Source organism: Rhinolophus ferrumequinum, chromosome 24 (genome assembly GCF_004115265.2).
Source record: "Rhinolophus ferrumequinum isolate MPI-CBG mRhiFer1 chromosome 24, mRhiFer1_v1.p, whole genome shotgun sequence".
Lineage (NCBI taxonomy): Eukaryota > Metazoa > Chordata > Mammalia > Chiroptera > Rhinolophidae > Rhinolophus > Rhinolophus ferrumequinum.
Genome location: NC_046307.1, coordinates 20904679 through 20976767, shown reverse-complemented (window position 1 = coordinate 20976767; position 72089 = coordinate 20904679). Strand labels below are relative to the sequence as shown.

The following is a 72089-nucleotide window of genomic DNA, read 5'->3' as shown; positions in this document are numbered from 1 at the left end:
CATTCAGAGGGACAGGATAGTCAAAGACGGGTTGTACTTAGGCACCGCTTCAACACCTAAGACAGGGCTTGTATTATAAAATATAAGTTCCAAGGACGGGTAAGTTGAAGTCGGCGTCCCGAGACACCTAAGTCAGGCGCTGTCACCTTGCCATCCTAGCCGGATGGGTTTTGCTCCTATAAAATAAAAAAGGGGGAGATGTGGGGAGCCATGATTTCTTGTTTATTCTGAAGCCTTGCAGACTGGCTCAGTTTTAGTTCCTGAGGCATTGTCTCTGCCTGCAATTGGAGGGTGCTTGCAAGCTGCTAAGGAATGAGGTGGGAACGGCCAGTTCCCGAACACAGATCACTGATGATTATCAGGGTAATTGGTGGGCTTTGTCATTAAGATAATGACTTTGGGAAAGTTTCAGTGAGTCTGTAGTTCATATGTAAAAGTTGAAAATTTTACTTTCAATGAGGTAATGCACACTCGTGATTGTTAAGCTGCATGTACACAGGTGATTGTTAAGCTGCACGTACACAGGTGGTTTAAATTGGTAAAGGAAAGTAAACTCCGTGCTTCAGGATCACTGAAGACCGGCCGCATCATCATTTTGTGTGAGTGTCTCTTTTCATTCCCACTCCCCCATTCAGGTACTGTTCGATTTGTGGCAGCTGGCACGCCACAAAGTAGTCAATAGAAAACCTCAGTAGTCTCTGAAGTTGAGATGTTTACTTGCCAAAAACTTATCATTTTTAGTTTTAATACAATGTTTTTTTGTAAATATACAGAGATAAGAAATCATCGCTACAATCCAATTTTAGATTATTTACATTACCCCAAAAAGGGTCTTCTGACCTGATTGCAATTAATCCCTCTTCCTAGTTCCATCCACAGGCAACCACTAATATATATTCTCTCCCTATTATTTTGCCTTTTCCAGACATTTCATGTAAATAAAGTGATATGTAGTCACTTATACTTGCTTCTTTCACTAGGTATAATGATTTGGAAGTTCATACACTTTATATCATCTATCAGTTGTTTATTAAAATTAAATGATGAATGGTATTCCATTTTGCATTGATCAACCATATTGTGTTTATTTATTTACCAATTGATGGTTACCTGGATTGTTTCTACTTTTTGCCTATTATGAATAACGCTACTATGAGCATTAATGCACAAGTATTTTTGTAGACATATGTTGTTTCTTTTTCTCTTAGGTAAATGGCAGGAGTGGAATGGATGGTTCATATGGTAGGTGTATGTTGAACTTTTTAAGAACCTGTTACGCAAAGCGGCTTCTTACATTCCCACCAACAATGCATGAGGGTACAGTTTCTCCATATCCTAATGAACACTTTTTATTACTTTCCTTTTTTGATTATAGGCATTTATTATTTTTATAATCATAAAACTATCTAAATCAGTATATGCATATATAATCGCTGTAATTTTTTAAAAGGTCAAATCTTAATAGAAGATAATGTATCAAAATATTAAAATCAGTTGCTTATGGTTTACATAATTAAGGTTTTCTTTTCTTCTGCATCTCTAAATCTCTCTTTTGGGTACTGATGATATATTTATTATCAAAATGGAAAAATTAACTTCAAAAAGTAAAAGAAAATCAATGTGTATTATTGCTAATATGACCTAAAATTTTACCCAATTAAACATTCTCCAATAGTGACATTAGATACCAAAGTTTCTCATCCAGACCCAAGAATGACAGGCAGAGTAACCGCTGGTTTTATTAAGCTCCAGGGGAGAATTGAATACAATCCTGTGCGCTCACTCAAACCAGCTGGATGTCAGGATGAAAAGTCATCATTGCCATCTACTACAGAGTGAATGATCGTCTTCCTCCTCCAAATTCATGTGTTGTAATCCTAACCCCCAAGGTGATCAGATAGGGAGGTGGGTCTTTGCGAGGTGCTTATGGCATTAGGGCAGAGATCTCATGATTGGGATTAATGCTCTGATGTAAGAGACCTCCAGAGAGCTAGCTTGTCCTTCCACCATGTGAGGTTACAATGAAAAGATGACTATCTAGCAAGTGGGCTCTCATCCAACACTGAATCTGCTGGCACCATGATGCTGGACTCCCAGCCTCCAGAACTGTGAGAAATAAATGTTTATAAACCACCAAGCTTATGGTATTTTTGTTATGGGAGTCCAAATGGACTAAGATACCATCCGTTTCATAATGCTTTCAGAACCAGTAATTGGACACACGGAGATTAAATTTTCTGAGCCATCTTGTTCTTTTCCAAGAATTCTCCTGCTGTTATGGCCTTCCGACTCCTGTATATTAGGGCTATTATACCAAATTATATAAGGCACACACTTTCAAGTAGTTCTGTGTTTTGCTGATCATTGCAAAAGCCACCTCACGGCACATAATTGTAAAGGACAGTTAGTACATAAACTGGGAAGCTTGCCCCAAATAATCTTTTCCATTCATACACAAAAATCTCAATTGTGTAACCTGAACTTGTGGAATAAGAGTTGAATATGGTATCCAGAGGTCCAGGGAGAACAGAATGGCTTACGACAAGTATTTTTGTGGTGAACCAAGGAAAGATCCCTGTGTTTCCTTCCCTACACCAAGCATCCAACTCACATGCATCTGCTCTGCCCTTTCCTGAGTCACCACCAGGAGTCCTTCTTGCCTCCTGTCACTCTCCAGACACATATACAGAGAGAAATATCCAGAATTAAATAAATGCTTTAGACAACCATCAGTCCAAATGCAGCTCGAAAGGTGTACTTTAACTCAACTTGTTCAGTATGAAAAATCTGAAGTTTTATTTATTCTAAACTATAATGTAGCATTTGAAAGCCATATATCATTTAAGGTAATAACATTTAATAAAAGATTCACTTGCACATCAAATACCATCATTTCATACTACAGATTATATTAGTTGAATTCTTTGAAATGACTTTTCACATCAAGAGCCATGGCAAAACTTTCAAATGCAGGTGTCTATGGTATTTGTTTGATAAGTAATATGGACTCAATAGGAAGGCCTTTAACCCACCCAGGGGGCATTAATTATTTTTAAAGGACCAAATAATAAAGAACTTTCCACTTTTCAAAATGTGGCATAATGTCCTTCTGAAGATTCAGAAATACCTGGGATGCTTTAAAATTGTGAAGAAGGACCACATCTCTTAGTCTCCATATCCACATAACATTATTCAATAAAACACAGCAGGCTTAGAGTTTACAAATCACACTGTTCTAAACAACAGCAAAAAAAATTGTTCTTCTAATACTGGTAAATGTAGGTAAACCCTGACAGAATTAGGTATAGAAGATATACTTATTAAAGTTTGACTGGTTTTACCTGTTTTAGGTTTATTGAAGTAAATTTACACATACTAAAATGCAATTCTTCTATGTTATAAGTTTGACAAACTTAGACAATTATATAAGCAACTCCACAAGCAATAGAATTTTTGTCTTTATCCCCCAAAATTATCTGTGCCGTTTTGTTGTCAATTCCTTCCACCACCCCCAAACCCCGAAAACTATCTATCCATTTTCTGTGTTTGTTAAAAATATTTATGTTGAATCGAATTTAGATTCACAAAAATTGCATAAGTAATGGTGACTTCCTGTATAGACTTGAACTACCTTCAACCAATGATAACCCTTCATATAACCGTAGTATTGTGTCAAAACCAATCGAGATGGTGTTGATATGCAATTGATATGGTATACCACTACTGACTAAACTAAATACCGTATTAAGAGTTCCCCGTTTTTAAAATGAATTCTACTTTTTTTTCTTTTGGTGCATAGTTCTATTAAACTTTATTAAATGTAAAAATAGATTTCATGCATATCCACCACCACGATCACCATATAGAAGTGTCTATCACTCCAAATAAACACTTTTCTGCTACCTCTTTATTGTCACACTCTCTCTCCAGCCATGAACCCTGACAATCAGTAATGTTTTCATCATTACAATTTTGTCTCTTTGTGAATGTTGTATAAATAGAATAACTAAGTACAATTTTGAGATTTGCTTCTTTAAGCTTACTATTTAAATGTTCTTTCATTAATGTGTTTGAGAGCTATCCAAATTGTTGCATGTGTCAATAATTTATTACTCTTTATTACCGGGTAGTACTACATTGTATGGATGTACAACAGATGTTTACCCAGTATTTTACAGAGTATAGCTTTTCAGTTTGATGAAACTTTATGAAATTTAGACTTACGTACTTCTGCTTCCAACAGAATGCAGTCTACAGAAAACTATTTGCACTACCCAGTAATCTGTGGGAGGGCCAAATATGAATTTTGTTGGTGTTTTTCACACTTAGGTTAAATTCAAGTTGTTCACCCCCATTAGTTCCCTGAGCGGTGAGTTAGTTTACTATGGGGACAGTGACACTGGGAAGACTAGAGACTGCTCTTGGTCCCCATGTTCTCTATTTCAAATCTCTGTCTCAAAGTCATAGTATTCTCTACCTCTGCCACAGGTGAGCAACCAGTACATTTTTTTCTTTGTGAAACTATATTAAATAATCCATGTGTCTAACATTTTTACGGGTTAATTTTTTAAAAAAATCTTTTTGCCTTCTGTGCATAAGTGTTTTCTGCTAATAAATACATATAAAGGCAGTTTAATGGATGGGACATACGGGCTTTCCAGGAATTTCACTGTAGACTTGTGTTTGCTTTTCCACACAGGTCCCTACATCAGAAGAATTAGTCTGTTGAAGATTTCTCTGATAGTGTCTATGTGAGAAAGGTAAAAAGCCACTGGCAGTGTAATTTCACTTTAGGATACGAAGGGAGCATTTTCGATACTTGTCAGAACGTGTGTATCTCCCTTAACTTGCCTTTGAACATTAGCAGTCTCAAAGTTTCCTTCTAAATCCTAGATTTCTTCAGTGCTAAAAATTACGGGTAGATGGAGAGTGACAAATATGGTCCTCATACACAACTTAAGTGTGGGCAGTTTTAATATTTTATTTCTACTGTTGTGACAAACCTGAGACAGAAATTATTACTCTCATATTTAAAATACATAAAATGTACATTAGAAAGTCTAGGCATGGAGTACTAGATGTATCTTTGTCATTTACCTTTTTCTTAAGAATCACTTGGTTACGAAAGTATCTCTTAGATGCAGCATACAGTTGAATCTTACTTTGTAAGTCTTATCAATTTTTTAAAAATTCAGGTATTGAGTTAGGTCTATTTTCATATATCAAAATGACCAATACTGGTTTGAAATGTCATAATTTTTGGTTAAAATTATTACTTTTTATTATACTGCATTTCTTGTTTTTACCCCACATGACTTCTTTCTTTCATTTTTATGTTATAAAATGCTTTTCATGTTTAAGATTTTTTTTTCTAGCAATTACCTTTGCATTTATAACTCCTAGGTGGCTTTTTTTCACTTTCTTATGTGTTCTTCACACAGAGAGGACTTGAAAAAATAGGCACATATATTGTGTTTTTAGGTAGAAAATACTTGAAAGTATAAAAGACAGAAATTATGACTTTATTAACTTGTTTGAACAATTTTATTTTGACTCTTAATGGATAAACTTGTAATTAAACAAAATGACTCTAAGATACATAAAAAATACAATAATTTCCTAGACAGATTGGTAGCAAGCTAGTAAGATTCTATATAGGTATTCCAATATATTATTGTAGAGTATAGATCTAGAAACATTTGAAAATTTAATTTCAATCTAAAAGTATCTGATGATAAAAGGTTGAAATTTTCAAAAATTAAATTACTCAGTTGAGTCTAATGTGCTTGAAGTATAGAAAACTTCTAGGAGGAAATGCTGTGTCTAAGTATAGTTCCCCAAATTCTTTTTCGTTTTGAATTTCTTGCCCCTTTCTGGGTCACTTGCTTGGAAAACGTGTTCATCTCTTCTCTATCTTAGAATCTATAACCACTCTTATTACCTTTTGCCCTCCCCACATTTCTGGGTTGAGCGTATCAAATTGTCTCCATCCTTGCATGAGCCACTTTACAGCCTCTGGCAGAACACAGAATACCCCTGTGTCTTATTTGCCTTGGGCCATCTCTTACTCCATCAAGCTCCTCACTCACAGATAAAGAACTCAGTTGGACCTATGAGAATGAGGAGAAAAATCAAACAAGATAACCAATGTCCCCAGGTGTTAACAACCTTTCTTCACTACCTTCTCTGTGTGGGGAATCGAGGGAGGTAGACCTGGTGTATAGCATTCCTCCCAGAAATAATAGTTCCTATTTTCCTGAGAAAAACACTCAGATTCGAAAGGAAATGTTTTCTTGAAGTGCAGCAAACGTTTGTGTAGGCTGACCAAAGGACTGGGAGAATAAGTAGCTCTTGTTTATGTGTGTAAAGAGAACTTTATTCCTGTACTTTCTCTCACATATTCAGAAGGCTTTTTGTTCACATGTTATGTCTTGTTGATCTTTAGGTTGGGGTAAGAAAAAGTGACTAGTTGACCTTAATTAGGATTCTAGGTGTTTGGAGCTGTTCATTTGCAAACAGTAAACTTTAGAAAAATGCATCAAGATTCTGTTTGTCCATTGGAAATATACAGTACGTACACATATATTTGTTTGCTCTGTCAGCTGAGAGGTCCTTGAAACAATTCAAATTCAAAATGCTTCCCTTAAAATATAAAAAAAGGAGAAAAAGATGAAGGATGTCCAGCCTTACCACTTCTATTCAATGAAAGATCTGGAGAGTAATCCAGCAAGAAAAAGAAATTAAAATTCACCTGATTTAAAGGAAAAAAGCAATTCTGTCCTTATTCACAGATAACATGATTATCTATAGAAAGTTTGATGTAGTCTACAAAAAAATACCAGAAATTATAAGGTAAGTGTAAGAATGCTGAAGAACACAAAATTAGTATACTGATAGGAAATATTTTTAGACAAACTAGCTACCAAAAATAGAAAATTAAAATTTGAAACTACTATTTATAATATAGAAAAATAAAATAATGATAAAACTGTCAAAAGATTTAAACGTTTTGCTATACATTAAAACTTACATCATTTGATGAATTGAAGAAGACCTGAACTAATTTAGAGATGTGACCTGAATTTGGTCACAAGACACAATATTGTTAAGATGCTCATTCTCCTCCATATTAACCCATGTTTGCAATACAAGTCCTAACAATATTTAACTGATTCTAAAATTCATATGGAAATATAAAGGACATAAAAAAGAAAAAGAACAGATTCAGAGGGCTAAGATCATCTGTTTTCAAGATTTATTATAAAGATACAATAATCAAGACAGTGTCTTACTAGCAACAAGACAGACCAATAATACGTAATGTAGAATAAGAAAACAGACTTACACGAATATGGACAATTGATTTTGCCAAAGAGGCAAAGTCAATGCAGTGGAGAATGGATAGCCTTTTCACCAAATGATACTTGAATATTTGGATACTCACATGCAAAAAAAAAAAAAAAAAAAACTTCAATTCATACTTCACACCATACACAAAAATTAACGCAAAAAATATCTTAGACTTAAATGTAAAACTTAAAACTGAGTTTAAATAAGAGGAAATCTTTGTGACCTTTAGTTAGGCAAAAGGCAAAAATGTCTTAGATATGACAACAAAAGTATGATTCAGAAAGGAAAAAAGTGATATATCGGATTTCATTATAAAAAAGCATTCTATAAAACAATTGGGCAGTTTCCTAAAAACAAAACATACACCCATTATAGTATTCAACCAACCAATTCCTCGTTAATTACTCTCACTCTCTCTCTGTCTCTCTCTCTCTCTACATATATATATATATACGTATATACATATATATATACGTACATATATACTTGATATACGAATATATGTGTATATATGTATATATACATATATACATATATATAAACAGGTAGGTGCATAGACAGATCTAGCTATGTATAAGAATATTACAACAGTCTGGTTTGTAATAGAAACAACCCAACACCCATCAACAGGTGAATGGCTATGCACACTATGTTATATTCATAAAAATGGGACAGTATTGTGATTAAAAAAAAGAATCACCTATCCATACGTATAACATGGATGAATCTCAAAAATAATTATTGACAATGAATGAAATCAGAAAAAAAAGAATACATTCTAATCTATAGTGACAGAAAATTAAGGATTGGTTTCAGTAATCTTTCTATCCTCCTTTTGTACTATTCATTCTTTTTTTAAAAAACGTATACATCTGTATATACATACTCCTACTTTTTTGATAAGTGGTAATGCAGAATGAATTGTTTAGTAAAATACGTATTTTTATTCTCCCTGAAGTACTTAAGACAGAGGCATAGAGACCTTTCTGATTAGGAGTGTAGAGATGATAGATTCGAGGGCAGAGATATTCTTTTCAAGCAAGTATCCTTCATGGAAGTAGCCTCTGGGCTTGTCTTTCACTGCCCACTGAGTGCCAACACTAGGATTTGTGTCTCCTCAGACGGCTATGTGAACTCATTTCTTTTCCCAGAACCTCATTGCAAGTTCACAGAAAAGACCAAATGGCTTTCTTTCTAATGATCAAGGCTATTGCATTCTTCACTTTGGTGTCTTCCATTTTCTCTGGTGAATAATTTTTCTCTTAGTCAATGGAAAACTTTTAATTATTCAGTAGTTGTCAAAAATTGGGCCAACGAGGTATGGGGACTTGGTTGATGATTTTTCTTGATGCCCACAATCCTCAATGGATGATGAAGGAGTGCTTTTACAGCAAACTAGACTGAGAATAAGTATCATGAATTTGATTGCAGATTCTACCCCTTCGATACGGAGTGTCTTTAGGTACTTGTACCTCAATGCTCTTACTATACTTCAATGTTCTCATCTACAAAGTGGACAACTTACCTGTTGTTGACATATTTGTTGCTAGAGTTATATAAACTACCATGTGAAAGTGTGCTCCCAGCAGATTAAATGAATGCATATTGACTGAGATTTATTTTTTTGGATTTTTCTTGCCCATTGATATCCAGTTTGGGTAACAGAGACATTACCAAAAATACAAACGTCATTATGTTCTTATAGAGAATAATATTATTTATTCTGCTTTTAGATAACTAAATGTCAAGAATAAGTTATTTATTATCATTATTATTATTAATCTATACTTTGGTTGCAGGTATTTTCTCTGGAATTCCAGAAAGTTTGGAAACACATCCAATATACTTTCATCTGGATGATTACAAATTCAAGTTGGTGTTTGTTATATCATCCGAATATATGATAGCATATGTTGTTTTCCCCAGCAGCACAGAGTGACATTTCTGAGCAGAGGCAGGAGATAGCGAGATTGGACTACAGCTTGGTTGTTTGAGGAAGTATGTGATGGGAAATGATGTGTTGTAGATGTGTTGGGGATCCAAGGGGAAATCAAGTACATATAACAGTGCACGAGAAGTACAAATGTTGACCTAAATTGAAAAATCTCAGGCTGGAGCACAAAGAGAGAGATCACGATATACGGGTACAATGACCAGAAATGAGAGATGAGAGCCAGAGATAGTCTCATACGCTGTTAAGAATTGGAGTACTGATCCTAAGAAAAAATGAGCAGTATTTTTAGCAAAAATGAAGGGATTCAATATAAACCTTTGGAAGCTATTAAAAGTAGCTATAATCAGACAACTTGAATACACAGGTGCTGCAATCGTCCTGCAAGAGCTGACAATAGCTCCAAGTAGGATAGTGGAAAAGGACGTAACAAGATATAAATAGGATTTGTGGTCTAGCTCCTGTCCTTTATTCATTCACTATAGTTGCAGAACCCTTTTTATGTTCCAAGAAGTAGTCTAATATTCAAATTAGAATACCCAAACATTCAAATGAAGAAGAACTAAGTTTTGTACATATGGATGTTCAAAGTATGTGGAGGATGCTATTCATATTGTTATTGTTATGTAGCTTTCTGTATGGAATGAATCCTCTTACTCTTCCTATTTCATTGAAAGATATTTCCATGCTTTGTTTTCCATGCGTAAGGTAAGGAATCTCAGCACACACAATATATGACCTATACATTCTTATGGATATTAATGTTCGGGGATTCTCGTATTCAGTATTTCTGAGTCTATAGGATTTTAATGAATTCCTTACTTTAGAAAACAGGGCGTACATAATTTCCTATGAAAACAAGGATTTCATGAATAAAAAAGATTAACTGTGCATAAATGTATCGCCTCTTGTGGCTTCCTGTTCTCCGTCACTCTTGATCCCTAAGTGGTTGAAGGAATACAATGAATACTTAAAAGATTTATTTACAGTTAAATGAGAAACAATCCTTGTACAAAGCTCTTGTGAGGAAATTAGATATTAGAAAATTACTTATTTGTTCACGACCCTTATCGTTGTTCAAGAAGTGATATGAATGTGTTTGGTGGTAACTGCCTGTTCTTGTACATCATTGAAGTTCCATCTTATTTCAAATCTTTAAAGTAAAGTCCATGAGCCGCCTTATCTCAGTCTATCGAAGCTTTTCCTTTGTTGTCATGTATTGTGTGCTCTCATCAGCAGGTGACATAAGTGTCAATGTACCAAGTTCCACCAAATCTACCAAAAAAATCCCAGAGGTAATAAGTGTGTTAACAATTGCAGGAAATAAGGTCAATATACAAATAAAAATTGCAATCTTATACACAAGAAACGAGCAACTGAATTTGAAATTTTAAAAGGAGAACACCATTTACAATAGCACCGAAAACATTAGATATTACTTAACAACGTATGTACAAGGTATGTTTTCAAAAATCTACAAAAAAAAAAAAATGGTGAAAGAAATCAAAGGGGATCTCAATAGAGAGATATGCCATGTTTGTGTATAGGAATATTCGACATTGTTAAAATCTCAATTCTTCCCCAATTTGATCTATAGATTCCTTGTGATCCCAATTAAAACCATGGCAAGTAATTTTGTAGATATCTGCAACCTGGTGCTAAGGATTTTATAGAAATCCAAATGCCTGGAGTAGCCAACACAATAATGAAGAAGTAAAATCAAGTTATAGTGCTCACACCTCTCAACATCAAGATTTCCTATAAAGCTACATTGGTGAAATAACAGACACAAAGTTCAATAGAACATAATAAAGAGCCCAAGGCAACTGCCAAACGAGTCTGGGACGCCTCACCAGAGTTCAGAACCAGTGAAAACTTGACAAATTGGTTATATTGGTCTCCTTCCCTCCAAGTGAGGATTCTAAGTACACCTTGTTTTGTATGTACCCGGCATCTGGCCTAAGTCAAGCTTTCTCCTGTTGCAATGCAAACCAGGCTGCCATCAGTAAGGGCTTAGACAAGCTGAGCACCACATACAGATACACTCATCAAATACACTTATCAAATAGATCAAGGGTCACAATTCAAAGGTTATGAAATGCAAGACTGGGCAAAAGAAGACGACACTGAATGCAGGTTCCGTCTCTCTAAAACCCACAAGCATCAGGGCTAATAAAAAGGAAGAAAGGAATATTAAAACAGCAGGTTAAATTATTAACAGGTAAAACCAGACTGTCCGGGTGGACTAATGTATTATCCCAGGCTTTAATATATTTGAATGATCAAGCAATAGAGCCTGTTACCCCCATCTGCCAGACTGGGGACCTCTGCCAAGACACCCAATACCATAAAGATATAAAATTCACGGGAGACAGTCATTGCCCTGCCGCTCACCATGGATCAATGTGCTACGGTACTGAGAACACCAAGCCTCAGAACTCCTAAGAAAGGCACTAGCTACTGGAATTGGCGGTGGGGTGTCCCATTGGGATGTATGAGTTACTGCACATCCCTAGATGATAGGGCCACTCAGTCTCCACTAGGACCTTGTCCTGCTGCAAATTGGACCTATTGAAACACACTATGCCTAGAATGCATATCGAAGATACAAGATTTACATCTTCAAGGGACAGAGAAAGAATGTAAGTTTTCTAGTACAAGTTTCGGGGTATATTTCTCTATTACCAGAAGTCTAGACTTACTGTTTTAAATTTCCCTTTGTATTAGGGATTGGACCGCATGGGCTCTCCATCTGTTTCATTTCCAACCACCATAACACCCCTCCCTTGGTTCTCCTCACTTTCCAGGGATTCCACCTTTTAGTGCCCTAATTAGTTTGTCACAAGTACTATTACAATCCTTGGCAGTCTGTGCCTTCCTGGCTTTGTAAAATGGCACGCTAAAGACTCCAACTTATTAATTTGTTCTCCCACCTTGTCTGCTAACCCCGAAGCTAGCAAAGTGGTAAACAACGGCGCGTCCTTCCCTAAGCTCTTCTTCCAGCTTTCTATCTTGAGCTTTTGGCCTCTAGTTGGGCATCATCGTTATCCAGCCCAACTGCCCACAGCAGAGGCCAGTCCACTGCAGAGCCTTTCTCCCCCTTCCTTGCTACAGCGCACCACGTAGCAGTTTTTCAAACAAATGCATGAAAGCAGCAGCATTGTGGGGGCGACGGGCCCTTACACGGCAGTCCCCAAGCACCTAACATAACATCCAGACCACTGCTCCCCACACAGAAGGCAGCAGCCAAATTGGTATCCCCTGTGGACACCTCTTTGCCCCGACCCAGTCCCTTGGTCTCCTAGCTAGCTCACCAGTGGCTGGTTTGCAATCTCGGGAGGTCTCTGGTTGCAGCCGGACATTGGCCCCAGACACTGAGGGCAAAGAGAGGCCAACAGCTGCAGATAGGTAGGCGGCAGGTTTAATAAGCGAGAGGAGGACTTACGTAGGAGGCTTGTCTTGAGTGTCCGCACGCTGAGCAGAAATCCATACCCGCCGGTCAGAATCTTACAAGTTTGTATGGAGGCCTTCAGAGGTTCCGTCCCGCACATCGTCGAGCTGGTCTCAACACCACCTTGCTCTCTCGAGGCTGTGTCCTTGACAACGGCTCCGGCTGTAGAAATGGCGGGCGGAACAGGAGAAAAGCGGAACTTACATTCCAAGGTCAAGAGAGGGCGTAAGGAGCTTCCTTTTACCGAGGACCAGTTCACAGGTCAGCTGGCGTCTTGTCCCCTTGATAACCTCCATCATTTAAAGGTGTAATACAGAAAGGTGGAAAGAAGAACATCTTCATTCCATCATCCAGAGGCAACCACTTTTAATATTTTTGTTTATTATCTTCTATTCATTATTCATCTTTTCAAAACAATGACCATAGGATATATACACAAATTTTATGTACTTCTTAGGCTGCCATCTTATATTTATAAAAATAAAACCATCCACTAGAATGGCTAAAAAGAGTTAAAAAGTTAAAAAGAGATAATAATAAATATCGGGTGAGAATTTGGAAGAACTGGTGTTGGAGGAACTCATACATTACTGGTGGAAATATTAGAAGGTATAATATCCGCTTTGTAAAAGGTTTGGCTGGGCCTTAAATATTTCAACATAAAATTACCATATGAACCATTCATTCTACTCCTAGGCATTTATCCAAGAGAAATGAAAACATATCCATTGCAACATTATATATAATAGCCAAAAAGTGGAAACAATTCCAATGTCCATTGATTAGTGAATAAACGAATAAAATGAGTATATCAATACAAAATGGAGTAGTATTCATTATTAAAAACTAATGAACTGCTGATGTATGCTGCAATATGGAAAAATCACAAAAACATTGTGAAAAGTGAAAGAAACAGACACAAAGGACAATACAGTGTTTCATTATAGTTATATGAAATGTCCAGAAAAGCCAAAGCAATAAAAACAAAATGTAGGTTGGTGGTTGCCTGGTGCTGAGGGTTGGAAGTGGGAATGACAACCAAAAGGAAAGAGGGACCTCTACCGGATGATGAAAGTGTTCTACAATTGAGTTGTCATGGTTGTATATCTCTGTATATTTACAAAAATCATTGTATTATACCTAAAAATGGTTAGGTTTTTGGTGTGTAAATACTACAATAAAGATATTTAAAAAGCAATAAAATAACAGGTTTTCTATTAGAATTGCTTTTTATTACCAAACGCCATTTTAAATATTGCTACCTTCCCAGTTCCTTATTTTCTCTTGTGGCTACACTATAAAGCTCATGTCTACCCAACAAGATTCTTATACGAACTAAGTTAGATAACATGTGGGAAGCTGCTTCACAGAGTTTTTGTAGACAATAGTGGCTTAATGGCGAAGAGTTTCTATTCCCCAATGGACAATAATTTTCACTAGTACGAAGAGTTTCTATTCCCCAATGGACAATAATTTTGAAAGTTCCTAGAGGACCGTGACTATATCTACTTTTGCTCAACAACTGTTACTTTGCATCTTACCTAGGGCCTGATACATAATAGGTTTTTATATATGTGTAATAAAAATATAAAGAATATATGTATGAACATATCAGTGCTCATAAAGGATTAAAAAATGTTTCATTGTGGCAAAATCTGTGCCTATAAACTTGACCATTTTAACTGTTCTTAAGTCTACAGCTCGTTAGTGGTAAGTACATTGACGTAATTGAGTAACCAGTCTCCAGAACTTTTTTCATCCTGTAAAACTGTAAAACAGTCTCTACACATTAAACAACTACCTATCTTTCCCCCTCCCCCAAACCCCAAGAAATCACCATGTTACTTTCTGTCACTATGAATTTGACTAGTAATCTATGAACCTCATATAAATGGAATCATACAGGATTTGTCTTTTTGTGACTGGCTTATTTCACTTAACATATGTCCTCAAGTTTCATACATATTGTAATATGTGTCAGAATTTCCTTCCTTTTTAAGGCTGAATAATATACCATTGTATGTGCATAGCGTATTTTGTTTATCCATTTATTTGTCCAAGGACACTTGTGTTGTTTCCACCTTTTGGCTGTTGTGAATAATGCTGTTATGAACATTGATATGCAAATATGTCTTTGAGAGTTTGCCTGTAATTCTTTCGAGCATATGCTCAGAAGCGGCATTACTAGATCATATGGTAATTCTGCTTTTAACTTTTTGAGAAACCGCCAATATTTTTCTATAGTGGCTGCACCATTTTATATGCCACCAACAGTACACAATTTCTTCACATCTTTGTCAATACTTGTATTATCTGCTTTTTTGATGGTAAGTATTCTAATGTGTATAAGGTGGTATCTCATTTTGATTTTCATTTGCTTTTTGAAGAATTTTTTTAATATGAGACCATTATGAGGAAAAAGGTCATGAAACTGGCTAAATGTATGTTTACAATATAATTCCAAAATGTACACTTCAATAGATATTTTCATTAAGAATTAATACTGTATATTTTTAAGAAATACCCCCCTCATAGGTCTCACATCTCAATAAAAATGTGAAAAAACATTTACCCAAAAAGAGCATGCTTATATAATATTTACTGGCAGATTGACACTTAACCTCCTGTAGTCAATCTGTATTTCTGTCATTAAACTCAAGCTTTAAATAAACATTTGGCTACTCAGCTGAAGGTTGCCTCTTGTTAGTTGGAAGATGGAAAGAAATGGAAAAGGATTAGACTTAGACCACAAATAGATATCCAAGGTTGAAGAAGGCAGTGTCATCTGTCATTCAAATATCACTCACCTATCTGTTGACTTATTTATATAGAGGGAAAAAATGATAAGATAAACAATTCTCCAGCCTCAGAAATCTTACAATATCTTTGAATAGGTTTGTCATTCACTTACAGAATTTAAGTTATAATTCATTGGTTAATTAAAGTTCTTGTGGTCTATGATATTCATGATCATAATCTTAACCTTGGGTGCTTTCTTAATATTCAATTACCCAAAGCCCATTTCTTGAAGAATTTGATTATTTAGGATAGAAAGGAATCCAAGAATCTGCACTTTTGTTAAACATTCAAGTAATGTATTACTTGTTCACCTTTGAAAATATTGCTGAAAATATTGACCACCTAGAGCTGAGTAAGGAGAGGAGAGATTGGAGATCGACTCAGAAACAGATGCCTATTTGGTGAATTAAATATGCAAAGATTTTGTGAGAGGAAACACCTGTGAAAGAAAATGTGGAGGGAGGTAGGAAGGCTGGCCAAAACTTTAGACTGCAAATTCTTTCAATGTGAAGGAGACAGGAAGAGAGATTGGATAGAGGTCTTTTAGAATGTCCTGTTCTCCAAGAAAGATTGAGACTGTCATGGAGTTCATGAGACAAAGGCCACCATCAGATGAGTTCCTTTGTAGCATAAATGGGCCCATTGTGATGGATTTCAGAGTGCAGTGATCAGTTGGGGTTCTTGTGTGATTATGCTCCCTGCAGCTAGAGGCCTGCAAAGGTCAATGTCATGGCCACACAGAGATCCATTCATTTCACATCTGGGCTTTGGAAATACATTATATTAGTTGCTAGTCTGCCATGAGTAACTCATAATTGTTAAATTAATTGATTTATACTTTTGTACAATTTCAAGCAAAATTATAGTGAAAGTTCAAATACAAAATTACAAGTACTTTCAGAAACAAGAAGTTCAGGGTAAAATACAAGTGTGTCCCCTAATTTTTTACGCAGCTCTCACAGTTATTTTCTATATATGTCGTGCCTAGATTATCAACAACACAGATTTTACTATCACATTGCTATGATTTTATACATTGGAAAAGTAAATATTTTCTATTGTATGATTACATTTTTTCATCACAGAAAGTACATTCATTGCTATAAGTTTTTGCATTGATTGTACAGATTGGATTCAATTCACTGGTAAGGCTTCTAGAGAATCTGTATATAGTTTACAGTTTGGCTGTTAAACACAAATAGACAATACAAAAATTTATCAGGGCATGAAACTTTGAATAAAATTTTACTTAATCTTAATATAAAATGCTGTGCATCAAAATTGGAAAAATATAGTCTATATGTAGTTTTAAAAACTAACATCTATAACATAAACACCTATAAAAATGACATATCCCACTTAAAAAATAAAATATTATTAATATGTTTTTACAAACCTGCTATTATTTTTTAAGAAGGTCACAGAACTGGCTAAAGGTATTTTTATAATGTAGTGACCACAGTTCTCACTTCCCTTCACATCTTTATCCTTCCAAACTCAAGAAGAAATCATGAAACTAAATTTTTCTTGTTATTCCCTTTTCTTTCTTGGTAAGTCCACTATATATGTATGTGTGTCTGTGTCTGTGTAGGTATATTTGTGAATGTATGTATAAGCACATATAGATATAGATATAAATACAATTTGTTTCATGTTGACAGTATTGATAATTTACATTAAAAAAATTCTGTATATACACTTATATCATCTGCTTTTAAAAATTCTTTGTGACTATGTTTATTCAGATATTTAGACCTGTAGATTAATTTTTAACCCTATGTAATATTACACTATGTGGATATATGGAAATTATCATTATTTTATCCACCCTTAAGTGTATATTTAGGTTGGTTCCTTTTTTTTAATGTATGTTTTTTTTTATTTATTAGTTTCAGGTGCACAAGACAAAGTAATACTTAGACGTTTATCATTTATATCCCTCACACTATGTGACCCCCCTGCCCTCATCCACCATCCCCCTGACATCGCACAGAGCCATTACATTTCCACTGTCTCTATTCCTAATGCTGTACTCCGCTTCTTGTAAGTATATACATACATATATACATATATACATATATATATATATATATATATATATATATATATATATATATATATAAAATCATAGTTGGCATTCATTATCATTCAGCTTCAGGTGCACAGCGCAGTGATCAGGCATCCACATCATCCCCGAGGTGGTCTCCCTTTTTAATTCTGTTTTGCTAATATGAACACTTCTACTCTAGATATACCTTTGACCTTGCTCACGTGCTTGTATGCCCATTAGTAGAATTTTTGTATAATGGGATATGCACATTTTTTTATGTTGTAAGGATAATGACAAATGATTTTATATGGCTGCTAAGTTTCAGTTTCTTGACTTTAGTATACGAATAACACTTTTTTCGAAAGATCTCTTTGTTGTACATTTTGTTGAATTTGCTGTTCAAGTTCACAACATAAAAAAAGTCAATTGCTTATCTTTTTCAACTTCCATCAGTATTAGTTTACCTGAAATCTGAAGTCTGTTTCAGGTGCAAAAGAAATTTCTGCAAACACATAGATGAAAAAGTTAAATATGAAGAAGAAAAAGAAGACGGAGGAGGAGTATGGAGGAGAAGAAAAATGGAGGAGGAGGAAGAGGTGGGGAAAGAGGAGAAGGAAATGGACAAAGAGGAGAAAAGAGATGAATAGAAGGAGAAAAAGGAGGAGGAAGTGGGGTGGTGAGGGAGAGAAGAATCAAACAGAGTTGATATCTCTTAACAATCGAAACCTATGTAAATTGCTTACTCAAGATCCTGTAAGTAATAAGTCTAGCCTTTCATGTCATTAGTGAAACAAAACATTCACAAAATAATATCAAATTTGGAATTATTTTTATGTTCCCAGTTATCTCACTGTGAAAAATATTTTTTATGTATTTTTTAATAATCCCTAACATCTTTCTATGTTAAGAAGAAACAAGTTTTTCTCACATTTTTATAGATGAGGCATCCTAGACAGAAAACAGTGTTTTACAGCAAGTCACTTCAATATGAAGAAATTAATTCATACTTAATTAATCAGTACTCTAATCTAAATGTGTGCGTCTATCCAATATCTCACAGATGCCGATTCTGACACTCTTGACTTCTAAGAAAGATAACTTTTGCCAGAAATGTTAATGTGTTCTCTCTTTAAACAAAGGCTTGTCTTAGTGGAGTCAGAGTGGGTGATGTAAAAATCAGAGTATCAAGCAATACGAGACCTAGAAGAGATCATTCCTCCCCACAGTTTGCATTTAAAAATCATGGAAATCTACCTCCAAAAAGGAAAAAAAAAAAGGGTTTAGGTAACGATCTTTAGTCGTATATGAACAAAGACCAAAGTTCTACTGCCCATGAAACCCACTGCTCTCTCCACTTGTTCAAAATGGAAATGAGAAAAAACAATCCACTGATACAATTTTAAAATGGCATTTGTAACATAACCTTTCCACTTTATCAGTTTAAGATTTACAAACCCGATTTAAAGAAAGCAAAAACAAAAAACTCCTCCATTTCTAGGTTATAGCAGTTGTCTCCTGCTTTTTCTAAGATGTAGAATGTTTCATCTCACACTGGAAAATGTACTCACTAGAATAAAGAGGAAATACCAAGTAATGATGAAAATAGCTTTGATCCATGATGAGAACAAAGACATTTTACCAAGTCTGTGGAAGGAACCTTTGGCATGTTTATAACACATGCCACAGGCACACATTTCTCATTTCCAAATGAAAGTTTCCTACTGGTAAAGAAACCCCGAACAACCCCTTCTCCCAGGGCACTGAAAAATGTGGGTTTTTGTATTTGTTTTGATATTTGGAAACTTCATACTGTTGAAAAAAGAATAACGAAAGTCCATATTTACCATTATTTCAAAGCAGTCTAAAGTCTTCTAGTCTACCTCCTATCTCAGAAGTGACCAAATTCATTTGGTGTCATTTATCAGCTTTAAAGATGTTTCGGGCAATGATCAATACAAATGCATCTCTAATCCAGACCACTCTAATCTAAAATGCATCCTTTTAAGGAAACAATATTTTATGAATCGTTTTACTGAACATGGTATTTTACCATTTTATACTAAAATTATACTTAGTGAAATTATTTTAGAAATCATTTTAACAGTAAGAATCAAGCTAAAATGTTCATGATTGGAATGAATACCCGGCTCTACATAGAAATGAAGAATACAAAAAATTATTACCAAGTTAGTTTTTTTTTTTTTAAAAAAAGACATTTGTAGATTTATGTAAATTTCTTTGAAAAAATTTACTTTTCAAAGCTTTAATTATAATTTATTGGGTTTATGGTATTTGTAAAAGGAAAATAAATGACAATAATAGTACAAGGGCTGGAAGCTGATAAATGAAAGTATACTATGTCAAACTTCTTATAAGTAAATGGAAGTGTAATGGAATAATATTACTTGAAGGAAGACAAAGAAAGATGTGCTCAAGATACATACTATATACCCAAAGGAATCACTAAAGAACCCCCCCAAAAAAGAGTTATATCTAATAAGGCAACAAAGCAGAGAAAATGGAATCATAAAAATACTAAATTAATCCAAATGATAAAAGAATAAAATACAATGGGAACAAATAGGAAGTTATTGACAAATAGAAAATAAATATTAAGATGATAGTTATAAAGTTGACCGTATAAATACATGCCTGAAATGTAAATGATCTGAACATCTCTAGTTCAAAAGCAGAGATTATAAGATTGGATCAAAAAGTAAGATAAATGTATGCTGCCTATAAGAGAAACACATTAAATACAAAGATAAAAATAGATTAAAATTAAAACGATAAGAAAAAATATACCATAACACTAATGAAAATAAAGCCAGAGTACTATATCAATATAAGACAAAGTAGATTTCAGAGAAAGTAATATTACCATGATAAAGTAGGTCATTTCATAAAGATCAAGGGGTCTATTCATCAATAGTATTTTGTAATCCTAAATGTTTATGAACCTAATAACAGAGTTTCTATATAAATGAAGGAACAACTAATAGGTTGATGAGGAGAAACAGATAAATCCACTATTTTAGTTGGAAATATCAATATCCTTTTCTCAAAAATTAATAGAATAAGTAGAAAGAAAATCAGGAAGGATATAGAAGACTCAAAAACACTGTCAACCAACTTAACTGAATCTATATTTATAGAACATGTAACCTAACAACTGCAGAATAATCATTCTTTTTAATTGTAAACAGATTATATACCAGGATAGACTACATTTGGAGCATTAAAAGCAAGATACACAATATTAAAGTGGATCAAGCCATTCAAAGTATATTTTTGTACCAATAAACTTAAATTAGAAATCACTAATAGACGGTATCTGGAACGTCTCCAAATATGTGAAGACTAAACAAAACACTTCTAAATAACCCATAGGTCAAAGAAGTAACCTAAAAGGAAGGTTAGAATATCTGTGCTAGGACTAGTTTCTGCCAACGGAATCAGACACAGTGCCTTTATCCAGTTTATAATGGTGTAGGGGAGGCAGATTTCAATCAATAATGCATGCAATTACAAGTGACCTATGTTATGAAGGGAAAGTATATTACATATTTATAGGGTGCTATATTATGTTTCAAGGGAGAGTGTGGGTATCAATAGGGAAGTTCTCTCTGAATAAAGTATACTTAAAGTGCTAAACAAAGATTAAAGCTTAACTAGACAAGGTAGGTGTGGGATGGTTGAGTTTCTGAGAGGATGAAATATACAAAAAACTTGTTTGGAGGAATCATGGAAATTTCCAGAATTGGAAAAGAAAAGGCTGTCATGCCTAAATTACAGCTTAAAAGGAGTTTAATACCTGTTTCTCTGGTACTCTCCTGAACTCATCATTCATTGATTCATTCATTAAAACAATCTTTACGAAGTCCCTTCTGTGTATACGAAAAAGGCTAAAATATTCTCCCTCAAGATGCTTACTGTATGTTTGAAAGATCCTATTAATGTCTTTTCATGTGATTGTTATCAAATGCCTCTTTAATAGTACAGCCTCATTGTAGTGGACATATTCGGTTGTGGCTTGAACCGCAGAATACTTTCCTGAGATAATTCTGATGGTGAAACATACAGAAATAGCTAGTTTTGTTATGTGTGTGTACAAAAAGTCTGAGTAAATATAGAACTTCATTACTTCGTCTTTTATCTTTAAGTATTTAAGAAAAAGTTACAAATTCTGTCTATGCAGTGTAATCAGTGTGTCTGTAGGCTGAGGTCTATGTTCAGTCTAAATTGTATTGTGTGCTAGGCAAGTGCAAAGAAATTGAATTCAACTAAACTAACTTATTTAACATCAATAGTAACTGATTAAGTCCTGAGGCGTTTTTCAGCATTAAATTCTATTCTTCCTCTGAGCGTATATTAATTTCAAAATGATTTATTTACTTCTTACTATTTGAGGCAATTTGCTCAGAGCTCAGTCATTCCACTCTGTTTAATCTTCGTTTAAGTCAGATTGTAAGGAAACAGCCTTAGGGTATTGGGACTGGACTAACACAGAGCAAAGTTTATTTAGATTCTGTCAATTTGAGTTTGGGGTTGAATTTTCAGCTCAGTCCTTATATTCCATGAAGCAGATGCACAAGGAGATTCCACACTTGATCTCTGAGTTTTATTCATTGCCAGTAAGATGTAGAATTGAATGCTTTTAATAATATGTGTTTCAATGACCTGGATTTCCCTCAACTATAGCTTTCTGCATTTTTTCTTCCTCACTTTTTCAGACTATAACTCTCCGTAACACACTGCGCTACTGTTATGTTTCCTTCTCCTTATATTTAACCACTTACCCTGTCTGATACTCCAGCTTCTCTCTACACTTTGATCTGGACCATGTGCCCTATTCCATTGTCTGCTTTCCTGTTAACATTTGTTGTGTTGGATTAGTATATTTCAAACATAAATTGCTGTCTGAATTCCCTACTGGTAAATAGGGATTCCTTGGATATAAAAGTATTTACATTCATCATCGACCTCCAGATCTTGTTCAATCTCTCTGATGTCATTTTCATTAAACCATTCTCTTTTACCAGTTCTGATCTTACCATCTGTCAGGTCTTGTTCCCTTTCTTGAGCCCCATGTTGCTAACCAATATGATTAATATCCTGGTGAGATCTTTCTAAATCTGGGTTTTAGACTATGCTAGACTTAAAACACAACTTCAAATTAATACATTAAATTTCTACATTTCAATATTTGTAGATTAATGGTTTTAAAATCTATGCTTATATATCTCTTTAAGAATTCGATGGAAGCTTTGGACACTCTAAAGTAAAAGGTACACAGATAATTTATTTTGCATATGGTTCCAGGATCCTCTGAAGGTCCTTAAAAAATCTTAAATCAGTTTCAAATTAGGTGTCCCTTCATTAGAAACACCTAGAATGTGATTTAAAGCTGCAGTTTCTTTAGCTCTACCATAGACCACAGCATCAGTCTTTCTAAAGTGGGGAATCTTTATTTTTTCATACAATCCTGAGATTTTTATATTAGGATTTACAAATTGCTACTATAGGTCCTAAAGTATTAACGATTATGGCACTTTGGGAAAAGATAGATCATAGACAGAGGTTTGTGAAAGTCTAGAAAATAAACAATCCCAGAAATCAGAAGCAACTCTGGAACTGACTTTATTCATAGTGGAACAAACTTGAAAATAATGTAGGATCCATCATATCTGTGAGACTTGCTGACCTCAGTGGGTCTACCAGGGAAATCTGTTGTTTAAAGAGAAGTGAAAGTGGATTTTGAAGTTCCAGGTAATTTGGTTGCTGTAAATGCTTAGCATTTCCCTTTATGATCCAGACTCAGTTTTCCATTGCTCAACCTGAAAACAAGATAATGAGAGAAATCAAGGACCAAGTACTTGTGGCATCACCACAGAGAGAAAATATGATTATTTAAGAAGAAAGAAATCTTATCATTTGCAACAACATGGATGGATCTAGAGAACATTATGTTAAGTGAAATAAGTCAGACAGAGAAAGATAAGTACCATATGATCTCACTTATTTGCGGATTCTAAAGAAAAGAATAAGTGAATGAACTAATCAGAAACAGTTTTGGAGACAATGAGGAAAAACTGAGGGTTGCTAGATGGGCGGGAGGGGTCGGGGGTGGGGGGGAGGGTGAGGGGATTGGAGGGCAGTCGGTGACCACAGGATGGCCACGGGGTTTGAAAATTAATATGGGGAACGTAATTTGGTGGTTACCAGAGCGTAAGGGGGTTAGGGGGTGGGGGATGAGGGTGAGGGGGATCAAATGTATGGTGATGGAAGGGGAGCTGACTCTGGGTGGTGAACACACGGTGTGATTTATGGATGATGTGATACAGAATTGCACACCTGAAATCTATGTAATTTTACTAACAATTGTCACCCCAATAAATTAAAAATAAATTAATAAAAAAAAAATCACATAGGAAAACGCAGGCCTAGGCTCTGGTTTGCCTGTTTCACAGTGACTGCTCTGAATATCTGTGCACTTTGAGCCAGTCCTTTCTCATCCTTGGGCCAGGTACCTTACCTAGAAAATGAGAGAATCGGTGTCTAATGTCCCTTCCAATTCTAACTTTCATGACTACAGGGGACACTTTCCTTGAACATTTATTTATTTATGCAATGACAATTTACCAAGCACTTAATAAATTATGGAACTTTCAAAAACAAGAAAGGTATAATTTTTTACCTTATTCCTACCTTCATAGATGGACATTCATTAATTTTGAAAGATAAGATATCGAACTCTTTCTTAGTCACATGTTCTAATTTTAAACAGCCACATAATCATCTTATTTCTTATAGATAAACAGAGTGTAACTCTTAAAGATTTGCATGGGTCACCAAATCCAACCTTGAATATTGTTATTTAAATTTAAAATATATTTTAGTAGTTAGCTCTTAGGGACCGATGGGATTCATAGTCCTCTTTATCCTCTAATAGATTTTGTTTGATGTCTTCTATTGGAAAAAATGAAAGCTCCATGGAAAGAGGAAATTCTGTGTGTTTTGCTCATCACCTTACCTCCCTCCAGTGCTTATAGCAATGCCGCATACATAATAGGTGTTTAAATGAATGACTCAATAATAAATTTACCCCTACTTAAATAGCTGCATATAATGCATCCCCTCAGAAAATGACTGAATTACTGTTCAAAGGTTAAGTATCATGTTATGGGTTTTTTTGGACAAATACCCAAGGCACTACTAAGAGAAAACTAGAGACACAGAGAAAAATGTCCTTTTATTTTCTTTGATCAGAATAGTACTTTCTGATCCAGAGAAATATAAAGTGCTCTTACCTTTTTGCTTCATTAAATACACACTGGTTACCATAGGTTTTCCCATCAGAACCACAGACTGGCTGATAGATAGACTGACAATTTGTATATTCAGGTGGGTTCTTGCTGCTGGCATTGTGTTTCTGTAGCAATGTGAAAGACCATTAAGTTAATATGAGGAGCACAATTTAATTCTGATATTGTAATAACCCAAATATTTATTGCTCTTTTATCATTGATTAAGTATTGTACTAAATCAATCATTTTGTTGATCCTTTGTATTTTAATTGAATCCATGCAACAATACTGAAAGAACAGTGTAATTTGCCCCATTGTACAGTCCCAGGCAAATAATGCACTTAAGCAACAAGTCCAAGACCATATATGGATTAAATACCTAAGCTTGGATTCAAACCCTGAGTTATATGATTCTAGAGCCCCTGCTTTCCTACATGTCAGAATGCCTCTAATCCTTTTTAGATAAGCCTTCCCCTACCCAAGGAAATGATAATTAGGGAAAAGTCATACTGGCAAATACAAAACACATATGATCATAAAGTATTGAACCTTTCTTTTTCCTTGTCCCATGAAAGAAAATGAGGCAGGAGGTAGTTGCAGAATTCAGTTAAGTAACACCTGAAACATTTTCTCAGTATCAAGTTATAGAGTGGCAGAAGCCTGTGAACATAAAGAATCTTTGACTAGCAGGTAAGAACAAAAAGCAGGTGAGGATCTTCAATGGGAGGCTTATTCTTCTTGTAGCCAAAAAAGATGAACAAATATCTCGGTCTTTTCCATTGATCTAGAGTTTACCACCCTCTTCATACTAACCCATCACTTTCATTCCCACATACTCTGTGAAATGGACAGGGTTACCACCCCAGTTTTAGAAGAGAATATAAAATTGAGAAATTTTAAGTGACAATATAAATGCTCAGAAACCTTCTTGTGGTGGCTTTATGGACTGGATGGCAGGGATGTTTCTGAGAGATTACTACTTCGTGCCAGCTGACCCATAAAGACCAAGAGGGACAGACAGCTTTCATTTGAAAGGGTATTGGAGAATGACCAATTGTGAGGTACAAAATGAAGTTCCAGTATGACGATGAGATGGAGAAAGTGTTCTAGAAGACACTTTTCGATGTATTAAGTGGAGTATCCAGAATCATTGTTAAATGAAATTAGGAGGCTGGAAGTTGGAAGACAAACTGGCAAGTGAAAGCAAAGCACAGCAGGACTCAGAAGGGAATACAGGAGTCATGGATGTGCACCTGTTTGCAGTGATGACTCCCAAATATCAGGTATCTATTCATTCATCTGACAAATAGTTCAAGAGAACCCATTCTATCTTATTCTAGGATCTGGGGATACAGGTTTGAACAGAAATGGTACTTTCTTTAAGGAGTTCATTCTCTAATTGAATAGGCAGACAATCAATTACAAGCAATAAGGTACATTCCAGGATACAGGACATCATTAATATTAGAAATACATTTGTGGAAAATCAAAGGATTCTGTATGGTGTGGATGATGCATGCGTGAGCAAGAATGCCATGAGATGTCCAATCATATCCAATCAAGGACATGGGGTTTCATCATGAAAAATCTTAAATACCATGCTCAGGAGTTCAAGTTTTATCTTCTAGGTACTGTGTTACAAATATAGAACTTTTATCAGAGGAGTGATAGACCAGATCAGATTGGTGCTTTAGAAATACCACCTGAGTGATTTGTAGATTATGGACGGGATGGAAATGAGCATGAAAGTTAAATCTGGTGAGGATGGGGCTCAGTTAGTGAGGGTTTGAGCTAGTTCAGTATAAGTAGACAGGCTTGAGTGGAAAACAGTAGAAAGAAATGAGAGAATGGAGGGCCGTGATACTTACTAATGATCATATAATATATGAAAATAACTGCATCCAAATTCCCTCTCCTTTTGTTGTATCAATGCAAAGTGTTTATCATCAGTACAGTGTGTTCTGTTAAACATTTCAAGATTTGGAAAATAGAATGGCTAAGGTAAGTTGGCTGAAGGGGGAAAAAAAAGAAATTAACACAAACCTGAATCTCCTTCATATTGCCATCCAAAGAGGTGCCTACATTTTTTCCTTCTTCTTGATTGTAAAAAGATCTTGGTTTTCCTTGTTGGCTAGATGATCCTGAACCCCTTTGCAGGCCAGGAGATCTTGACTTCCTTTGCTGGCTAGAAGATCCTGGTTTTCCTTGCTGGCTAGAAGACCCTGAACCCCCCTGCTGGCCAGAAGATTCTAACTTCCCTTGATGGCTGGAAGATCCTGGTTTTCCTTGCTGGCTAGAAGACCCTGAACCCCCCTGCTGGCCAGAAGATTCTAGCTTCCCTTGATGGCTGGAAGATCCTGGTTTTCCTTGCTGGTTAGATAACTTTGAACCCCCTTGCTGGCTAGATGACCCTGGTTTTCCTTGCTGGCTAGAAGATCCTGGTTTTCCTTGCTGGCTAGAAGACCCTGAACCCCCCTGCTGGCCAGAAGATTCTAACTTCCCTTGATGGCTGGAAGATCCTGGTTTTCCTTGCTGGCTAGATAACTTTGAACCCCCTTGCTGGCTAGATGACCCTGGTTTTCCTTGCTGGCTAGAAGATCCTGCTTTTCCTTGCTGGCTAGAAGACCCTGAACCCCCCTGCTGGCCAGAAGATTCTAACTTCCCTTGATGGCTGGAAGATCCTGGTTTTCCTTGCTGGCTAGATAACTTTGAACCCCCTTGCTGGCTAGATGACCCTGGTTTTCCTTGCTGGCTAGAAGATCCCGCTTTTCCTTGCTGGCTAGAAGATCCTGCTTTTCCTTGCTCGCTAGATAACTTTGAACCCCCTTGCTGGCTAGATGACCCTGGCTCTCCTTGCTGGCTAGAAGATCCTGGTTTTCCTTGCTCATTAGAAACTTCTGGATTACCTTTTTGGTTAGATTTTCCTGAATTCTCTTGCAGACTCCCAGGCTGATTAAAAATTCTTGGCTTCCCTTGCTGAATAAAACTCCCTAGTTTCCCTGGCTTGTTAGAATACCCTTCTTGTCTTTGATGAACAAAGGTCCCTAATTTTCTTTGTGTGTTGCTACCTCCTTGCTTATTAGATTCCTTTTGTCCTCCGTGAGGGTTAGTTTCACTTTTGCTCTCTGGGATAATTACAGGTCCTGGACCCTCTTCTAGTTTAATAACACTTGTTTTCAAAGTCTGTGTTGAAGACACTGGAATGTAATCATAAGCACAAAATTAAAAATAAAGTTTTTTAACTTCAGGAATTTAAAATCAACAGCACTAATCCCAAGATATAGTATGTATTTAATGATTCTTTTATTTTTTTTTAACCAAACCTCAAGACAGACTCTTGCCTTTACTTTTTATAAATCGAATATTTTGATTCCTCCATTTTTTTTTCATGACCATATTAAATGGTTTCCAAAAACATTGGGGTCAAGGCAGCTTGCCCCATTACTAAATCAAAGTCTGAATTATTTGAACTGGGTCTTCATACTATTCCAAATTTCTTTTAATGATTTTTTGATTAGTTAAACAGACTCTCATCAATGCCTAATACAAACTTTCTCCACATCACAGAACACTTTCCTATATTCCCAACCTCACTCTACAGAAGATGTCATCATCAGTTTCCCAGATGTAAAAACTGTCAAGCATGAGCCCGGTTTGCATATTCTCTTCTGCATCTCTATATATGCTTTCCGTAGATATCTATATGTATATACACACATACATATACACCCTCATACACATATATACTTACATAAAATGTTAGATTTATTATACTATTATATATATGATATTATATATTATATATATGTGTATATATATATAGATAGATAGTTATATAGATAGATATAGATATGATTTATTCATATTCTATTCCAAAATAAGTATGGTCTAGAAGACAGTGAATAAGCAAACAAAATGGTTTTAGAGCTGTTAAGTACCATGGTATTCCATTGGGTCTTACGCTTTTCTTGTACTCGGTTTGGTACAAGGGTTTATTTTTGGCCTCCTGGGCTTTTTCGTTTGATTCCTTTTTAGTCCACCACTGTCTTAATTTGGGGTTTCCTCAAAAGTTTTATTCAGGCTTACTCTTTTTTTCTCTTCACTGGCTTCCTTGGTAATTTTTTCCATTTATACAACCTTAAATCTTTTCAGTGTGGATGGTCCCAAATCCAGGGTTTCACTTGCATTTGCAATTGCCCTGTTTTGTATTTCCAGGAGTGTACACACTTGTGCCTTCAAGTAAATTTAACTAAAATCAAACGCATCATTAATTGTTATCCATTGGGCATGCTATGGTATACTACAATGCTAATGGTTCAGGTCTTAGCCCAGCCACAAGAGTTTAGCAGTTGGTAACCTGGTTTACTAAACTGTGATATAGCATGGGGTAGGGTCTATGGCCATTCATTCAATTTACAAATACATATTATATATATATATATATATATATATATATATATATATATATATACACACACACACACACACATATATATACATATATACACACACATATATATATGTATGTACGTATACACACACACACACACACACACACATATTTATATAGTCAATTACTATTCCAGAACTATAGTAAGATCTAGATACAACTGTGAACAGGCCTTTATGGTTTTACCCTCAATAAACTGTGAAGTCTAATACTGGGTGTAAACAAGCAAATAGGAATTTATAGTAGTAGTATCACTGTTATAAGGTGAGTAGGAGACAATAGACCCAGAGTCAACATAGCAGAAAGTAGGGCATCATTTCTCCTTCCTGGAGGAGGTGACATATAACAAGTATAGGCTATAGCCAGAAAAATGGATAAGAAAAGAATTATTTTCAGCTGCATGATGAGTATATGCATGAGTTCTAAGAGCCAAACATTGTTCATTAATGGGCACTAACTTCAAGTAGAAATCAATTAAACTAAAGGAGTGGATGAAATGAAAAAGAAATTGGTTTATCTATTTTGTTGTTGTTGTTGATTATTTAGTTTTTAATAATACAAGTCATACAAACAAATTGCATCAAATCCTAAAGATGCAAAACGGTAAACAGTTTAAAGTAACTTTCCCTTTCTCTTCTTTACCAATCCCCCCATTTCTCTACTTAGGATACAGTTACATTGACCAGGGCTTTCTGTATTATTCCAGAGATATTCTTTGCATTTACAAACATATTTGAATACATTTTTCACACAATTGGTAGCACTCTGTATACACTGTTCTAGTCCTTAATTTCTCCCTTGACAATAAAATGAGACTGTCTCTATATCAATACATAAAGAGTCCCCAATGGCTGTATACTGTCTCATTTGTTAAGTTTACAGTAATCTATTTAACCAATCTTCCAGCAATGACTCACTAGCTTATTTCCCTCTTTTACTATTTACAAACCATAATTTAATGAAAATTCTAGAAATACATCCTATTTTTAACATAAATAAATTTGTAGATTAAAAGCCAGGAGTAAAATTTTTCAGTAAAAAAGATAACTAAGATATCAGAATGTGGTTAAACCATCTATTTTTTAATTTAAAATTTTGTAAAATAATTATCTTCAGCTTTTGTTTTGTATTTTTCTCTTCTGATTTTATAAACTCTAAATACATAACTTGGCATTGCTGTATACATGTATTATAATAGACATTCCTGATTCCTCTCTCTTCTTCACCCTTCAAATCCACATAACCACTACATGTGGTATTAATGTACTTTCTTCCATCTGTAAATGCCTGCTGAATACATATTAAATGTCATTTTGCAAGGCACTGAAGTTCACAAGAGATATGGTACTTGCCATCATGAAACATACAAGTTCTAGTAAGGGATTTTACCTATACGCTTTTCCTCCTGTAAAACATATATATATGATCATATATATATATATATATATATGATCATATATATATGATTATATATATGATCATATATATATATATATGTATGTTTAAAGAGTCCATTACTATGCCAGAGCTATAGTAAAATCTAGATACAGTTGTATTTAGATTTTACTACAGTTTTTTCTTCCTCCTTTCTCCCGTTCTACCACTTAGCTCTATATTATTATTTTTTATCTCTGTTTCTCTCCCTAAATGGTGTCTCTGTACAACTTTTCTCACATCTAATCCATTTTCAATATCACTACAGACTGAAACTTCTTAACAGAATGTGTCTGATTCCCCTGTTCCCAACAATCTGAAAACAACTGCAATGCTTTCGATGAGAATAGAACTACTATTTATTGTGTTCCAACTATAAGCAGCTCAGGGTCATAGGCACTTTAATTATTTCCTTTCACTAGATATAAGAACAAATGGTCAAGTAGGAAGTCAAAATTTAGAGACAAATTGGAACAGGTTTCATTTATCATAATTTATTACCTTGAAATGTGTATTATCTGTGTCATTCATTATCTTGAAAAATTTACATTGCTAACTGGAAATTTACATCTCTGAAAACAGACCACCTAACTGTATTGAGGTAAGGAATAGAGAGAAATATGTTGACTAATAGATACCTAAGAAGAGCTCCAGTAATAGTGGCTAATACTAGGTAAATTATTTCTATTCTGAATTTGAGAAAATAAGTTAAATCAGTTACCCCAAAGCATCTGAGTGGGAAATTGAAAAGCCAGGGTTTGAACCCCTTTGTATTTGACCATACAGCCCTGGATCATCACACAAAACCGTTAAGGATCATGAAATTGAATATTGAAAACCTCTCATAATCCTTTCAGACTGAATTTTCTTTACAGTCTAATAGCTTGCTTTTCCCATTCCTTGCCTCTGTTTCTCCTTAGCCTCACAAGCTTCTCACTGTTGTCTTACCTGGTCACTATTTTTAAATTTCTTGTCTATATGTTGTCTGATATTACCTTCTTCCACTTCTCTGTCTGATAAATACTTCCCATTTTAAAATTTTCTGACAACGTATTACTGAATCACTCAACACATCTAATTCTTTCCTTTGAGAGTTGGGAGAAAAGTCATGAATGTAACTTTTCTTACCTGAGAACATGGCCGAGAACATGAAGGGAAGGAAAATGAAAGCCTTCATGTTAGAGCCAGTTGTTTCAGACTCAGTTGCTGGTTGGAGTTAAGGCTAATTCTTCAGTCGATACTTCCTGAATAAACCATGCTGATCACCACCATGTTATATATTTGAAAAATTCTCCACCCTAATTGCTAAACACAGTCATTGTGCTAAAAAAAAAAAAATTACAGAGTAACTTTCGCAAACCAGAAAGTATTGTTTCTTGAGTGGATTGTCATTTTTAAAATTAGCATCACGCCCTAACTCCCATAAATATCCAAATTTTAATATGCTTCTATCAGACATCTTCTTCACAAAACAAAAATAAAAATGCTGAAACCCATGTGGCAAAGTGGTAGATTGTGTTCACTTCTGTACTGTTAAGAGATAACTTTTGTCAGTAGCGTTATTGACCCCGTGAGTTTATATGTCCATAGTAGAGATTCCCATGACCTTTCTCTGTGCCAATTATTTATAAATTATGTGCCAATTATTTACCTCAAATTATATTTTAAAAGCAAGTAAAACTGCATTGAGTATTGGTCATTAGTAAGTGATGAATGCATCTAATGGGGAATGATGATGGGGAACATATTTTTATGAGGTAACAGGAACAATAGATCTCATGTTTGAGAATAACATTACACTAATGGCCTTCTTGCCTCAAGCTATTATGCCAAACAGAAGCTCATGTGAAAATCACCTAGGGATTTTTAGTCATAAACTCAGTGTTATTAAAACATTAGAATATTGTGTTCAAGATTGGCTTCCCCATATAAGAGAAATTTGAATTAATTGCAACGTGTCCCAAAGAAGATGACCTTGATAAAGTGAGGTCCATAGGCCATAGAACATAAAGTAGGTTGATGGCAGTAAGAAATATAAGCTTGAATAAAGAACAGAGTTAGAGTGACATTGACATTTCATTCATCATCTGAAGGGCATTAGCATGGAGAAAGAAGTTATTATTTGATCTGGTTAGTTCCACATGGCAGAACTAGTTCTAATATAAGGAAGTGCAGGGTAAACATTTTTGAATTCTAAAGAAAATTTGGCTTTGGGAAGAGAGGTGAACTGGATGATTCTTACAATCCCTTCCAACTCTACAATCCTCAGATTTAGGGGTTCTGTTTGATTTTTACTTTAGCTTACTTGGAAGAGCAATTTCGAAAATGACAAATGACTTCTTTGAACCAAGCTAGGAATTTTAAGGCATCAAAAAAGACAAATTTAAACTTTTTCTATAGTGAGAAGGCAAATTTTTCCCTATAAAATTATTCTCTGTACTGTCTGGAATTCATACAAATGCCAGCTGAGGCTTAGTGAATCCGAGGCCTTGCTTTATGCACATTATGCATTTTACACATAAAATATATTCCATATAGTATACCCCATATTATATATATATATACACACACACATATATATATGTTTTTTTAAAGATCAGATAATTCTTACAGAAATTTCACTATGAAAAGTTTCAAAATACAGACAAGTTGAAAGAATTTTACAGTGAAAATCCATATACACACCACAAAGATTCTTCAGTTAATATTTTGCTGCATGCTCTACCATATATTGATCAAAATGGATGAATATCATGCCAGTTATTTCCACATCTAGATACTCATGTATGGAAGTCAATGCAGTAAATTCCCAAATATCAACAAATGAACCACAATAGCTGCATTTGAATTTTGCATAGATAATTAGGTCTTCCACACTTAGTACCATCGTCTGTCTTACCCAGGCTTTTTTCCTAACTCCAGGGCTATCATACTTCAAAATGGCATATATAAATAACAAATATAATTGAGTGCCTGTGTGTGAGGATACTGTAGTGAGAAGACAGGCTCATGAAGCCTATGCTCTGATGTCTCAAAGACAGCTTCAGTGGAGCAGCTGACGGTATTGTTGGTTGCACTGAATAAGGAAACACACTCTCTGTTTCTGTACCTATTCTCCAAACCATTCCAAAGGGCCTTTTGAATAATTGCATTAATTCTCCAATTCTCTGAAATGGAACATTTAATTCCTCCTTTAGTTATGAGAATTTCATGCCTTTAGAATTGTCTTCTATTATTATCTTCCTTTACATTGGAAGTAAGATCAAAATTCTGTCTTGGAGTAAGATCAGAAAATGCTCACCACAGCCACACATTAAGGGGAGAGGGTGTCTCACATTTTTTTAGAGTGGGATTCTAGATCAAGGATATTCTTTTGGTAGTTATCGCATTTGGGTGAAAACAGCAACAGCAATGAAGACAGATGACCCAAGGTGTCTGTCTCCCCTCTTTTTAAACTATGTGAACGTGCACAAGTTAATGTCTCCCTCTCCATCTGCCTTTTTTTCCATGTCCCTTTCCTTTTATTTCTAAAATCATGATAATAATACCCCACTGAAGGAGTCAAACTTTGCTAAGTGTTTTTTGTGGTTTGGTAGAAAAGGTTCATACCCGCAGTTTAGTCACCTTGGTTTCTGACTGTGAGCGGTTTTATAGCATTCTTTGTTGAGGTACCTCATTGAATCTCAACAAGCCATGCATTTAAAAGGATGGGAACTTTGAACTCCCTATTAGCTTTCTCCTGCTGAATATTTTAGCCACTATGTTTCCTTTCAATTCTTCCTTGGGGGGGGGGGGGGAATAGCACACGCCAATATTTGGGTCTTTTAATAAATATTTTGTCCTTTGAACCTCAGGAGGTGTGTGAAGATGGAGCACAGTACAACATAGAAGGCATCAGCTACCTGGCATTCATTAAACAGGTTGAACTGAACCCAGCAGACAAATGGAATGTTTGGTCTAGTCTTTTAAATATAATTCACATTGCATGGAAGATAAAATGTCTCTTAAATTCAGTGTCATGTTGCCAAAATTGTCAGATAGAAACTTGTCAGTTGGTTACCAAGACTCCTTAAATATTTACAATACTATTAAGAAAGAGGCCAAAGGTTAGCACTAGGTAATCACTACCTAAATTAAGGCCCTTTGCCATTTCTCAGTTGACTGACTTATTTGGTCATTTCATCCAATCTTCGCTCCCCATGGAGACCTCAGTTTCAGAACACTGAGTCTTAGAGGGTGGCAGATGCTTGAGACAGAATCTTGGGTAACTTCTGTGCTTTGGGTGTCATTTTTTTCCATTCAGCACACAAAGTTCAATGCAAACTGAAATTCAAAATGTATTTAATTTCATCATTATTTATTGAGATGGTACATATACCTGACACACACACTAAAATGTTCTATTAATGTTAGCTATTGTTATACTTATGTAACCATTTGAGATTAGAAACTTGACCTCTGCCACCTTCACTTTAGTTGACACACAAGCGGTGACTAAAGAACAATAAAATATTAAGTAGAGCATAATTATAATAGTCATGGACTAAATTGGTTATAATAAGCATCTGTTGACTTAGTCTTGAGACTGTCATTATGCGGAAATCTTTGATGTGCAAGTTGGAAAATTCTAGGGAAAAAAGCTGAAACATAACCTCTTTTTCACCCCCAAATTAACCTGTTTATCACCACTACTATAAATAATTGCAGTGCTTTTTTTTTTTTTTTTTTTTTTTAACAGGACTGTATTGGGGAACAGTGTGTAATTCTAGGCCTTTTTTTTCCCAGTCAAGTTGTTGTCCTTTCAATCTTAGTTGTGGAGGGTGTCGTTCAGCTTCAGCTTCAAGTTGTTGTCCTTTCAGTCTTAGTTGTGGAGGGTGCAGCTCAGCTTCAGGTCCAGTTGCCGTTTCTAGTTGCAGGGGGCACAGCCCACCATCCCTTGCGGGAGTGGAACTGGCAACCTTGTGGTCGAGAGGATGCACTCCAACCAACTGAGCCATCCGGGAGGCAGCTCAGCTCAAGGTGCCGTGTTCAATCTTAGTTGCAGGGGGTGCTGCCCACCATCCCTTGAGGGACTCGAGGAGTTGAATCAGCAACCTTGTGGTTGAGAGCCCACTGGCCCATGTGGGAATCGAAGCGGCAGCCTTCGGAGTTAGGAGCATGGAGCTCTAACCGCCTGAGCCACCAGGCCGGCCCTGCAGTGCATTTTTTAAAAAACCTTACCTTCATTCTTAAGAGAAAACAAGTTAGGCAATTTGGTCCCATGTTGATCATCAAATGTATTATTTTTAGCCATTCAGTTCCAGCTTTTCTGTAACTCGTTTCTCAAACCTTACTTCCAGTCACCCTCCATATAATGTTCACTCATCATTAGTCTTACACTTTAATTTTAAAGGAAAGAGCATACTTTTAGAATATTGTTTACCAAGGCCACCACCAATGAATTCTTACATCTCTCTTCAAGTAAGTTATTCTTCTCCTACAGAAGAGTCCCTTTCCTTTCCCCTTGGTCATATGAGTTTCTTTGACCAATAGAATGCAGTGGAAATGACAATATGCCATTTTTTAGTCTAAGCCTTTAACAGTCTGACAGAAATGGATCAGAGACAATGGAGAGAGATAGAGAGACAGAGAGAGACAAAAAGTGAAACCTCTCTAGCAACCCCACTGAAATATCAGAAATGTGACTGAGGTCAGTGTGGATTGCAATAGGGTCACCCAGCCAACACCAGATGGAGAAGAGGCAGGTCATTTCTGGTGAGTCTTAACAAATTACAGAATTGTGGGCAAATAAATGACTGTATTTTTTGAATCCATTAAGTTAGAGGTGATATGTTCTGCAGCACTAGATATATCATTGATAAAACAATTATTATTGAAAAAAAAAGATGATTACTTTTTCATATTGAATCAAGACCCCACAATGACTATAATAGCTACTATTTATTGAGGCACTTTATATGCATTATCTCATTTAATACATAAATAATATTTTGGTAACAATCTAAACAATTGATGAGGAAACTCAAGCACAAGGTTATTAAATAACTGTTTTCACACAGTTATCGCTAATAAAAATATTTTAACATATCTTTCTAAGGAACCTCATTCTGGACTATCTAGTAGCATGGGAATACCCTTGCCAGAAATAGAGACTTGGAAAAGAAACATTTGGTTTAGAGATCAGCCTGTGAGTCCCTCAGTCGGAGATCAGTTAGTCTTCGGCAGTACAGAATTAAAATTCCAGTGTAAGTCAAGGCTGGAAAGAGAGCTCAGTCAAGTCACATGGAGATTTCTGAGACACCTCTAGTATATAGTGGGTCATACTTCACATGTTAATGCTAGGTTAGCAGCCTACATCGCCAATGCCAAGTCAAGTCCTTGCTCAGGAGGGATATGGGGAAATCTACAAAACTTGAGCATAGTGATTTTTAATTTGAGATGCATGGTTCCATTAGTCAATGAAACTAAATTTTATGGACATGTAGACTTACATTTCCTGAAGAGCCAGTTTGTGGAGCCTATTGTATTTTCAAAATATCTATAGTTATAACTAAACCAAACAAATCAATTCTATAATCTACTGATTTGAGGTGTGTTGTTTTTTTAAATCAGACTTTCTTGGACAAAGTCTACAATTTCTTGGCGCATATATATATATATATATATATATACATATATATATATATATATGCATGTATATATGCCAAATTAAAATGACTCAATAGAAATAGTCGATCAATTTAAAGAAAAAATAAAAGTATTAAATAGAAATAGCAATATATATATATACATATATATGTATATAGGAAGTAAATAGTATGTATATATATTGCTTTTTCTATTTAATACTTTTATTTTTCTTTAAATTGATCAACTATTTTTATGTATATATATATATACACATATATATTGCTTTTTCTATTTAATACTTATATTTTTTCTTTAAATTGATCAACTATTTCTATTGAGTCATTTTAATCAATGCTATTTGTTTTATGGGCTACTTTTATTTTTCCAAGTCCACTTTAAAACAAATGCATAGCTATTAACTTTTTTCAAAAGGTCATATTACATACGTAATAGCAGAAATACCAGTTCAGTACTTTATGAAACATGTGTTAATACTTCTATCCCACATTTTCCTTGGATTTTAGGATAATACTTTTTTATTTCAATGCTTCATATACTGATGAACATCTACAAGGAACTTTGGGATATATACTGACGGTGCCAAAAAATGTATACACATTTTAAGAAAGGAAAAAAACTGTGTTAATATATACCAGTAACAAAAGATGAATACAAGTCACATTTGACTTCTGCAATTACAACAGATGCTCAGAGTGGTTACCATCAGCGTCCAGACACTTCTGATTATGGCAAAGTACTGCTTGAGCAACGCTGACCAAAGTGTCCACTTGTATACATTTTTGTGGCACCCCCAATATATATTTAGAAAGATAATACTCACCAGCAAAGAGGAACAAATAGACCACAATAACCAAAAGCAGAAGGCTGCCTGATTGCTTCATGGTCAATGAGGTCTATGAGATTTGTAGGGAATGTGTTAATAGGGTTCACCACTGTGGATGTTCTACAGGCTGTATTTATAAGTGGATCCATATGCATGCATCCTGGTACCTCCACATTTGGAAGACAGCCAGATTCTCCTCCCTCATTGTGTAATTTATTTCTCCAGTGATTAGAGACACCAGAAACCAAAGTAGCTTATTTCATGCCTTTTCCAAACAATCAGGAACAATGGTCAAATATGATGTTTAGGTAGAATGAATGAATTACATGTAACGTGCCCAGAATTTGCTCTCATCAGCATACAGAGACAATTGTAGTCAAGTCATTTTCTTTCAATTAGCACATTTTGGATCTGCCCCCAACAGAGTCTTGGGGCCAGAAAGCTTTCATCTGGCAGTAACCTGCACGACAGTCTGTATAATTTGTGTGCAATTTTAATAATGTTTGGTGTCACAACCACCAGGACAATGAAATGCTGATGTGAGAGTTTTCAAGGTGAGGAATGTATTAGACAGACTAAAAGCATGCTCCTAATCACCACTGAATTAAAAACTCTAGATATTCGAGGTGAATGTGAATGGGGGCGGGGGTGCTGTTTCCTTCAACACTTTGCTTTTAGGCAGCACATGTATGATGGTTCCTATGTAACATTTTTATTTTCACAAGTATTTCTCAGATGGATTTCAGTCATTGTGCATAAATGCCAGCCACACTTGCCTTCTTTCTCTTTCTCAAATACACCATATACTCTTCACTTAGGAATATTTACTCTTACAGTTTCCTCTCCCTGGAAAAGTCCTGATCAAGAAACTTAAATGGCTAGTTTCTTCTTTCTAGAAATAAAAGCTCAAATATTACCTGCTCACTGAAGATTTCCCTGACAATTTAAAAGACACCCACCCCAAATCTGATCAATATGCTTTATTGTTTTCATAGTGCTTTGCAATATCTAAAATTATCTTTCATATTTAATTATTTACTTGTGTATCTTCCCACCACTAAATAAACAAATACACACAGACACACAAAATCATATACACAAATGCATGCATGCACAGGCTAGGATATAAGCTCATGGATCTTTTTCACTACTGTGTGTCCATGCAGAGAAAAATGCCTTGCACACGGAAGCACATAAACATCGTTGTGATTTTACAAATGCTAACCAATAAAACTTCCTTCCTTCCTTCAAAAATAATAATTGAGCTTCAATTGTTCCAAGTATTACTAGATGCTGAAAATGTAGTGATAACAATGACAGATTCACAGAGCTTACATCTTTCATTCTTTCCTAAAACACTTACTGCGTGGAACATATTGATTCAGGAACTTTATTTGATTCTGGAAATTTAATGATAAGTAAGAGAAGATCACAGGCTAATGGAGAAGAAAGCAGTGTGATTAAAGTTATACACACATAAGTAGGGGAGCACATTTATTTGAGTGGGGTTGAGGAAAGGCAGAGAGGACAAGGCTTCACAGAGGATCTGACCTTCAGAGTCATTAGAAAGTCAGAGGCACATGTATAAATAATAACAAGCATTCCAAGAATAAGAAATAATATGGAGAAAAGAAAACAAATAAGAACTAAGGTATACTTTGAGAAATGAAAGTAATGGTTAGACTCAAATGCAGAGACAGGCCTTAAAATAAAAGGTTTTATAGGCTATGCTAAGGATTGTCATATTTTTTGTACTTCAGGTCCATTAAGATCCCTGAATCTGTGGGTTTACAGTTTTCATCAAATTTAGAAATTTTATAACTATTATTTCTTTCTCTTTTTTTATTCCCTCATCACCCTTCTCCCAAGCTGCATGAAGTTGTCCCACACCTTCCTGATAATCTCTTCAATACATTTTTCAGGGGTTTTTTTTGTTTTTTGTTTTATTTTTGTTCATTTCTAATGCTGTGTCTTCAAGTTTACTAGTCTTTCCTCTCTGAATAGCTAACCTGCTGTTACTACCATATGGTGTATTTTCCTTCTCAAGCCATTTTGTTTTTATAATCTTTATACATACACTTTGGTTATATAGATTCATGTTTTTCTGTTTCTTTGCATGCCAGACATTGTAACTTATACTTTGTTGGACACTGGATAGTTTTCTATTTCTATAAATGTTTGTTAATTTTGTCTTTGGATGCAGGTAAATTACTTGGAAACAAGAAACAGTTCGAGTGATATATATATATATATATATATATATATATATATATATATACATATACATATATATATATATACATACATACACACACACATATGTGTGTATATATATATATATAATATACACATACATATACAAATACACAGGAAACAGTTTGAGTGATATATATACACACACACACACACACATACATATGTATATATACACATACATATACAAATACACATATACTTGTGTATGTGTGTATATAGAGAGAGACTTGATATATAGGTATATAGAGACTTGTTTTACAGCTTTGTTAGATGTGACCAGCATGGACTTTAGGGCCAATTTTATTCCCCTTCAGAGGCAATGGTTTTCTGAACACTCAACCAGATGCTCATGTTTCCAATCTGGCTTGTAGGACCATAAAATGTTTTCAGCCCTGTGTGAACTCCAGGGATTGTTCTCTATTTGCTCCATCAGGCTGGTTCTTTTCTTGTCCATGTAATTCCCTAACCCACAAATGCTGATCAATTTCAGCTGAAGACTAGAGGGTCCATCAGGAGATCTCTGGAGCTCTCTTACTCTGCCCTGTGAACTTGAGTTGCCTCGTCCTCCCCAAGTTCCTCAATTCCTGGTGATTATAAGCTCTGCTTGGGCTTTCTCTTTTGGTGCTTTCACCTGGATACTGTTCAGGAAGTAAACTGGTGCCATCGTAGGGCTCACCCCATTTCTTTCTTCCCTTAGGGATCAGGATCCTGTGACTGACTCTGATGTATAAAAGTCATTGTTTCATATACTTGGCCTAGTTTATTTGTTATTTCAGATGGGAGGGAAAATCTAGTCCCTCTTACTTCATCTTGGCTGAAACTGAAATTCTATACTACAGATTCTGGCTTACTCTTACTCTAAAGGTGATGAGATTTTCATAGAGGAGTCACATAATTAAAAGTGGTTAAGAAGATCACTGCTTCTACTTTATGGAAAATGGATAGAGGGGACATAAGAGTTGTAAGGCAATGAAGTCTATTTAGGAAATTATTTTCTAGGTACACAATAAGTGAGGTTTTCTGTTTTCAACCAAGATTTAAATATTCGTTTCCACAACTCATCCTCTCTAACTTATCGCATCTCATGCAGTATCATCAATTAGTACTATCTTTTTTACTTTTGATGTTGTCTGAAAAAAATATTTCGTCCTTCACACAAAGCAATTCTTTTAATAATTAAAGAGCTGATTTGTCCAAGGTAAGGAAGTAGGTGTTTGTGTATAATTTTAAAAGACCCTGCAAGTGGACAGAGATACCACACCATTGGTTTTATGAACACTAAGACAAGGTAAGTAGAGAATTGACTAAATTAGAGACAAGGTGAAATCTGCATTTGTGGCAGAGGGAAAAAAACAGGCTTTCTCATGAGTAGCACTGGTTTCTCATCCTGGCTAACTGTAAGACGTCTAGATGATTTTGAAAACCAAACCTTATATAATCATTATCATACCTACTCATAAACTAATTCGATTCTGGCCAACCATGTGATTAGAGAGTTAGAACTTTCAGTCCTTCAACTCTCGTCCCCGCTCCTGCCTGCCACTTCACCTCCAGGAAAGAGAGAGGGGCTGGAGGTTGAATTAATCACCAGTGGCCAATGATTTTATCAATCACGTCTATGTAATGAACTTCCATAAAAATCCAAACGGTTGGGGGTTGAAGAGCTTCTGGGTTAATGAACATGTGGTGATTTGGGGAGGTTGATGCTCCTAGAGAGGATAAGGAAGCTCTGTGCCTTTCCCATGTACCTTGCTTTGTGCATCTCTTCCATCTGGCTGTTCCTGGGTTATATCTTTATATAATAAACCAATAATCTAGTACATAAAATGTTTTTCTGAGTTCTGTGAGCCATTCTAGCAAATTAATCAAACCCAAGGTAGGAGACATGGAAATCCCTGATCTACATAGCCAGTGGTCAGAAGCACAGGTGACAACCTGTATTTGTGACTGGCATCTGAAGTGGGAGGGACAGTATTGTATGACTGAATCCTTAACCTGTGGAATCTGACACTGTCTCCAGGTAATTAGAATTGAGTTGAATTGTAGGATACCCAGCTGATATTGGAGAATGCTTGGTGGTATGGAGAAACCCCCTACACCCACATTGAAATTGCAATCTAGGAACCACAAAGAGCTACGTGCTGTATGATTCCAACTAAGTGACATTCTGGAAAAGGCAAAACTATAGAGACAGTAAAAAAACAGTAATTTTCAGATGTTCAAGTAAGAGATGAATGAATAGGCAGAGCACAGGGGATTTTTAGGGCTGTGAAACAGTTCAGTTTGACACTACCGTATAATAGTGGGTACTTGTTACATTTGTCAAAACCCAGAGAATGAACAACACAAAGAGTGAACTCTATTTTAAACTATGGATTTTGGTTAATACTGATGTGTCAATGTTGATTATTCAGTTTTAACAAGCATACCCCACTGGTGGGACGTGTTGATAGTAGGGAGGAAGGGACAGTATATTTAGGACCTCTCTGCATTTCTGCTCAATTTGGCTATAAAATTGGAAGCTCTCTAAAAATAAAGTTTATTAGTTTAAAAGAAGGGAAGCATGCCAGAAACTACAGTCAGAAGTAAAAATAGAAGCTCCAGTTAATTTTTAATAAGGCTACTGAGTGCATTTCAAGGCAATTTCCCTAGAAATGGAAGATATTTTCCTTTGAAACTGTTATTATTGAAAACATATTTCTTTATAGGTATACGAGACAGCAACTTTACAGTATGCACAGAGATTTTATACACATTATATTTATTAATTTTTCCTAAAATTATGTCTATGTACATGTGAGACTATTGAGGCTTAACCAAGTATGATTTAATCCAAATTTGCTCATCGGACCCAAGCCAAAGACATGTGTCTAACTCCAAATCCAGTTCTTTCAGAGGGCTCAGCATCCCTGGAGGAAATAGATCGACAGACTGTTGATCGTACACAGGCACCAAGAGTCCAGAGAGATACTGATTTATAATACAGATAGGGATGATGGTGAGGACCCACTGAGGAAGTGACATTCAAGCTAGAGGAGAAAGAAGAAAATCCCTGAAAAAGAATGATAATTTCCTTTTGCCATCTTTTTGTTTTACTCAGTCCACTAGTCTACACATTTTTATCAAAGTGTCTCTCTCACTGTGTTTCTGCAGTATCATTTTTCTCCTCTAGGCTGCATGGTACACGTTTCCTTCAAATCAGGAATGTAAAGAGCTTATGAGCAAGTAGAAGCAAGTCTCTTCCCAGATTCTAGGATTTGGGGAACAAAAGCTTAGTGTCCTTGTAGAGGTAAGAATGAAATCACATGCAGTGATGGGTTGATGAGATTCTGCCGGTTTCACTTACATAAAAGAGTATGAAGGTTTTCAGTAGGTCGCAGAAATTAATCTATAATTAGTTATGATGCCTGTAGGATGGGCTCATTTCCTCTTTAAATACTGAGTAAGAAAGTATTTTATGATGTCTGCTTAAGTCTATAAAACTGTTTTGAAAGCATTGCACGTCTAACAAAATTATTACCACAATATGAGTTAGGTGGTATTGCATAATGAGAACTTGAGGACTGTATTTATTAAGTTAAACTATTCATATGAAAAGTAAAATAGTTCAGGGAACTGCCATTGTTGCTCCACGAGACTAGTGCGGTCCCCTATCCCACTATTGCTTCCCTTCCTCAGCAGATGACTACATATTTTTTCCTTACATACTTTTTCAATACTGTGTCATTAACTATAGTCACCATGCTATACAATAGATCTCTAGAACTTATTCATCTTATAATCTTATAATTAATGTTTGTATCCTTTTACCAACATCCCCTTTCCCTTACCCTCTAGCTCCTGGCAGCTGCCATTCTTCTCTATTGTTCTATGAGTTCGACTTTTTTAGATTCCATATATAAATGAGATCATGCGGTATTTGTCTTTCTGTGTCTGGCTATGACATTTAGCATTATGTTCTCTAGGTTCACCCATGATGTCACAAATGGCAAGTTTTCCTTCTTTTCTGTAGCTGAATAATATTCAATTGTATATATTTTTACAATAACTGAACAAGGAGGCCATTAGACTGACGTGACACTAATGCCTTGATAGCCCACGTATAACAGTAAGCAAACACAAAACCAAACCAGAGTCAATGCACTCCAATCCGAGAAAACAAAACTTAAGAAACCTGATCACAAACAACCAACTAGCCTTTCCCAAATAAGACAGTCACTTAAGCTATAGCCAATCAAACAATTCTTTGCTTTTCTTTTCTTATGTCTTCTTTTTAGAAGTCTTTCCCCAACCTTCTGTTGGTACTCCTAACCACTTTGCATCTGGAGCTGGCTAATTTGAATAGATATTTGCCCAAATGAACTCTTGTAAATTTTAATGTGCCTCAGTTTATCTTTTAACAGTGCATACTAAAATTTGTTTGTTTATTTATCTATTTATTTATTTATTTATTTATTTACATGTCAATGGACACAGTTGTTGCCTCAGTGGTTGTCATATCTTGGCTATTGTGAATAAGGATGCAATGAACATGGGAGTGCAGATATCCCTTTGAGTCCAGCTTTCATTTCCTTTGTACACATACTCAGAAGTAGGATTGATGGACCATATGGTAGTTTTATTTCCATACTATTTTCCATAAAGACTATCCTAATTTACAGTCTCACAAAGAGCGTACAAGGGTTCCCTTTTCTTCACATCCTTACCAAATCTTGTTACCTTTTGAATTTTTCTAATAGCCATCCTAACAAGCATGAGATGATATTGTAGTGATTTTGATTTGCGTTTTCCTGATGGTTAAGGATGTTGAGCACCTTTTTATGCACTTGTTGGCCATTTGTATGTCTTCTTTGGAAAAAAAAGTCTATTCAGTTCCTCTACCCATATTTTAATTGGATTTTTTTTTAGTTGTATGAATTCCTGATATATTTTGGATATTAACCCTGTGTGAGATACATGGTTTACAAGTATTTTCTCCTATTCCGTAGGTTCCTTTTTAATTTTGTTGATCATTTCTTTTGTTGTGCAGAAGCTTTTTAGTGTGATGCAGTACCACTTGGTTAGTTTTGTTTTTGTTGCTTGTGCTTTTGGTGTCACATCTAAAAAATCATTGTCAGGGCCAATGTCAAGGAGATTTTCACCTATGTTTTCTTCTAGGAGTTTTACAACTTCAGGTCTTATTTTTAAGTCTTTAATCCATTTCAAGTTAACTTTTGTGTATGGTGTAAGATAAGGATCCAATTTCATTCTTCTTCATGTGCATATACAGTTTTCCCAAACCATTTATTGGTGAGACTATCCTTTCCTATTTTGTATTCTAAGCACCTTTGTCAAAAATTAGTTGACCATAAATATGTGAGTTTATTTTGGGGCTCTCTATTCTGTTCTATTGGTCTATATGTCCATTTTTTATCCCAGTACCATACTTCCTTGATTACTATAGTTTTATAATATAATTTGAAATCAGCTAATGTGACACATCCAGCTTTGCTCTTTCTCGAGATTGCCTTAGCTATTCAGGGTCTTCTGTGGTTTCACATGAATTTTAGATTTTTTTTCTATTTTTGTGGAAAATGCCATTGGAATTTTGATAGTAATTGCATTGGATCTGTAGCACATTTTAAGTAGTCGGGACATTTTAACAATATGAATTCTTCCAACTCACGAACACAGAATATTATTCTTTACACTTATTTGTATCTTCAATTTCTTTCATCAAGATTTTAACAAGAGATAAAGAAGGTCATTATATAATGATAAAGGGGTCAATTCATCAAAAGTACATATATTATAAATATATATACACATAACATTGGAGCCTCTAAATGCATAAATAAAATATTAATAGAATTTAGGGAGAAATAGACCACAGTACAATAGTAGTAGGGGACTTCAGCCTCCCACTTTCAACAATAGATAGATCATCCAGGCAGAAAATCAATAAGAAAACATTGGATTTGAACTGCATTTTAGGCCAGATGGACCTAACAGATGGACCAGATGGAAGAGAACATTTCATCTCACAATAGCAGAAGACACATTCTTCCCAAATGCACACAGGACAGTCTCCAGGATAAATTATATGTTAAGCCACAGAACAAGTCTCAACAAATTTAAGAAAACTGAAATCATTTCAACTATCTTTTTCAATCACAATGGTATGGAACTGAAAATCAGTAACAGGAGGAAAACTGGAAAACTCACAAATATGTAGAAATTAAACAACACATTCCCCAAAAACCAATGGGCCAAAGGAGGAAATCAAAAGGGAAAAAAAAATAACTTGAGACAAATTAAAATGGAAAAATAATATACCCAAACTTATAGAATTGTACTTTATTGCATGCATTCTTTTAGTATCCATGTCAAATCTGGAGAGTAACTAGTGAGCTAAACTGAGCCGTACAATGATACCCTTTTCTTACTAGGTTAAGCCTCAATCTTTCCAAACTAAAGCAGGAGGAATCTCCTTATTTTCCCTTAAGTCAAACTGCAGGACCGAAATTAATCAAAAGTCTGTAAAGTCACAGATACCAGCTCTGGAAAAGAAAAAGAGAAAATCAGAGAAAGACAGAGAACATTTCACTGAATGCCTAGTGCAGAGTTAGTGGCCGTTTTAAACCAGGCCTCAGGCTAAAGCTGTAGCTCCATCACAAAATTAACATAAGTGTTCACATGTTAGGAATCACGATAGATACATGTCACCCGTTTTACATACTTACTTAAGCATTGTTGAATTATTAATATTTCTATTTCTGATGTCTCCAAATACATGGGACAAATCCCTCCAACTCAATACTTACATCCAAGTTACTCAACTGACTATGGTTATGTGATGGGAAATTTAGAAATCTGGAATTGATACAACCCTCTTGAGTAAATGCAGACTCTACAACTCACTGGCTATAAGATTGTGGACAAATCATTTATATCTCTCTACCTCAGGCTCCTCTTTTATAAAATGGGGCTACAACTTCATAACTATTGCGAAATTTAAATGTAATAATGTTTGTGTGCTTATCACAGCAAACATGGGAAATAGATGGGTTAACCAGTAAATAGATGGGTTAACCAGTAGTGGTGAATTATTTCAGTCTTTATCTTAGTTACCATTTTCTGTAGCATTTTTTCCTCTTTTCATGATAGCGTGTGTATTTGTGCATGTTTCTATATTCCGCTTCAAGAAACCTTTACATTGACACAGAGAATTCCCCGAAAAGCCGCCTGCACTCAATCCTTATCATTGACACATCACATCATTTTTGCAATAAATTTAGCTTCAAAAAACCAACAAGAGGAGAATAGCTGACAAAGATGTGACTTGGCAACAGTTGGCATGGAAACAAAAATGTCTAAAAAAAGTTAATGTTTATAAATTTGGTATGATCCAGTTTTGGTAATGTTCCCACTGATATCTGAAGACATAATGATATACATGGGTGTTCAGATCAAATAAAAAAATTTTTCTTTTGTTTTGAAGAGTACAAACCATACTTGAAACGTGTGTTCTGTCCTGTATTTCACAATAATGAGAAATATAAACAGAATTCTGAATTTTTGCTCCTGTTGGCAGTCTCTGTATTTTCAAAATCATTTAAAAAACATTTTGATGAAAGTGTTTTAAACATTCAGCAATGTTAAAATAATTTTATAGTGAACCCCTATGAACTCACCACCTAGATTATACCATTAATATTCTACTATACGTGTTTTGTAACATATCTATCCATCTATCCATTAATCCACTTTTGATACAATTCAGCATAAATTGCACACATCAGTACACTTCCCTGTAAAAACTTCAATATGAATATCATAGTTAAGATGACACTATATGTCTACATTCTTTTCCCTTGATGTAAAATCTATAAACTATGATACACATAAATCTTAAGTTTGTATTTACAGAGGTTTGACAAATATATACATATCTGTATATATTTTGACTATTGATTTTTTATATGATTTCCCTCTTCTTTCTAAGAAATATAAGATTTCTGATCTGTGATTTATTGTTTATATACTTCTCTTTCATTCCCAAAGAAAAGGTCAGAAGTAGACAAGAGATAGTATTTTGATCACTTATTCAGTTAAGACATCTGAAATAAGCTGGGAAATAAATGGTAGCATTAAAATGTAGATAAGAGATTTGTATGAGGGAGAAAGGGTAGGCAGAGTGGCAGAAGGTGACAGAGACATTCCAGGCAGGATAGGGCAAATTGGTGAAAATGCACTTTTTGTGTGGACAGCTAACAGGAACCTGGCCGGGCTGGAAGAGGGGGAGCAGGTTTCCAACAAGAGAAAGCAGTAGGCCATGTGGAGAGGCAATACTTTTAAAGGTGTGAAGCAACTTCATTATCAAAGTATACATAGTCCTCCACATGTTTAGTTTACATAAGTAGTAGCTAAATGACTTCAGAGACTAGAAACTAAAGAGGAGAAAGGGCTTAATTTCCCTAATGAGCAGGGAATTTAGTATACAGTAGTCCCTCCTTATCTTTGATTTGGCTTTCCATGGTTTCAGTTACCATAGTCCAAGCATATTAAATTAAAAATTCCAGGAATAAACAACTCATAAGTTTTAAATTGCTTGCTGTTCTGAGTATTGTGATGAAATCTCACATCATTCCACTCCTTCCCACCCAGTACGTGAATCATCCCTTTGTCCAGTGTATCCACACTGTATACACTACCCATCCATTAGTCACTGATTAGCCTTCTCAGTTATCAGATCAACTGTTGAGGTATCTTAGTGCTTGTGTTCAAGTAACTCTTATTTTACTTAATAATGGCCCAAAGTGCAAGAGTGGTTTAAACTTTATCATAGGTATGTATGTGTGGGGAAAAAACAGTATGCATTGGGTTCAATACTATCTATGGTTTCAGGCATCTAGTGGGGGTTGTGGAACATATCTTCTACAGATAAAAGGGGACTACTGTATGGGTAAAAAGAGGACAGAAAAAAAAATGAGAATTTTTAATATGTTAAATAAACAGAAAATAAAAATTGTAAAACCTATGTAAATATTGAGAAAAGGAACAAAAATATTCTGATCAGAGAGATCCAAAATGGGAGAGTAGATAAACACTGTGCCTGTTTCTTTCCATGAACACATTAAAATTACAACTAAATTATAGAACAATCAACCTGGAGAACCACCTGAAGTCTAACTAAACAGAAGTTTTATAACTAAGGATGTAAGGAAGAAGCCACATTAAGATTGGTAGGAGGGGAAGAGATGCTAAACGGTCTGGTCCCAAACCTCCACATGGCAGACTAAAATTGGGAAGGATATCTTGGCCACAGAAGAGCAAGGGACCCCAACCTCACACCAGGCTCCCCAGCCAGGAGTACTGAACTGGGAAGAGGAGCCCTCACAATATTTGGCTGTGAAAAACAGTGGGGATTCTGACTATTCAGGTGGACCGGAAGATTGCTGGAAACACAGACATCCTTTTAAAGGGCCTGCACACAGACTCACTCACTTGCAGGCACTCACCTTGGGCTCCAGCAGAGGGACAGTGACTCAGGGGGCCTCAGAGACATACAGGGGGGCAGACTGAGTGTGTGGCTTCGGGGGAAAGGACTGAAGGACATTCGGCATTTTCCGGGTGAGAGGTCCACCTTCCATGCAGCTGGCAGGCAGGCGCCATCTTTGCTGTGTTGAGCCCGCCCCTCTGGCTAAATCTGAATCTGATTGGCCTGATGAGCTCCGCTGCTCTGCCCTGCTGACTCAAAGGGACCTTGCCCAACCTAACTTGAGCAGCACCAGAGGCACTTCCTCTGAGAGCAGTCATCCACGTCTTCATTGTACTCTTTCTTGGTAAATTATCAGAACAGATAGACGGCAGCTGGCCTCTGTGTGCTCTGAAACTGTTGCTGAGTTGCTCCACGCTCAGCACTGGCACCAAACCAGAATTTACATTAAACCTAGTGACCACAGTTCTTCCCACTCTAGTGATTCCCTGAGATCTTGCCTCACCCAACTTCATACCACAGGAGGCTTTATCAGTGGCTGAACCCTAAGGGAGCTGACAGGTGACAGCAGGCCTCGGGTTGTCCTGGCCTTTTGCGGAACTACCCCAGGCCTGGTACTGATGGCAGCCATCCTCAGTTTGCAGCATGGCCTCTCCCATGTGCCTCCAGGGTTAGCACAGGCAGCAAACAACTGTGGATTGCTTTGTAGCTCTTACCAGGTAGCCCCCAGCCAGTCATATGCAGGGGCTGACCAGGACCTGCACCAGATCCTCTCCCATAACCAACATGTTTGGAGGTTAGCTTCAGACCACAGCAGAGCACTGCCCAATTAGCCCCAGAAGTGGCACACACAAATGGTGGTCTCAACAGGCACCAGAGTCCACTGGGGTGAATCACACTCAGTAAGATAAGCCTCCCGCACAGCAGCGCATAAGCTGTGGACCTGGCCAAACCCCACAGCCAGTCAGCCTAAAAGTCAATCCCACTCACTGACATGCCAAGAGCAATCAAGGCTCAACTAAACAGGAGGGCACACCCAACCCACACAAAGGAAACTCCTGGACCACCTGGCTCAAGTGAGCAGGGAGATTGTGCCACTGGGCCCCACAGGACACCTACTACATAAGGCCATCCAGCCAAGACTAGGAGACATAGCAGATCTACATAATACATAGAAATAAACACAGAGAGGCAGCCAAAATGAGGAAACAAAGAAATGTGTCCCAAATGAAAGAACAGGAGAAAATTCCAGAAACAGAACTAAACAAAATGGAATCAAGCAACCTACCAGAGACAGAATTCAAAGCAATGGTTATAAGAATGCTCAAGGAAGTTAGTGAGAACTTCAATAAAGATATAGCAAGCATAAAAATGGACATAAAAAACATAAAAAAGAACCAGTCAGAAGTAAAGAATACAATAACTGAAATGAAGAATGCACTAAGAGGAATCACCAGCAGACTCGATAAAGCAGAGGATCAAATCAGTGATTTGGAAGACAAGGTAGCAGAAAACATTCAATCAGAACAACAAAAAGAAATAAAAAAGCCAAAAATTAGGATAGTTTAAGAGACCCCTGGGACAAGTTCAAGCATAACAACATTTGCATCATAGGGGTACCAGAAGGAGAACAGAGAAAGCAAGAGATTGAGAACCTATTTGAAGAAATAATGACTGAAAACTTTCCTAATCTGGTGAAGGAAATAGACATACAAGTCCAGGAAGCACAGAGATTCCCAAACATAATGAACCCAAACAGGACCCATCTAGATGCATTACAATTAAAATGGCAAAGGTTAAAGACAAAGAGAGAATCCTTAGAAAAGCAAGAGAAAGGCAACTAGTAACTTATAAGGGAGTTTTCATAAGACTGTTAGCTGATTTCTCGATAGGAAGTTTGTAGGTCAGAACAGATTGGCATAAAATATTCAATTTGATGAAAATCCATGACATACAACCAAGACTACTCTACCGAGCAAGGTTATTACAAGAAATGTATTGCAAGAAATGTTAAAGTATTGTTAAATATAAAAGTATTGTTAATGTAATAATTTTAACATTAATGTAACAATTGTTACATTTGTTAATGCAACAAATATAAAAGAAATGTTAAATGTAAAAGTATTGCAAGACATGTTAAAGAGACTTCTTTAAGAAGAAGGAAAAAAGATAAAAAATGTAAATAATAAAATAGCAGTAACTACATATCTATCAACAATTGCTTTAAATGCAAACAGATTAAATGCTCCACAAAAGAAATAGGAGGGATGGATAGATAAGAAAATAAAACCATTACATATGCTGCCTACTCACCTCGGATTGAAAGACACACACACAGACTGAAAGTAAAGGGATGGAAAGTTATTTCATAAAAATGGAAACAAACAAAACAAAAAAGCTGGAGTAGCAATACTTATACCAGACAAAATAGACTTTAAAACAACAGCTATATACGAGTATATATCAAGAGACAAAGAAGGACCCAGCAATCCCATTTCTGGGTATTTATTTGAAGAAACTCAAAATGCTACTTCAAGGGGATATGTGCATACATATATTCATTGCAGTGTTGCTTACAATGGCCAAGATGTGGAGGCAGCCAGGGGTCCATCAAAAGATGAATGGATAAAGAGGAGGTGGTACATATATAATGAAATATTGCTAGGCAATGGAATGGAATGGGTTCTCACCAACTGCAGTGGCATGGATGGACCTGGAGGGTATTGTACTGAGTGGAGTATGTCTGACAAAGACAAATGCAATGTGATTTCACTTATATGTAGAATAACAAAAGAAATAAACAAACAGAAACAAACTCATAGGTACAGAGAACATTTTGATGGTTTCCACATGGGAGGAGTTTGGGGATGAGTGAAAAGAGGGAAGGGATTAAGGAGTACAAACTGGTTGTTTACACAGTAGTTATGGGGATGTAGAGTATAGCATAAGGAATATAGTCAATAATATTGTAATAACTATATATGGTGTCAAATGGGTACTAGATTTGTTGGAGTAATAGATCGGAGGGGGTTGGGGGCAGGGTGAAAAAGGGGAAGGGATTAAGAAGTACAAATTGGTAGTTACAAAATAGTCATGGGACTATAAAATAAAGCATAGGGAATATAGTAAATGATATGGTAATAACTATGTATAGTGCCATGTGGTATAGTAGTCAGGGGATCACTTCTTAAATTATATAAATGTCTAACCACTATGCTGTGCACCTGAAATTAATATAAAATAATATTGAATGTCAACTGTAATTAAAAATATTTAAAAGGGCGGAAAAGGTGAAGGGGAATAAGAGGTCCGAATTTCCAGGTATAAAACAAATAAGTCATGGGGATGTAATGTACATAACAGGGAATATACTCAATAATATTGTGATAGTGTGGTATGGTGTTGCTGGAATTATTATGGCAATCACTTCCTTGGGTATATAAATGTTGAATAACTATGGCATACCCCTGAAACTAATATAATATTGTGTTAGCTATATTTTTAATTAAAATCTTTTAAAAATATTATTTAAAAAAACCAAAACTTTTATTTATTTAAGTGTGTTTTTCCAGGACCCATCAGCTCCAAGTCAAGTAGTTGTTTCAATCTAGTTGTGGAGGGCACAGCTCACAGTGGCCCATGTGGGGATCGAACCAGCAACCTTGTTGTTAAGAGCATCATGCGCTAACCAACTGAGCCAACTGGCCGCCCCTTTAAAAAATATTCTGATCAATGAAGACAATATAATGCTGAAACTGTGAGAGACGTATATTAATAAAAGCTACTGATTTTTTGAGCTCTTGTTACATATCAAAGATTATATTTCAGCGCTTGCATGCATCATTTTCTTAATCTTCACGATAAATTTAGGATGTAGATACTAGCATCTTCATTTTACAGATGAGTAAATCCAAATTCAAAAAAGCAAATGATCTGTTCCAAATACATAGCTTATGTTAGCATGGTAACTCACATTCTGGCCAGTGTGACTCAAAGATACACTCTCTTGTCATTGCCTTACCCTAATTATGTATTGAGTGGTCATTTTTGCCAGCAAGAGGAATAGTCTTTAAGCATGAAAGAGCATAAATCTCAGACTTAAAGGAGTATAAGTTATATATTTTCCCTCACATAACCTAATTCACTCCCTGGATTTTTGCCTAAACATCAGATGCATCACCAAGTTTGATTAGATCCTCTTCAATGATATACATGAAGAGTAACATCTTTATGCATAAAATCTAACTGAGAGTTTTAAAGCGGAAATATGATCTTAACGTTTATAATTAACAATCTTATTCATCAGAATAAAAGAAAAATCTTAATAATGACTACAAATTCTTCATGGTTCGGCTCCATTCTTCTTTGACATTATCACCTGTTATTTACCCACTTACTCACTTCTCTTCTGTCATATTACTTCCATGCTGAACCTTGAAAAAATCAGGAATGCTCCAGATTGAAAGGCTGTGTTCTAGCTTTAACTTTTGTTCTTCTCCAGGATATAGGCTTGGCCAACTCCCTCATCTCCATGTCTTTCCAATAAGACCTTTTCTAACCACCTGTCTTAGTACTGCAATTGGCTACCATCTCTCCTCAAGCATTACTATGTCATTTGTGTGTTTATTATGTTTGTTGTTTTTCTTTATTTCTCCCTGATGGAATGTAAACTTCATTAAGATAGGGATTCTCTTTGCTTTTTCATGTCACCAATAACAGTGTTTGCCACTGAGTAGGTACCCAGTAAATCTTTCTTGATGGTTATTACCTAGTAAATGTATCTAGGGATGTCTTCTGTGTGAGTTCCCCCAGGAAGATGTTATTTGTAAATACACACCCTACAGCATGAACGTACTCAAAGGGAGATTTTCCAAGACTTCCATCTGGATTACTCAGAATGAGATATTTTTGTCTCCAACTTGTCTTCATAAGATTGAGCCAACTACATGGAGACTGAGCTCATTATCAAAAGAACTGTGTTGTGACCTTGACTTTTCTACTACTAACGAGTTTTTCATTTGGCAGTAACTAATTCAACTTTCTCTGGGCCTTAAGATTCTTCATGTTTCATCCAGTTCTCTTATTCCATGATTAAGACCAATTACTATACTCTTTAAATGTACATGCTTTTAGAGACTTTGCGCCTATTCAATGTTTATCGGCTATTCACTCTTTATTGAATAGTTATTCACTTCTTTCTATCTGCTAGAAACTGATGTTGCTGGGAAAATAATGTATGTCTTTAAATAGGATATAATCCAAATCCACCATTTCATAGAGATGAAAAAACTATGGTCTAGAGGATAAGTGTCTTATTTTTATATAAAATGCTTTTCCTGAAATTGGGAAAAACCAACATTACAAGAATAAAAGAGGAGAAGAAATTTTCCTAACACACCACAGTGACTTCATAGTTGATTTAGATCAGAAAAACAGGTCTTTTTATCCAGGTTTATGTCAGGTCAATTATTCCATATTGAGATCAAGACTTCTTGATCTCAAAGTAAAAACACAGGCCAGGCTTCTGCAGAATTAATTTTATTGTCAAGTGACTCAAAGGAAAAAGATATATATTGAACTCCCCAAAACACAAGCAGAGTAGGAGGTGTGCCTTTATAAATTTAAAAGATCTCCTAAAGAAAAATAAAAGCAGAAGCAAGATAAGAAGGATAAGAAAGCTGGCAGGTCAGTGCAAAACACTGGCTGTAATTCAGCATTTTCCCTGATGCTTTAGGTTGATCTTCCCACCACTTTCCCTGTAAAAAAGAAAGACAAATATATGCTCAGTGTAATATCATGCAATATTTTTAGTATTCATCACAGAGGTTAGAAAAGGTTTAACTAGGTCCTAGTCTATGTAAGCATTTGATTCCATAGGCATCCATGTCTACAATTTGGCAGAGGTCAATTAAATGCACTCAGAGGTGATATCTGGCCTAATTACAAAAAGGATGAATCTTAAACAAATTTCAGAGTTATAATAAGGTTTAGATCTTTCAATTCAATTTCAGTTGTTCCTTCTCTGAGAAGGAACACACACACACACACACACACACACACACACACACACACACAATTGGACAAGGTGAAAGTGACAGGAGAAATAATGGCAATGAGACGAGAGTCTTATAGTTCTGTCCTGATACAAGACAGAAGAAGTTAAACCAAATATCCAGGCATCTGGCATTGTGTATCAGACCATATATTCAGGCTTTCTCTCAGTAATAAGTGTCCATCATACCAAATCTCAACTTACCCTACTGCCTTTCTCTTGGGAAAAGTTTGGTATTAATTAGTCAGAAATGTTATATATAAATGTAGGCACATATTTATTATGTATCGATTCAATATTTATCAATTTAATGCTATGTGCTTGGCTCAGTTTTATTGATAGAGAGTTATATTATCTCCATGCTTAGGAATTGTACAGCAAAGTCGAAGGAAATTAAGACATTCATGGAAGAAGCTCTACTACAAGGAAATGATGACAATGTGAAAAAGTGAGGTTCCTGTCATCTGAGTTAAACAAGGATCATAATTGTCTTGATTTTTGAACAGAGTAAATGATTGACTGATTGAATAAATTTTTATTAATTATAAACTATGTCCCATCAGAAAGCTCACAGTGTATTGGCTAAAATCTATAGCACCTGTTGTGTTCTTTAGAAACATGGAAATTCAATAAATATTGGCCCTTGGTAGAATCTTCCTGGTATACTACCTGTAAAGTTCAGATAGTCTGGATAATAAAGGATGACCCTCTCCTCTATTCTTTACTGAAAGGCTCTTCTCATAAGACTAAAACAGAGGAAAGAATGGGAATTGGTGCCTTAACAACATAGAATTTTGTCTCAAAATAACGTGGATAAAATAATATTTTTATTGGTAATGAATTTTCTAACAAGTTTGCCATGTTTCTGATTTTGAGGGATTTTCAAATTTACCTACGTCACTAAAAATTTTCTTCATCTTTTCTAAAATTAATAACGGTTGTATTAATAACAAACATAATTGAATAAAATTATTAAAATTTTTAACTAGAAACAAAAAAATAAGAAAATATATCAAAATTCTTAAGGATGCATAATTTTTAAAAAAATTTCCCTAAGATGAGTCCAATATACTAGTAACAAAGTAAAGTAATGAAAATCCTGTTTTCAAATAATTTGTTATGTAAACTTTTTATTTGTTGTTGACCCATTTGTTTTCAACCCATTTGCCTGAAGCTTATTTCTACAGTCTCTGGGGGGAGGGGAGGGTGGTATGAGTAGACTATCTTTTTAGAATATCTCACAGAAAGTGTCATTGTGTTACACTGGAAGTTTGCATTTGCAAGGGACAGGTTTGGTGAGTATGATACTTACGCCATCGCCTTACAGAAGGCACACTTATTGCCATATGTCTGGCCATTGGAACCACAGTGGGGATTCGATTCCCGAGTGCAGTACACCTTGGGATCCTTGAAATCACCGCAGTCAATCTGTGGAAATAAGCACAATGGCATGGGCATTACTGCATTCAGTATGAGGGACAGTTCCTCAGAACTGAAGCTTTGGACAGCAAACTTAAAATTATATACCTATAGAAATATGTAAAATTATACACACACACACACACACACACACATATATCTCATAGATACATATATACATATTTGTGATGTAAAGCTCTCTGAAATAGAAAATGGCTTTCCTTATGTTCTTCACTAGCATGTATTAACCAAAATTGAGTTTTTCTTTGTGACACAGGAAACTCATTTCTGTAGTTATTGTATTTAGGAGTAAGTTAATGATGAAGGCAGACGCTAACTCCTTACAATTAAGGAGTAAGGCAAATGCCATAGGTATGACTTTTTTGCTCCAACACTAACTTGTTCCAACGGCGAGCAGTTTGGGTCTTTCAATGACATTTGATTTTTCTTTTACTATATCAACAGAACTCTGATAGCATTCTTTCTGTATTGTTACAAAGATATGGTTGATCACTGCAAGGAGCTCCCATGTGTTTATCTGATGGCTTGTTTGTTTTCCCTGGGGCTGCTACGTCCATTTAGCATCTCTTGAAAACAAAATTCCACTGTCTTTATATCTCAGAGTCTGTTTGTAGTATTTCAACTTTTGTGCATACTGTAATAATTCAGTAATGGCTGCCTATGCTGCTCTATTTAGGATTCTGAGGTTGCATCCTATGTTGGTGAGAACACATGCTGTGACTGATGAAGAGTTATCATTATGGACTCTGCAGAAGGAATGGTAGCACCTATGCCATTAATATATCCCTCAGTTATTGTGGTGTCTCAGAAGTAGTCTGGAGTTTTACTTTTTTTTTCAACTCTATATCAATTGAATCAACATTTGGGGGTGCAAATGACATTTGAGTCATTTTATTCCAGGGTACGGGCAACATGCAACAGACAGAACTCCAAATGTCAGCTGTGTGGAATGAAGTGAACTTTAACATGTATAGAGGGACCATACTTTATCTTTCTCCTAGTTCCATTAAAATAATTCTCTCATGTTTATCAATTGCTTCATAATATTCAAATCATATGGATTAACTTAGATGAGCCTCACAATAACCCTAAGATATACATTGATCAATATTATAATAACCAGATACAGATGTGAATACTGGTCCTCAAAATAATTAAGAAGTTTCCAATGCCACACAATCAGGAAGCATTAAGTTCAGTGCTTGAACATACAAGTATTTCTGCTCGTTGCCTATCCAGAATTTCCAACAATTTACTATGGTTGATTTCCACTACATCCTCATTGAGAGAAATAAAGATCAACTGTCACGATATAACCATACTTATAGTCAGGATATGTAGGCGTTATGAAAGTACTTTATTAGGGAAATATATGGACATAGGTAAGAGGAATCATTTGTTTAAGATGCTAGCAAACAATTATATACTGACAAAGCTCTCCAAATGTTTGCATGGGAAAAATCTCAGCAAAATAGTCATACAACTGAGTTAAAAAATATTATCTCATATACCAGATTTAAGGCACCTGAGACTATTAAATACATGTTTTTGTTGAAATTTCATACCTTGTACTATTTCACACCTAGTATGGTACTTCCCAGAGATCCTCTTAGGGCTTGGTTGAATAGAAGATATCTAGGTTTTTTATAGTCCCACCTGCAATCCCACTTTTTCCCACTGCTCTTAAAGATAACTCCATCCTTTCATATTGCTTCTGAGACACTAAACTTTCCTGTAGGTCCCCAAATAGAAACAAGGCTGGAAAATCTGTAGGGGATGATAAACCATAGGATACATTTTTTTCCCTCAAAAGCTACGTAACTATTTTGCATTTAAGTCATTAACATACACATTTGCAATTGTGTGTTTGGGTCAAGAACGGACTATAAACCACAGAATAATCATTGATATTATCACTTGTTCCACAAGCTGCCATTGGGTAACTAATATGTGGAAGACATGGTCATGGATTCTCATGATACAAAGAGGAATTAGTTATAAACACTATCTCAATAAGTTCACCATCTTATTTGCGTTAGGAAAGCGGAGAAGAACATAGATAATTACAACGCGATGTGTGATAAATACCATAGTGGGACAAGCACAGGCAGTGTGACAGCTGAGAAAAGGGCATCTCAGTGGTATCTGTGTCCCTACAGTCAGGTCAGTAAGGAAAAGAAACAAGAAAGTATCTTACTTTAAAGAGAAGCCTTCTTAAGCCACCTTTCCTTGGAAATCGACCCTCTGAGCTTGTGTTCCAGCCTCTTTTGTCCTTTAGAAATCAGATATGGAAGTGGCACTTGGGAAGGGTATTCACTTGGAGAGTTGCTAAACCCCACCTCCCTCCCCAAACCCACTTTTCCCTTTCCATTTCCCCCGGGAATAACACCAGGAGGAGCAAAAAGGATTTCAATAAATAAAACCCAATCAATCAAATGGCGTATGAACCAACTTCCTTAGAACATAGATACATGTCATACTTTTAAATTGTAGTACCCTTTGAGGATGCCTGAAGTAAGCTGGAGAATCGTGTCACAGAATTTGTTCTGCCATTTGTCATTGGCTAGTTGTGTCATCTCGGACAAAGCACTCACTATCTGAGCTTCAATTTTTTTAACCAAAACTTAAGGAAAATACCTGTTGTCATGCTTCATTCCCTGGGTTGTTATTAGGATCAAATGGGGTCATAGAAGAGTTATAAAAAATTAGTGTAGAATATTTGACACAGTCTTGGACTAAGCATGCAGAAAATAATCTTCTCATTATAGGCCTGCTTTAACTGTAGCTCTTACCACATTTTGAAAGATGACTATAGCTCATACAAAATATTAAGTACCATTGGATAGGGTCTTTACGTACCCTTCCAGCTTTGGTAATATAAGATTTAGCAGTGACTTCTTTCAATGAAGTGACTTAAATAAGCTCAGTCCTTAGTTCTTCAAGTGGGTGGGAAAAATAACCATTGCCCAAATGCTTCCTTCTTTTATATCTAGAGGCCCCTCTTCATACACTGTGTGAGAAATTTTAGCATGGTGATTGGGGACATAAAAGGGCCACTCTCTGAAAGCTCCAGTAGTTGGAAAAGGTGAAGAATGACTACAGAGCCATCCAGAAATCCTTTCTGTGAGGCAAAGAGAGAAGCAGGAAAATGTCAGAATTGAGACTAGGAAGAGATCACAGTTCTCACAACCTGAAGAGAAGTCAGCTAAGATTTCTGAATGTCATGCCTTTCCTCTGCCTAAATTTCCTCTCTTCTTTTATATTTTTATTTTGTTCTCCTATAAATAAAATCCAAATAACTGGTTTCTTAGTGGACATCAAAGGAGGTCTAGACCACAGGTGTTAGGATTATCTTTCCTTCTTAAAGTTTCCTCCATGAGGCATTTAGGGGGCCCAGGAGAGCTGAAAACCCCCTGAACGTATTTATAATATCCAGATGCACTGTAATCTTAGGAGATTGTCCTGCAGATGGAATTAGTCTGACCTGGATTTGAATTTTGCTTCTCCCACTTATTAGCGGCATTACCTTATGCAAACACCTAACTACTCTGAAATTTCTTCATCTTTAACTGGGGGCTGGCAATGCATATCTTCTAGGGTTGTGGTAATGCTAATTCCTTTGAAAACACTTTGTAAAGTTTCAAGAATCATGTGGAAGATTGCTATTGTAAACACTAAAAATGTAAAGCGTATCACATTCTCGAATTTTTGGAGCCCATTATTTCTTACTCTATTTCAGTGAGGTTTTTTCGTTGTTGTTGTCGTTTTGTTTTAGTGTATTTTAGATTGGTGTTGGGTTTAACAAGAGCCTCTACTTAATTTCCTTCGTCCACCTTCCAGGGACTAGTACTAGGTATTTGGGTGCCAATGTTTAGTATCAGTCTGACCCCTTGTGGTTCTTCAAAGAACTGTACCTTCAAAAATATTTTTGGAATTGGGGCGGCCCGTTGGCTCAGTTGGTTAGAGCGCTGTGCTCATAACACCAAGGCTGCCGGTTTGATTCGCACAGGGGCAAGTAAGCTGTGCCCTCCACAACTCGATTGAGAACAACGTCTTGATTTGGAGCTAATGGGTCCTGGAAAAACACACTGTTCCCCAATATACTCCAATAAAAATTAAAAAAAAAGAAAAGAAAAAGAATTCAATTCGCTTTAAAAAAAAATTCTGGAATATAGTGACACTTTTAATATCTAGATTAGTCATCTTTGCTAATGGTGACTACAAAATCATTTAATTTAGCTGGAAAATGAGCTTATATGGTCAGTAAATTAACTAAAAAGTCAGGATCATTGATATTTTAGTTTAAAGAAAATTTGCACACACACACACACACACACACACACACACACACACCCCTAGGGCGTGGGACTTCATGTCTTTCTCCCTTGACTGAAAAATACTACCTATGTGGTTACATCAGCTTCTTTATTTAGCATACTAGTTTCTAAACCCCTCTCCGACTTGGCTTCTATTTTCCCTGTTTTCAGATGCCTTCCACACTACCAAAATGGCTCTAGAAAATGACACCTTTCAGGATACATTGGTTATTTATAAAATGTTCAGGAATTCTCTATGATATGTGTTACTTCTTTTTGAAACTTTTTCTTGGCTTCTGTAACATATCAATACTCTGGCTCTCCAACTAGTTCTTTTCTATTCCTTTTATTACCTTTTTTACTTTCCTCCTTAGTGTTATTCATTATGGTCATTTTCAGGAAAATTTTATATACTTGATTTTCTCTCTGATGATACTGATGAGTCCTCGACATTTTTTTTTTCTTGAGTCTCCATCAAACCCTCAAACTCTAATCCCGAATTGTCAGAAACATACAAGACACTTTTAGTCAACAATTGAGTAATACTTAATACTCACTTATGTCCAAAATCTAACTCTTTATGTTTCCCTTCAAACTAATTTTACATTCTAATTTTTCCCTTTTACATAGACGTACCATTCTTCAGATTTCTCAGCCTACCCTCAGATTAAAACAGTGCCATTTCTTCCCCTTTGCAAGTGTTACCTTTGGTGTATTTTTTTTAATCTCAAGTCTTCTTCACCAATTCCAAGTTTACTACGTATGCCAACCTTCAAGATTTTTTGCCTGTGCCAATGCAGTAAATTCTGCTCTGTTTCCATTTCCTCTAAGTCTCAAAATCCCTCTTACACGTGGAGACAAGTTACCCTATTTTAAGCCACTGTTATGTTACTCCTTCGTTTAAGAAGAGAGCATCCATTGCAAAATACATCCCAATTTCTGAGATACTAAAATGTGAAGGGGGGGAAAAAAAAGCTCTTATGCAATATAGTAGGCATACTAGGGTTGGAAAATATTTTCAATTCTTTGGCCAGCTCCAATCAGTTGGCAGTAGTGTCTATAAACCATTGATGTAAAGGGCCCTGGGCCACATCAGCACTAACAAGAACTAGTGCCAAGGTCAAGTAGAAATGTTCAATATGGACATAGGAGCAGGATTGGCAGACCAAATACCACTGCCTATGTTGTCTTTTAATAGAACAAGAAATCTGGAAAAAGCGATGGATTAATTTGAAACAATATCAGCGAGAAAAGGAAGATAATTCGTGCCCATTCCAATATTTAACATAATTGTATTTAAATATGAGTGAACCAGTTTATATATACTCAATACAGAACGTTTTTGTCTACTCTTGGTTGTCTTAATGCTACAAAGGAAATAATAACGTCTGTCCTAACTTCTTCAGCAGCTGTTCATTATTAATCAATAATTAATATTTCTACAGTTACCAAATGCTGTCACGTGGTTTATAGAATTTAAATCTGACTACGATTCTATGAGGTAAATAATATTATCCCTTTTTTATAGTTGTGGAAATTGTAGTTCAGAAAACCTGAGTAACTCGCCCAAGATCACAGTGAAAGCAGTGACAAAGCATAAATGTTATCACAGATTTATCCTATTTTTATTACATTTATTTTACTTTAACAAAATCTGAGAATGGGTGTTTAGGCTCTTTTAAACTGAAAACAAGATATCCATAGAGAAATTGAAGCTAGAAAATAATTACTGCCACTGATTTCTGCATTTGGCCTGCTTGTTCATTGTTTTTGTTCTTTTCTCTCATAGCCAAACCTCTCTTTGGCTGGGGATTGCCAGCCAAGCACAACCCAGGTCTGAAGAATAAATAAAAATATGCACTGACCTGTTCTCCTTGACTGAAGACACCTGGAAAAAAAAAATCCAAACTATAATTTCCGTATGTGCAAAACGTGGGATTTGTAAAATTAGGATATCCTCAATCCTGGGATGATACTTGTTCTTGGTTCTTGTTCATCTCAACAAGTCACAGCATGGTTGTTTTATTTTTTATACCTTCTTTGGGAACCACAGAAACTTGGAAAGTAATAGAAGGGGATGGACCACGATGAGCTCATATTTCTTGGAGGTTGGGGTGGAGTGAGAGAAAATAGTTGAAGGATCTGGAGATTCGTGTTACAGCCCATGTTACACTGTTTTACTATGGGAGTGACCTTATCATCTCTGGTCCTACTTTGGAGAAGTTCCATTGGAAAGTCTCCTCTAACTTTGACACTCTGAGGTTCAGTGCATTCTGTCCCGCTCTAAAGCCTTTGTTACAGGCAGTTTGGGAAGGGATTCACTTTGTAGTTTGTTCTTTGAGCCCCAAATTTCTTTTTTCTGCCCTCTTATACTCCAGCTTTAAGACAAACTCATTCTCTGTTCTGTGATTCATTTCTCTCGCTACGTCTCTAAATTCCTGAAAAAGGGGAAAAAAAAAGTCTAACATACAGTCTTGATTCTCACAGTCTTGATTCTCCCTCCATCTTTGTGATTACGTCTGTAATTTTAGGTTGTGGCTAATTAGCTCAGAGGTTGAAAATACTGAAATAATGAAAGTCTTAGGATCAGTTCTGGTATGAGCTGCATTCTGGTGCTTTTTGTGGAACGCCTAATGCCAGTGATAGCTCTTACGTTAAGCCCAAAGCCACCTTGATGACAGAAAGCATATGAATAAGTGCAATCCTTCTCCAGTGCTGGTCAGCACTTGTGGAAGACAACTGGATACACCTCCAGGTACATTCTCTATTAATGGCGATGAGGAGAGAACAAGGCTTTTACATTTGAAAGGAAGTTAATGATCATCTACTGCATTGATTACTAACCTTAATGTAGCAGCGTGGCTGGTTATTAAAACTACAGACTGTTATGACAATCGCTTGAAAGTTCCATTATAGAAGACCAAGTAAAGCCTGGAAGTCTATATTTTTATAACCACTCCAAGTGATTTTCACAACCGAGGAAAACTCATTATTACAATTCTCAGCCATTTTGTCACTGTACAAATCTTTGATCAGAAGATGAGAGACTTTGCCCAATGTCTTATACGTAGGAAATATGAAGGGAGAAGAAGTAATAACAACACTTGAGTTCAATCTAATAGTCTTATTACTAAACTTTAATACTGGCAATACTAGTAGACATTTGTTGAACACTTACTATGTCCCACCCACTATGTTCCACACTTGTCATGCATCCTTTCATTTAATTGTCCATACAAGGACTTTCCCTTAATATCCTTGTTTTACAGGTGAGGAAAATGAGACTCAGAAAGATCACACAGCTATAAAAGAGAAATGCCAGGACTGAAAGTCATTTCTCTTGGTCTCAATATTAAGGCTTATCTTCCCATATACCAATATATCTATGAAGGACCATATTTTGGTAAATTAAGTGTCCCATAAAAAGAGCAGTTCACCTTCGTAAGATAAGCTGTAAGAGGATAACAGTTAATTTCTGAGGGCATCTCAGCAAGTACATTTTAATATAGTCATATCTATTTTTTATGCCAACCCAGCAGTTGACAGCACCACATTCATGTTACTTAGCCTTAGTAGTCAAACTTATTCCATAATATCACAGAAATCCTTTATCCAACTTTTTTCATACTTCCAAACGTTTTTGTGTAAATGTGACCAGTTTCCAGTGAATAATGACTTCTCTATCTGCTCATTCTCACTGAAAAATTGTTTTTACATGCCCAGGCATTTAAAATCTCCAATAGCTGCAAAAGGTCACTACTATTGCCACAGAAAAATGATAGACCAGATGTGGAAGTTCTCAGGATTCAGTCTCATTTCAAGTGTTCTACAAATGAGAGACTGTCTCAGAGACCTGAGCTATTTCTCCAGCTGGCACAACCCTCATTGGAAAAGATGGGCCGAGGTCTTGGGTCTAGAGACTCCAGCGTGTGCTTTTTCCACTAGAACAGCAAAATGAAAAAAGGACAGAAAGAGATACCGTGGACCTGTTCGTTCACATGGCCCTCTGATGAAAAGTATTAGATCAAAGCACAACTGTCCTTTGAGCAAACCGAACTGATAGAATATCTGACTGTTGCTCATGAAGGTGACCAAAGATGCCCCCTGCTGGAAGAATTGTATAGTTCACCAGCAGCATATAGGTTTCAGCATTCTAAGTTTTGATCACTTTTTTTCTGAAGGAGTCTCTCATTGAGTGTCCTATTTTCCCCTTGTTTCCATTTTAATTATTTGAGTTCCAATTACTATATAAAAATAAAGAGAACAGGAAAACTTTGCTTTGTCTTAGAAAAACCAAGCTAATATTTTAAACAACTAGTCATCTCCTGGACTGGTTTTGTGGAATAAATATAAACTGATGTCTAGAAGATCTGATCAAATTCTCCTTACTAGTTGCAAGTCCTTTGGCAATGGTCTTAACTTCTTTGTGCCCCAGTTTTCTGATATGTAAACTATGGATAGGAATACCTTGCTATGTGCATTGAAGATAATGCCTAAAAGCCCTTAGCGTGTATTAGGTTGGTGCAAAAGGAATTGCGGTTTTTGCAATCCTTTTTAACCTTTTAAACCGTAATACCTTTGCACCACTCTAATAGTAGTATGGGCTCATCAAGTGAAAGTTATTTTTATCATTATTCCTATCACCATTTTCACCATCACCATTATGATCATCTCTCTTCTCCATCAACATTGTTAGAATTTTGAAAGATGGTGGGCAAATACACTCGTCATTTCCAGTTCAGTATAAATATTGGATTTCAATTTTAAGGAAAACAAACAAAAGAACTCACCTGAGAAAAAGCAGAAAAGAGCCAGAGAGAGGAGCAGAAAGACACCTGATATTTTCATGGTGCCAGTTAGCTCACTTAGATCAAGGCTGTTTGTCCTGCTCAGGTTCTCTGTCAAGACACTTCCCAGAGCACTAACTCACACTCAGGCATATATGTATAGACATATATATATATATATATATATATATATATATATATAGACATGACAGAGGGAGTTGGGATCTCCACCTTCTTTGTAAGTCACATTCTGAAACCATATGCTGTCCTATACACTAGGCGTTTATTAGGACCTGTCACCAACATAAATAAACATTTAATGAATCCCATCAATCTTAACATTAGGACAGTTATATGAGTTGCACCTTAGATCTCATTAATAGAGGATGTCATTTACCACCGGAAGACTAGATTTTCCTAACAACCAATACACGCTCCCCGCTCTTCCCTCAAAGGTTTCACTACATGAAAGGGATGAGTCACTGGGGGAGCCCCACTTGATGTCTGTGACTCTTTCAAGACAAGTCCTACATGTCTGTGTCTGGATGAGTGACAGCAGAGGAATGGAATCTTGGGTGTAACTTGGATTTTCAGACTTCACATCATCCAAGATGTACCTTAAAAAAATAGGTATTCTATATAGTCACCAAAACTGCATCAGAAAAAGCATTTCCCGGGCAGGAATTAGCCTGCTAATTTTTAAAATAATTATTGTGGTCAAGTGGCAGTGATTTTCAGTTTTTAACATGGGAGGCAATGTATAATTTTTCAGTTTGTAAAAAATACACTATAGTTCCTGAATTGAGGAATTTTGAAATAAGGAATATTTAATATTTCTCCTTTTCTGCACAGTAAAAACATTAAATATAATAAAGTTCTTTATGTTTTAACTCCTTGAAAGTATACTTTTATATAATTTCAGATGAATTCCATTAACTATCATGGCCAATTTAATTGCAAGACAGATCAAAGAGTGAGATTCCATAGCTTTTTTTGGGAGAACAAAAAATAAACAATGGTTATAGTGATAATGAGAAAGTCTGTTTCAAATCATAAATAGCTACTTAAAATATTATGAAAAATATTATAATTTAAAGTATGGGAAGAATATTCAAAATGTGCCCAATTTAAACATAAATGATTAACTCAATGTATGTATGAATAACTCAGAAATTATGCATCTAAATAATCGGTTTCCTTTTAAAGTAGTCTCTTTGAGAAAATATATACATAGTTATTGCCCCCTTTATTTCAGGACATTTGTTTTCTTTCTGAAAATTACATAGTTTTAGAAATTTAATTTGATTTATCTCAATATTGAGGATGAATTTTCTGTCTTTGAAGAGTGTGAATATACTTTATTGAATTTTATAATTTAAGAGATATTACTATTTAATAAAAACATGAAGCATGACTGTGATAAAAATAAGAAGTTTTGCTATATGCTTCGCTGACAATTTTAAGAGACCTGAACTTAAAGGGAAGAGAGAAGCACAGGTAGGAAAGAGAAGAAAGGAATAAGAGAGAAGAAAAAATATGTGTTTGGCAAGTATTAAAAGTGTTTACATTCTAAGGTGGTATGATCACACACACACACACACGCACACACACAGACACACACACACAGACACACACACTCACATATACGTGTGCAGGTCCTTTACAGAAAGTTATAGGTCAGATGTTAGACACTGAAAGTTTCAAAGACACTAACGAACAAACTTAAAAATTTTATGGAAATTTTTCTTGATCACTATGGGAAGAGGAGTCTGGGAATATTTATAAAAACAAAATAATCGGGAAATTGCTTAAGGAAAGCTATGGAATTTTCACATAACAATTTTGTCTACTTGTCACGATCTTTAATTATTTTTGCCTCGTTAAATGAGATAATATAAAGAGCAGTGCTTGGAAGCTACAACATCTCATGGGCTTGGTTTTAGGTACTGTTGCTGCCTTCCTCCCTCTTCCCCATTCCACTCCCAATGCTTCCTCCTGCCTTTCCCTTCTCCCCTTCCTGCTCCTTTTGGGATCAGAATATATAAGGCCTGTTTAAGCATAGCCTCACATCCCAAAATGGCCAGAGTTCAAAAGCATTAACAAATAATAAACAAAAATGTCATTGTGGTAGTCAGTGACATGCCATCACAATATCCGTGGTGGCCTTCCTAAAATTTCTGTTTAAACCTCTCTTCTCCCAAAAGTGTCATTTATGATAGTTGCTTCTCATACTTTATTCTAAATTCTCAAAATCACGGTACACTTAAACATTACTCTCTCTCTTCATCTTCTATTCTATCCCTCCCAACCTCCCCCATCCTTCAAGAGCTTTTCTTCAATAGATGTTTTCGGTTGAATGAGTCTTAGGTAGAATGGTTATATCCTCTTTTTTCTGAAAGGTTTCAATTCTGTACCAACATTTCCCCTGCTCTCCACAACAAAGCTTGGGAGCCTGGAAGTACTTATTAAGTCCTGACTCTGGGCAGATGTCTGGGAAAGAATGTTATATCAAAAGGATTATATTTTAAGAAGCCTGGGGCCTTGAACAATAGGTTTTTTTTGTTAGGTTTCTGAGCCCATGTGAAAGACAGTTTTTGGTTTTTTTTTCTTTTTATAAAATATAAAGGAAAAGGTAGGAAACATTCTCTGGGAATCACTTAATTAGTTCCTTAAATAAGAAGCTGAGATAATAGAAGGTTACATAGAAGTTACAGGCATATTCGCAAACATTAAAGAAGGTATGTGTAAGTCTAGTCTTTTGGCTGCAAAGTAGATGAGAACAGTTTGAATTCTGTTTTTTGTAACACTCTGAAATGAAAATAGAAAAAGTTTGAACAATCATAACATTTAAGGGTAAGTTTTAATGAACTGAATAATGAAAAAAAGAAGAAACAGAGAAAATATAAAAGAAAGTGAGGTGTGGGAAAAGGCAGTAGAAGTAAAACCTTTTTATAGACAGTAGAATGAAGTCCCAACAGACGTATACCTGATTCCCAAAAATTAGCTATGTGCATTTTCTTTTATGTAATTAAAGACAAAAGCACTGTAAGATTATATTTTCCAAGTACCATTTATCATATAAACATGATTACATTTACTCACAAATATTACCATTCAGGGTAGCATACACAAAATCATCTACATTTTACTTAATACACATTTAAGGGACTTTTAAGGGTAATTCTGATTCTATAATTTTTGCTGCTGATTCTACAATATCGCTTCATCTATTGAGGTGCAGCTTCATTGCTTTTAAGCAGCTTAGGTCCGGGCCCAGGGATATACGAGTACACGTATCTGTTTGTAGGTTTTAGCATTTTATTTGTTCATATAAATTTCCCCCCAGTGTTGTTCACATGTAGTACAATGTGTTATTTTCAAATATCACTTCTCAAATATCTATGTCCTTATCTCCAAACCCTTGTACCCTTCCTCTATTTAGCATAGGTCATGAGATAGAGGCATATTTTCAAAAGAGGACAGCCACCATACCTTAATCCAGGAAATCACTGCTCAGCATTCAATTATGATATGGCTTTTTTTAAACATTAGCCATACAATAAACTAAAATCAAGAATTTTTTATTTGCAATAATCAATCTGTTCTTAGCAAAATTGCTTTTCTTGAAACTTCCATTGCACCATATAGGAACGAGGAAAACCCATTCCTAGGTCTGAAGGGAGGTGTCTGGGAAAAGAATAAAAAAGGGGTTCCAGAATTCAGACTGCAGTGGCCTGGCTTAATTCAAAAACCCTGGCTTTTGGAGAAGGATAAAGATGCCCCATCTGACTTGGCATGGGTGAACCAGAGCGGCAAGGAAGGTACCCACGTATTTGAACTTGATAGCATTCTTACAAGGGTCTCTTATATTGCAATGATGTTCAGGAAAGGAAGATGAAATTCATAGTCCCAAAGACAGACAAGTGCTGAGAAGACTACGAATTAGAAGGGTTTTGATTTCAGGACGAGGAGGCTCAGAGTTGAGATAATACAACTAAAAGCCTGATGGGAGAAGTCACATAATTCAACAGAGGGTGCTAGGACATCAGACAGATAATGGGGGTGGGGGGTAGGGAATACAGTGACCATAGGAGCTATGTTGCACCGCAGCATTTCATGGGGGGACAGAAGTTAATATCCAGGAACCAACTGGTAAGAAAACCTCACCAGAGGCCAGTGTAGATGAGACCCTGTTCTGCAAATGTGAAGTTTTCCCTCTGGATCCAGATGCCATCTTTGGAAGAAAGGGAACGAGGCGAACCAATGAAAAGGGAGAGCCAGAACCACACTCACTTGGTAAAAGATGAGACCTTGATGGGGAGAAATTTTGTGGTATCCACAGCACTTTCCTATGTTCTTAGCAATTAATAGGCGCTTGGAAAAGGTTCTAATGACTGAGAATGAAATGTCTGTAATTGTTAAGATGAGTATTTTCTGTGATTACTGTAAAATGAAGAAAAGAACAATTAAAATAAGAAAAATCTCATTTTTTGGACCATACACTTTAGCTTATATAAAATTAGATCCACTCTACTCAATGTTTGGTCCAAACTTGATGTTTTTCGCGGGAAGAAAGATCGACTTTTTAATTAATTGTGACATTAAACGATGTTTATCTCAGTCTTTCACTCAATACAAAATATGATCTGAAGTTCTAAGAAATACATAGTATTTTTTATACTTTGTGGTTCTGTGATAGAGAAGAAACAGCATAGACTGATTCCAGATGGACCACTTCTGCCACAAACTGTATGATTTGAGGGATATTAATTAATCTTTCTGAGTCTTAATATTCTTAATAAGATGGCGTTCTGGGTTATTTACATGCATCTGATACTTATTTCTTTGGCTGAGAAACACCTTCACTATTTTGTTGAAATTTTGCCCTCAGTCTCTCAAAATTAATTATGTCATCACATTAGTGTTCCCTCCCAACTTTGTATCAACTATACATCTAGTAAATACTTCTTGACATCATAAATATCATTGAAAAAGTGTTGGACAAAACAGGCTTGAAGATATTTCACCGACTTACCCCCACGGGCATTCTACTGAAATTAACGTTCATATTTTTTCTGGCATAGCACCAAGCTTATGAAACACAATGAGGCATATTTGGCATGACTTGCTTTTAAATAATCTCTGTAGACTACTGATCATCCTCACCTTCTTTCCAAAATGCCCATATTATCATATTTCCTGCTCCCCATCATAGACTCTACGGTTCTTCCAAAATAAGCTCTTCATAGTTTCTCATTTATTTCCATTCTATTTATATCTCCCTTCCTTAACTCACAGCGTTGCCTTAGCCTGGGATGTTTGTTTCTTTAATCACTACATGTCTAAATTCTCAATATCATACCATGAGAAGTCCAAATTACAATGTTCTTCACAGAGCACTTCTTAATCCTGTAAGGCAGACATCCTCAACTAGAAACATGAAGATTTACTGTGGCTTGTTGCTATGTTGTATTTGGCCCACACGATAGTTTTA

At 35.7% G+C, this 72089-nt stretch overlaps 2 protein-coding genes across 2 annotated transcripts; both read right to left on the bottom strand.

Annotated features, from left to right (window-relative positions):
• Positions 1-23392: 23392 nt before the first annotated feature.
• Positions 23393-31930, bottom strand: MARCOL (MARCO like). The gene is made up of 5 exons (XM_033096039.1): positions 31921-31930; positions 27623-28105; positions 26952-27481; positions 24912-25033; positions 23393-23438 (listed from the first exon to the last, which is right to left on the bottom strand). Exons 1-5 carry the CDS (start codon positions 31928-31930, stop codon positions 23393-23395), a joined length of 1191 nt encoding a protein of 396 aa, XP_032951930.1.
• Positions 31931-55632: 23702 nt separating this feature from the next.
• LOC117017063 (serine protease inhibitor Kazal-type 6) lies at positions 55633-66656 on the bottom strand. Its single transcript, XM_033096947.1, has 4 exons — positions 66599-66656; positions 63674-63696; positions 57365-57480; positions 55633-55756 (listed from the first exon to the last, which is right to left on the bottom strand). Exons 1-4 carry the CDS (start codon positions 66654-66656, stop codon positions 55711-55713), a joined length of 243 nt encoding a protein of 80 aa, XP_032952838.1. The 3' UTR covers positions 55633-55710.
• Positions 66657-72089: the final 5433 nt, after the last annotated feature.

Excerpts from the sequence above, each read along its gene's own strand:
- MARCOL (XM_033096039.1), bottom strand. Across the intron at positions 27,482-27,622 it reads GTCATCTAGCCAGCAAGGGG|GGTCATCTAGCCAGCAAGGG; the intron begins GTTCAAAGTTAT and ends AAGGAAAACCAG. Across the intron at positions 23,439-24,911 it reads GTATTTAATGAAGCAAAAAG|GTTGAGCAATGGAAAACTGA; the intron begins GTAAGAGCACTT and ends TCTTGTTTTCAG.
- LOC117017063 (XM_033096947.1), bottom strand. The coding sequence starts at position 66,656 with ATGAAAATATCAGGTGTCTTTCTGCTCCTCTCTCTGGCTCTTTTCTGC. Across the intron at positions 63,697-66,598 it reads TCTTTTCTGCTTTTTCTCAG|GTGTCTTCAGTCAAGGAGAA; the intron begins GTGAGTTCTTTT and ends TTTTTTTTCCAG. Across the intron at positions 57,481-63,673 it reads TCTTCAGTCAAGGAGAACAG|ATTGACTGCGGTGATTTCAA; the intron begins GTCAGTGCATAT and ends TTATTTCCACAG.